General features: G+C 32.5%; 5 protein-coding genes across 6 annotated transcripts in view; 1 reads left to right on the top strand and 4 right to left on the bottom strand.

Moving 5' to 3' along the window:
* Positions 1 to 3682: 3682 nt before the first annotated feature.
* On the bottom strand, positions 3683 to 6560 carry LOC135135214 (hemocyte protein-glutamine gamma-glutamyltransferase-like). The gene is made up of 10 exons (XM_064064229.1): positions 6450 to 6560; positions 6185 to 6395; positions 6011 to 6138; positions 5810 to 5945; positions 5353 to 5754; positions 4864 to 5290; positions 4655 to 4813; positions 4374 to 4603; positions 4154 to 4314; positions 3683 to 4103 (listed from the first exon to the last, which is right to left on the bottom strand). The coding sequence occupies exons 2-10, from the start codon at positions 6393 to 6395 to the stop codon at positions 3816 to 3818; spliced, it is 2142 nt and encodes a 713-aa protein (XP_063920299.1). The 5' UTR covers positions 6450 to 6560; the 3' UTR covers positions 3683 to 3815.
* Positions 6561 to 14091: 7531 nt separating this feature from the next.
* Positions 14092 to 24660, bottom strand: LOC135135135 (C3 and PZP-like alpha-2-macroglobulin domain-containing protein 8). Its single transcript, XM_064064132.1, has 2 exons — positions 24519 to 24660; positions 14092 to 15296 (listed from the first exon to the last, which is right to left on the bottom strand). Exons 1-2 carry the CDS (start codon positions 24526 to 24528, stop codon positions 14404 to 14406), a joined length of 903 nt encoding a protein of 300 aa, XP_063920202.1. The 5' UTR covers positions 24529 to 24660; the 3' UTR covers positions 14092 to 14403.
* A 10935-nt stretch (positions 24661 to 35595) lies between these two features.
* On the bottom strand, positions 35596 to 45168 carry LOC135135056 (uncharacterized). 2 transcript variants are annotated; one of them, XM_064063999.1, is made up of 9 exons: positions 45033 to 45168; positions 44549 to 44904; positions 43615 to 44503; positions 43390 to 43565; positions 37970 to 38200; positions 36574 to 37920; positions 36299 to 36523; positions 35851 to 36240; positions 35596 to 35799 (listed from the first exon to the last, which is right to left on the bottom strand). In XM_064063999.1, exons 1-9 carry the CDS (start codon positions 45064 to 45066, stop codon positions 35647 to 35649), a joined length of 3801 nt encoding a protein of 1266 aa, XP_063920069.1. In that variant the 5' UTR covers positions 45067 to 45168; the 3' UTR covers positions 35596 to 35646. The 2 variants fall into 2 exon arrangements, with proteins under 2 accessions (XP_063920069.1, XP_063920070.1); XM_064064000.1 differs by having other exon boundaries at positions 43390 to 43559.
* Positions 45169 to 45363: 195 nt separating this feature from the next.
* LOC135135206 (large ribosomal subunit protein uL30) lies at positions 45364 to 46836 on the top strand. Its single transcript, XM_064064223.1, has 4 exons — positions 45364 to 45435; positions 45658 to 45948; positions 46146 to 46491; positions 46686 to 46836. Exons 1-4 carry the CDS (start codon positions 45425 to 45427, stop codon positions 46794 to 46796), a joined length of 759 nt encoding a protein of 252 aa, XP_063920293.1. The 5' UTR covers positions 45364 to 45424; the 3' UTR covers positions 46797 to 46836.
* A 5217-nt stretch (positions 46837 to 52053) lies between these two features.
* LOC135135426 (two pore potassium channel protein sup-9) overlaps positions 52054 to 72089 on the bottom strand; it is an 81936-nt gene continuing 61900 nt past the window's right edge. Inside the window, exons 5-7 of the mRNA XM_064064468.1 lie at positions 60958 to 61131; positions 60740 to 60906; positions 52054 to 53596 (exon numbers count right to left, since the gene is read on the bottom strand). Of these exons, the coding sequence (XP_063920538.1) occupies positions 53464 to 53596; positions 60740 to 60906; positions 60958 to 61131 (474 nt within the window). The 3' untranslated portion in view covers positions 52054 to 53463. The remainder of the gene's footprint in view (positions 53597 to 60739; positions 60907 to 60957; positions 61132 to 72089) is intronic.

Raw genomic sequence — 72089 nt, 5'->3', positions numbered from 1 at the left:
ACTTTTTTGACTTTTTGATTTCTCAATTTTTCAGTTTTGGGATATTTCAGTTTTGAGATTTTTCAGTTTTTCCATTCTTCAGTTTTTCTTTCATTTTTCAATTTTTCGAAATTTCAGTTGTGGGTGTTTTCAGATTATTTATTATTCAATTTTTCGATTTTACAATTTCTCAATTTTTCAATTTCTCGATTTCTCTATTTTCGGATGTTTGTTTTACGTTTTTTCTCCTCGTCAATTTTACGATTGTTAAATATTTCGATTTTTCAATTTTTGACTTTTATATAAACTCTCAATCTTTCGATTTTTCAATTAATCGATGTTTTGATTTTCCCATTTCTTGACTTTCGATTCTTTCGATTTTCCTGTTTTTTTTTTAATTCTTTAATTTTTCGTTTTTTCAAGTTTTAATTTTTCAATTTCTCTATTTTTTAAGGTGTTGATTTTTCGACTCACTTTTTTGATTTTTCGATTTCTCAATTTTTCATTTTTTCAATTTCTCAGTTTTTGGATGTTTCAGTTTCGAAATTTTTCAGTTTGTCTTTCATTTTTCAATTTTTCGAAATTTCAGTCTTATTTATTTTTCAAGTTTTTGATGTTACAATTTCTCAATTTTTCAATTTCTCGATTTTCAGTTTTTCGATTTCTCCATTTACGTCTTTTCACTTCGTCAATTTTACGATTTTTAAATATTTCGATTTTTCAATTTTTGACTTTTATATAAACTCTCAATCTTTCGATTTTTCAATTAATCAATGTTTTGATTTTCCTACTTCTTGACTTTCGGTTGTTTCGATTTTCCTGTTCTTCAATTCTTCAATTTTTCGATTTTTCAGGTTTTTGATTTTTCGATTTCTCATTTTTTAAGGTTTCGATTTTTCGACTTCACTTTTTTGATTTTTCGATTTTTCAATTTTTCATTTTTTTAATTTCTCAGTTTTTGGATGTTTCAGTTTCGGGATTTTTCAGTTTTTCTTCCATTTTTCAATTTTTCGAAATTTCAGTTTTAGGCTTTTTCAGTTTATTTATTTTTCAAGTTTTTGATGTTACAGTTTCTCAATTTTTCAATTTCATGACTGTCAATTTATCGATTTCTCAATTTTCCCATGTTTCAATTTTCCGTTTTTCTGATTTTTCTCCTCTTCAATTTTACGATTTTTAAATAGGTATTTGGTTTGTGCAATTTTTCAAATTTGACGTTTATAAACTCTCAGTTTTTCGATTTTTCGTTTCTTCAATTATTAAATTTTTTAGGTTTTTGATTTTTCAATTTTTTAAGGTTTTGATTTTTCGATTTCACTTTTTTGACTTTTTGATTTTTCAATTTTTCAGTTTTGAGATTTTTCAGTTTTTCCATTTTTCAGTTTTTCTTTCATTTTTCAATTTTCGAAATTTCAGTTTTGGGGTTTTTCAGATTATTTATTATTCACTTTTTCGATTTTACAATTTTTCAATTTTTTAATTATTTCTCGATTTTCAGTTTTTCGATTTCTCTATTTTCGGATGTTTCAGTTTTACGTTTTTTACGGTTTTTCTCCTCTTCAATTTTACGATTTTTGAATATTTGGTTTGTGCAATTTTTCAAATTTGACTTTTATAAACTCTCAGTTTTTCAATTTTTCATTTCTTCAATTCTTCAATTTTTCAATTTATTAAGGTTTTGATTTTTAGACTCCGCTTTTTTGAATTTTTGGTTTGTCAGTTTTGGGATATTTCAGTTTTGAGATCTTTCAGTTTTTCCGATTTTCAGTTTATCTTTAATTTTCAATTTTCCGATGTTTCAGTTTTACGTTTTCTCAATTTTTGATTTTTCAATTAATCGGTGTTCTGATTTTCCCATTTCTTGACTTTCGACTGTTGCGATTTTCCTGTTCTTCAATTCTTCAATTTTGCGGTTTTTCAGGTTTTTGATTTTTTAATTTTTCGATATTTTTAAGGTTTCGTTTTTTCGTCTTCACTTTTTGGACTTTTCGATTTCTCAGTTTTTCAATTTTTTAGATTCTCAATTTTTGGATATTTCAGTTTTGTGATTTTTCAGTTTTTCGATATGTCAGTTTTGGGATTTTTCAATATTTTGATTTTTCGGCTTTTCGATTTTTGACTTCTGGATTTTGTGATGTGTTGTTTTTTTTTATTTTTCGATTTTTAAATTTTTGATTTTTTAATTTTTTGATATTTCAATTTTTCAATTTTTAAAATTTGGGAATTTTCGATTTCTCGATTTTTCATTTCGGTTCTTAGATTTTTTAATTTTTCAAGTTTTCGGATTTTTCAAATGTTTCGAGTTCATAATCATTCGAGTTTTCGACTTTTTCATTTTCTGTTTTTTAATTTTTCGGTTTTACAAATTTTCGATTTTACTTTTTCATTTTTTAAATTTTTTGATTATTCAATTTTTTTATTTCCCGATTTATCGAGATTTGAATGTTTCGATATTTTGATTGTTCAATTTCTGGATTTATAAGTTTTCCATTTTGGTCTATTTCGGTTTCTTAATTTTTCGACTTTTCGACTTCTCGATTTCTCCATCTTTTCATTTTTCCATTTCTAGGTTTTTCGATTTTTGACTTCTGGATTTTTTGGTGTATCGATTTTTCTATTTTTCGATTTTTAAATTTTAGTTTTTTTAATTTTTTGCTATTTCAATTTTACAGTTTCAAAAATTTTGGAATTTTCAATTTCTCGATTTTTCGTTTCAGTTCTTAGATTTTAAATTTTTTTTCGAATTTTTCAAATGTTTCGATTTCTTAGTCTTTCGAGTTTTCGACTTTTTCAATTTTCGATTTTTTTATTTTTAGTTTTGTAAACTTTTCTATTCAATTTTTTAATTTCCCGATTTATGGAGATTTGGATGTTTCGATATTTTGATTGTTCAATTTCTCGATTTATGAGTTTTTCAATTTATAACTTTTCGATTTTGGCCTATTTCGGCTTGTCAATTTTTCGACTTTTCGACTTGTCGATTTCTCCATCTTTTGATTTTTCGATTTTCCAGTTCTTCGATGTGTCGATGTGCAATTATCCGATTTTTCGATTTTTTAAATTTAGCACTTTAGATTTCTCAATTTTTCGTTTTTCGGTGTTAGATTTTTGAATTTTTCATTTTTTCGATTTTTGGATGTTTGGATTTTCAGTTCTTCGATATTTCTTTTTTGCGATTTTTCGATTTTTTAAATTTTACATTTTTCAGGTCTTCGATTTTTCACGTTATCGTATTGTTAATTGTTGGATTATTACGACTTCAATAATATTGTTGTTAATTTAAGACGTTTTGCTAGTATAAAACACAATTAAAGAATTAATTCTTCGTTAAACAAAAAAATTGTTACGTGCCAAAATCGAGTAAAACAGTGTCCAAACCAACCAAATCGCTTCTGAACGCTCAGAGTCGACAATGGCCTGAGAGCGCTCTGGTCTGTAAATCAAACAAGTTCTCGCAAATTTAGTTTTTTTTTAAGATTTTTAAAAAGTTTAACTATATTAAATAAACAAATGCTTGTTAATTTTGGCAAAAAAGTATATTTTACCTGCTTATTTAATTAAAACTGTTAAATGTTTATAACATCTCTAGTTCCAACCAGAGATCATAGTTATAATAATTATTAGATATGAAGATATGTAGTAAAATGTTCTAACCAAACTTTCTTGAGCGCCTCAAAATGATAACGTCCAATAAAAATAATCGTTTGTGTTTATTATTACTTTATTGAACACATTACAAAAAAATAAAAATACATTGCAAAGCATAAGATGTGTGTAAAAGTATAACGAAAGCGTAGTATAATGAGATTAAATGCATTCAAACATCTGTTAACTTCTTATTCTTCAGGCTCTACAACCGCAACTTTAGCGGAACCTCTTATGTCCACCAACTCCTTCGACGAGAATGTTACAATCAACACTTGATCACCCACAGATCTAGGTGTTATGTCCGTATTCATCTTGACCAAACCCCCTGGTTTTACGTCACCGTAACGTATAACTTGGTTCCTTATCAAAGTAGGACCAGACAGACTAAATTTACAGTTGGTCAAAATCTTCTTCAGAGGATTCACAAATCTCAGAGTTATGGTTGTCGGTCTGGCGACGGTAATTTCAGGTGGAATCTGCAACACAAACTTTAGCAGTGAAACCTTTTCACGATTGCGAAACATACCCGGATGTCAATTTTTGGTCTCAGAACTTCGAAGTCATCTTCGTCGGTCCAGGTCTGGCGAGTTTCGGTAACCGAAGCAATGGCATATAGCTTCAAGTTGCAGTATTCGACAAGTTTGTCGAGATATTCGTCAGCTTTGACCGTCATTCTCATGGTTTCCGCTGTTTTACACAAATAAAAAGATTAGAAAAGTAATCATATTTGAGTTGTTAGTACGTACTGGATTTAGGCTTCACTACCGTCTCTATATCCTCTTTTTTGACTAAATGTGCTTTCACTCCATTGTAAAAGACACTTGCAGCGGAGAGCAGTGCTTTTATGGTCCGTGGTTGGTCACTTCTGTTTTTGATATGGACCACAACGCAAAAACCTTCTCCAATTTTGATTCTTTCTAGTTCTTCCAAGTCGAATTCAACATCTTCCAAACCAGGATCTGGTAGAGCAAAGAAGCTGAAAGATATTCGTGTTAACAAAAATACAAAATCTTGAAGATCAATCAACCTTTTGGCAAGCTCAGTCCCTCTTACGGCGTTGTACAGAGATAAACGCTCAGCCTTTGACCCTTCTGGTGCTTTGTATTGCAAAGTTACATCCTCTCGATCTTGGTCTCCGTTAGGATCAAAAATGAAAGGTTGTTTGGTCAAAAGAGTACGTCCAATGCTAAAATCGTATCATTATCGTGAAAAATTTTTGTGACCATGGACACTTACTGGTATTTGTTGGTATAAATTCGAGCAAAACCCAACTCACGGGTACTATCTTCTTTCCAACGCATTACATCAGCATTGACTGATGCAACCATGAAGGCAACGTCATAGCTGAATCCAACTTGACCTTTCTTGATGGCTTCTAGAGAAGAAGGACCACACTGGTAGTACCCGTCTGAAGTTTCTTGAGGAGTGGAATCAACGGCTTGCCACCCACCGTAGCCTTGAGGCAAATCGGGTCGTGCCATCCATACGTCATTCCAAACATGGAAATTCCAAATGGAATCTTCACCCATTGGGTTATTCGGATCAAAGTCCATCTCCTCATTGTTCACGTTGTAGTATTTGTCAACCGTAAGAGACGCATTAGCATCGTGAGCTGACACCAAATTGGAGATAACTCGCGATGGGATACCCAAAGCACGACAAACTACAATTTAGACATACATAAGTAGATAAGTACCTAACTAAAAGTTTTAAAGTGGTACTTACTGGTGCTGACAACTCCAGAAAAGACCCAACATTGCCCATAACTCACAGAGAATTGGGTGTCCAAATACTCTTGTAAGATTTGTACGGATCCAGTCCATGCTGATGGGGCCGTCCCATCTTCGTACTGACCATCCCAACGACCCACCAAAACGCCATCTTCGTCGTTACTGTTCACCAGTTTGGATATGGTTCGACATACTTTGATAGGATCTCCACGGCTTGCTGGTACTAAGTCGGATTTTTCAAACATCAGCATAGCAGCAGGTAAAACACAAGCGTCAAACTGCCCATAAACCCACTCACGCCCTCTGCTCGAACCATAAGGACCAACCCAGATTTTCCCAACATCGGTAAGAATGTATTCGTCAAGAAGTCTTTCATCAGGCATGTATACGAGATCATCTATGGCCAAAAATATATGACCTGTTGATAATATGCACACTAGTGTAGTACTTACGGCAATTCCATGGGTTGAACAGAATATAAAAGTCATTTTCGTGCTTATAGACAGAGGGTGGTAGAGTAGAATTGACTAAACTGGTCTCAACTTCGAGTTTCCACACACCAACAGGTGTTGAAGTTGGTGAATATACCTAAATATTAAATTCGGTTTAAAAACGTCTGTAAGTGTATTAGTTCTGGAGATTGTTGCAATTACCTCCAGAATTAAATCAGACGACGAATCTAGAATATTGGCACCCCAAAAATTTTCTCCTTCAATTCTTTTTCGAGTGGTATTAAGTTTAATCACGGCACGTGTTCCCTTAATGGGATTCGGTGTCGGACCTAAAATATAATCACAAAAAACCGACAAAAAACAAAATCCTCTTACCAAAATTGAAGAATAATCGTATTTGATCTTTTTCGAGATTGACAAATCGATCATTTTTGAAGCGAATAGCGACGGTGAATTTTAATCCTCGACGCAAAATAGGAACCGGATTTTCCTCGTCGTAAATTAATTCAAATTTGTCAGTTTTATGGGGTTTGGAGTTTTCTTTGGGGTAGAAGTACACCAACTCGACTTGCAGATTCTCGCCCATCTGGACCGAAAAAATTTAGTAAGTCAAATAATTTAGATTTCAAAATTAATTTACCGTAACGACTATTAATAAACCGTTTCACTAAACAACCAAAACTGGAATGAGCTTTTATGAATGTGTCTCCCGTAAAAATATTATAACAGGAGCAGTTTCAGATAAATTAATTGCTCATTTCCTGTCCCAATAAGAAATTTCCTGAAATATTAACCGCAAATGAAAATAAACAAGACGTGATAAGTTAACAGTCACGTCGCTTCGTGGGTTTATCGTTTTGGTGCGGTTTATAAAAAATAATTATTTATTTTTCGAACAGAATTATTGATAAGAATTGTTGCGAAATAATTGCTGTGTTTAAACGTAAATTATCTTTATTATTTGTCACGTGAGTATTGTTGTTTTGTTTGCATTTAAAGTAGATGTTTTAGAATTATATGTTGTAGAACTTGACAAAAATTGAAAAGAAAATTTTTCCGGCGCCTCCACCAAATTTGATATTCAAAGAGTGGTGATTTTCTACAGTGGAATTTATGGTATCGTCATTAACCATGACATTATACCTCGTGTAGAAAATTATATGAATATCAGTACGATATAATTTTAAATACTTTTGCGTCAGTTCCACTAGTTATCCACATCCTAATTTTTAACCATCCGGTTTTTGCACAATATGCATATCCTAGTTCTTCCCCGTTGCACTTGAATTAATGATGCAAGACGATTAAAATTTTGTAGTTCACAGTGAGTGTGTTGAAATGAATTTAATCTTATAAGAACTAGGACAATCGGAAATGAAAATCAGGTCATTTAGGTTTTACATGAGAGAATTTTTAACGCCACAAAATGTAGGATTTAATATAGTTTTTTCTATTAAACCACAATAAAAAATTCTCTAGTAAGCGATTACGGCCAAACAAGTCAAATAAACTGTCAAACAGTTGCAATGCCAACATTAATATTTTGAAAATAAATTTCATGGGCTACTAAAGGGCTTTTTTCGATCATGTAGTATAAATGAATTCAAACACCACCATTACCTTAACGAATGTTAGAAGATTTACCAGAAGAAGAATTTTTTACTTACTTTACAGGTTTGATTTATACGTAGGAAGGTTAAAACGCTTAGGTGTATACTGTAACATATCTAATAAGTAATAGGAGTAATGTATTTAAAAAGCAGTTTTTAAAGACAACAAGTATTGAATCAAAGTTTTATTTTTGATTGGTGATTTTCGGAACACCAAGTGCTATTTTTACTTAAGTTTCTCCGATTGGTTGAAGTGTATAGTGCCTGTAAAAGTTCAGACGTCTTTATGTATGTACTATATCCTTATGTTATCATTTCAATCATATCTGATAAATTATGAATTTAGATAATATTTCTTTTCTTACCAATGTTTTTATGTGATCCAGTTAGTTTAGAAACTTTAAAAGAAATAGGCCATTAACTGACGAAGAACTTCCACAGAAGTGTAGGTAAGCGAAGAAAAATGCCTCGTTGGGAATCGAATCCCACGTCCCCCGCTTGCCGGGCAAGTATCCTGACCACTAGACCACGAGGCCACTTATCTTTCTTCGCTTACTACTACTTATTATTGTGCCGCTACAGAAGTTTGTGAATCCTGTACAAAGCAGGCGTGATTTGGAAGATAACGATGATGATAATGACGGGTGACATCTGCGAATTCTGAATTTTTCAGTCTTCAGAAAAAGACATTGTTTTAGGAAAAAGAGATCTAAATTATTTTGATAGGACATTTCTGGAAAATGTGGATCTTCTAGAAACAACCTGAAACATCTTGTGAATTTCTTGCTACTACTGACAACTTTAAAATATCTATTTCAGCCCGGAAAGACGATAAAATTAGTAATCTAATGTCAACATTTTGTGGGTTATAACCACAAATTACCGTGAGAAGATTTGATAGCAAACCAAAGGAGTACAAGGAAGTTAGTGGTCCACAATTCTATATAATGAGCATACGGACGGGCTAGACTTGTGTAACTATAACAGACATATTATAAATGGTGGACATAAAATCTAGGTAAAGTCTAAAAAACGGTTTTTAAATATTCTATCGCTTAAGTGATGTAATAACAATTTTATGTAGAAGAGTTTGCTTGATGAAGGGTTCGAATTGAAATCTGCCAATGTTTTTAAAGAATTACCATAAAAAGAAGACATCTAAGTTATGGAATTTAAGAAGTTCTCAACAAAAACAAATAAATAAAAATAAAAAGCCTGTTGACGTTCTTCCACTAATTGAATTGATAGAAGGGTCATGAACCAGTGGACACGATAATAAGAAAGGAGAAGATGTTAGCGTTCCACTTGTAAGTTCTGTGTGAAAAATGTCAAGTCAACGTGTATTTTAACAAAAATTTTAAATTATTTGGTGGAAGATTCTTGCATAGGTATTATTTTTATGCTTTTTGGCAATACAAATTAGAGCTAAAAATAACACTATTGTATTCCAAAATTTTCTGGGAAAATGGAGTGAGCCTTTCCTGATTTAATCAATAACATAAATCGTCTCATTCATTAAATGTTTTGAGCCACCTGTTTACGCAATCTAAAAAATATGAATGCAATGATAAATCACAAGTAAAAATTCATCATATTTTGCACATTTTGGGTAGAATTTATTCAGCAAAATTTTGAGACGACGTCATCAAATTTTTGGGGGGAATAAACAGATATATTTTGATTAATAATTTACCGTGCTTTAACACGTCTGCAAGATTTCAAAGTATCCGGTTTTGCAATTCTTGATTTATTCAGTAAAATAAATTGAGTGATTCATTAATTTTTTTGAATCACCCTGTATAAGGAGATCTAAAAAAAATGTAACCTAGAAATTTGTTTAATTTGAATGAGTTGTGTCCTCAAAACAGAAGACTAAAATTATTAATAAACCCACAATGGAACAAAATGTTCGGAATTCTTACATTTTCTAGAAAATAAGGTTCTCAATTCGATCAGTAAAAGATTGGTCGAAGGCCATAAGTATAATACGACAAATACAACTCTTTAAAAAAATTATAAAATTTGATTTTACGATTTTAGTTTTGTGATAACCGCTATAAAGTAAAAACCAAAGGCATAAATAACACCTCGTGTCCTTCAGCATAGAAATAATGTCACCTAGAAATTAGTTTGATTTGAATGAGCTTATCTTTTCAAAACAGGACAAAGATTATTAATTAAACCACAATCGAACAAAATGTTCTGAATATTATAATTCTTATTTTATCATTATTGTATAAAGACCAATAAAAAATTTCTGATGATGTCATCAGAATGGATAATTCTAGTCACAGGGGTCATGAAACGTCGAGAAAATATAAAAGTGACCATTCGTCCGATGGACTCGATTACAAAGTAAAAATGGTCGAAAATTATTTCGACAGGACTTCCTAGCCCGTGTTGAATAGTTCAATAAATTTCGCTTGTTTGCATTAAACAATATTATACAGATAAAACCAATAACGGTGTCAGAGATTAAACGACGCGCTATGTATTTTTTGGCATCCTATGAAACTGTTTTGACGTCTTATAATTTTTTTGCATTTGTTTACGACATCCAACTTTTCTTTAAATGACACCTTATACAGACCGATTCAAAAATTTTAGTGCGTAGTGCTGTATGTACCAGTGGCGGCTCGTGACTGTCTGATGTGGTGAGGCGATGATAGAAGTTTGACAATAATAGTAATATTACTTGGTCTTACTAGTTAGTAATGATAGAAGTCTTGCCTGAATACCGGTCATTCCCGGGTCAGTGGTAGGTCCTAATAATAATAATAATAATAATAATAACACCCATAACACATTGAATCAACAATGTTTTTACAAGTCAAAATTTTGTTGAAAGTAGCACTTTCTTGGAGGGATTCGGGAATAGTTTTTTTGCACTCATGATCTTTTTTGATGGCTTTCGTGCATTCACCAGGGTGCGGGAGTTCGAACTTCCCGCACACGTGCATTTTAACTTCCCGTTGCCATGGTAACCTTAAAATACTCGCGTAGTGTCAACATTGTGATGTGTTGGCGGCGCCATTGTTTATAAATAACTCACAGTTAATTTCTTCAGTTTAAAGGTTTATTCGTTGCAAAAAATATTGTACACAACACGTTCGTGAGCCTGCTTCCCGCATTCACGCAAATGCGGCACTCCCTTCGGTCGTGCCGCAAACAAGCGTTCATGCGGGAAGCAGGCTATCCCGAACTAGTTGTGTAAATTACTATTGTGTTCTTTTCTAAACGTTTTAAGCCCATGAAATTTTTAATGTGTACTTTGAAACTTTCATGTAACTTTGCACTTCGGATGAAATTCTTTAAATCGTTATATCCCCGGATGTTGTGTAAATATTACGGCAGAGCCATTTATATGTTTCGTAGGTACCAAGTTGATTTAAAAGACTTGGAGTACTGACGATTCTGTCGCTTATCAATGGAAGTTAAATGAATTAACGGTTTTGACTGCTCGATATTTAGCAAAATTTACCGACGTTCTAGCTCGGTTCGCCGTGAAAACGGCGTTTCAAGAAGCAACATGACGACATCGTACTCGGGATTCATTTTTCACTCACCTGTACCTATGAAAGAGACAATAACACAAAACACCAACACGTGGGTTTTTATTCACGTTCATGCTAATTACCCATGCACCCCGCAACCCTACCGTTCTGTAAAATAAATGGAAAAATGGTTTAAAGAGTACGCCGAAATTGGCCGAGAAGCACCGAAGATATCGCCTCAGTTCCGAGCGAACGCATGTATAGGAGTATAGGAGCTGAGCCATGGAAATCCGTGTCTGTGATTGGGCTTCGCTGGTTCAAATGAACCGACGTCCTGGCCGCTTCAGTTAAAGAACTCGGGGCATAAATCGCACGGTATTCAACGAAAAATGTCAGCAGGAAGCGTAAAAAATAAAAAATCATGTACATATTTCCCATTTCAACATATTTTTGTAACTAAAAATGCATTGAAAACTCTTTTTTAATTATAAATTAAGTCAATCTGTTCTTAAGATATATGCTGTGAGGCGCCGCTTCACTTGCCTCATCTGACGAGCCGCCACTGGTATGTACGTTGTTAAGGATTGCGTACTGAGTACACAGAAAATAATTTAAAAAATTCTTGGGCAAAAAAATATATTTTGAAGATATAGACGTTCTAGTTTAATTTTTATTTTAGATATTATTAACTATATTTTAATTCACTACTTGGTGTTGGGTGCATGGAATTGATCGACTTTCATTATTCAAAATAATTTTTAAAGCATTGTTACGTTGAACGAGTATTATAATCGGCGTGGGTTAAACTCAACTATACAGCGATTATGTACAGAATAATTCCGACTCGACTGGAATGTATTTGACTTCTCGAACACCCGTCGCGACATCCGCTTCCAGGCTCTTCTCCGGCCGCCGTCACCGACAATGAATCTTATAATCTTGAACTAGAACGCATAGGCGTCGTACCGGGATGGCGTATAGGTTCATTTCGTAACAGTATCAGCTCTTTATTTTTTTTTTCAATTTATAACACTATAAAAAACACAAAAATTCTTCAGAATTTATCAATAGTGGCTAATTTTTGACTAATTTATCTATCTAAATCGATATTCTGTTTTTGTAAGTGAAGGTCAAACTGACGTAAGGAATTTTTTAATGATTTTTCTGGAACTTAGACTTGTCAACTTAATAATGTATCACTGAGTTGGTGTGTAATTTTTTAATCACCCGGTAAATAAGATATCAGTGATATCACATATAAAAGTTGACGGCAATCGGTCCGATAGACAGACGAAACGGAGGAACTATTATTTCGTACGCTAGAGATTAAAAAACCACCAGAAAATATGAAAGTAGCCATTCGTTGAATGGACCCTATCACAATACTTTCTTAGCTGATGTCCGGGAATTAAAAAACTGCGGTGAAGATAGTTTCGGATTTGGATTTAGTTTGACTTTTTGAAACCTTTTCGATGTTTATGAATCGAACGAAGTGAATTATGTTTTTCATTACGATGTGTTTATTTCCACAATAAAGTGTTTGCTGCTTAACTGGTCTACTAAAAATCTGAATCTCCAACCAACTGCAGCCACATAAAAAAATCAAGATGGGTTCATAAACCACCAGTGTAGGAGAATGTTATTTTATAAAATTTAAACCACATTTACTATGCAACATTTTGAGCGACGTCATTGTATTGTTGAAAGGGGATGATTAGACACATTTTGGTTAGCATTTTACCATCTACACGATATTCCGAAAGTACTTATAAAATTTGACAACGATCGTTGTACTAGTTTCGGAGATTATCTGTTTACTAAAAATTGACACAGACAGACAAACGGAGACGATGACCTATGTTTTCGTAATCTAGGGGTTATGAAACGTTATTTTAATATTTCTTTACCTTGCACTCGGGAAGTAAAAAAATCACAAGAAACAACGCTAGCTACAATTCCAACTATCTCTTACAGGTGTTATATTACTGCAGACTTGGTTCATCCTTCTGTGAAAGTAGAGTCGAATAACTTCAAAAACTTAGATTGTTATCTGTCTTAGCGATTTTAGTGTTATTTGCTTCTTTTCCTCTCTCATTTTGACTCAAAATTACATACATACAATACATCTTGTTAATATTTACATATCAGTTTTAATATCAGTTAGTAACGATACTGAAGATCGCCGAAAGCAGTGCCCTTTGTATATTTCGATGTTTGACAAATAAAATAAATTACTAATTTTACGGGAATATTTATGCCAACAGGTTAGATACAAAATTTACCCTGTCGATATCCCAGAGAAAGGGTTGACGGTGAGCATGCCTAAGGTGAAGTCAAAAAGAATCTTAAGCAAGTTGACATAACTAATATTATTTTCTTCTGTGACAGTAAACACTCTTGCGTGTTTACTTATTGTTATTGGTTCACTTATCTTAATTAAATACCTCATGTCTTCGGTAAGCGGTCGGAATTCCGATAACTAAATAACCTAACCGATCAACATTATATTTTCGCTTTTTTCTCACACAAAATGGCATTAGCTTGTTTTAAAAGTTTTTGATATTGTAAGCCTATAACCTTCGGATTTCATTTTAAAAGATTTTATGTTGGTCGTGGCGGTGCGAGCCTGACAAGAGCCCCACCATTCCGACATTTTTGACATAAATTATTATTACCTTACCTTTAATACAAATGGTTTTATACTTATTCTATGTTTTTATTCCGATCTGAATATCATCAATTTTATTGTGCTTAACTTTCTAGGTTACTTGGCCTTCTTTTATATTTGCATCTATTGGTATCAATAAAAAACTTATGTGAAAAACATATGCCTTTTGTCGAACTGCCAAATTTTAAAGAATCACATGATAATCACTTTTTGCATATTTATTATTCTTAGTAAGCGCAGTTCATGTTGGTGTGATTTGAGAAAAGCGGACCACATATGTAAAAAAAATAACAATTTTTTTGTCACGTTGGCAACATATTTAAAATTTTATGATAGCATTGTTAAATTGAAATTTTGACAGTTGTGAACTGACATGGTAACATTGTTGCCAATAATTGAGTATTGCCAATACAAAAATTTACTTCAGTGATTAATAGTCACCTGGTATTTTGTCAATGTATACAGACAAGGGGAATTGGAATCAGCATTCATAAAAGTAAAATAATAATCGATAAATAAAAATTTTATTTCATTATTAATTACATGATCATTATTGACTTATAAAATAAACACTGGTAGAGTGGTACCAATTCAGTTAGCCACTATGTCAAAACGTTGCTAATTTAACAATAATAATCGAGACGATTTAATATTACCGCTTCCATTATATAAAAATAATACACTTCATTTAGGTACACACTATAAGGCACCTAGAAGCCACAACAGTGCAGTCTAGCATCGTCTAAACGTATATTTGATTAGGCTGGATTGAATTCCTAGGCAGCAACATATGAAAGCGAATAAAATATAGCCATCAGTTCTTTATTGTACCAAAATCTCATAATCCTGGAATCCCAATTCGTTGCCGCCGTATGCAATATAAACCACCCCGTGGGAAGGCTGGACCTTTCCGACCGTAAGAGCCCCATCATGGACCACCCTACCAACGTACAAAGCTTCTCCGTCTTCGCTCTGACCAGCAGTAATCGCGTTCGGCGGAATGTTCCCTCCACTGCAAGCAATCCAGTTTCCGGGGAAGTCGCATAACACCTCGTACTCAGGGACGGGATTTTCTTGCCCACCCCATGGGACGTAACACGTTCCATGGCTAGGCACCAACTTTCCGGGAATCAAAGCACCGTTGAAGTTGGCTCTGACCACGTAAACCGCCTCTCCATTGTCTTCGCCTCCAGCGAAGGCCCTGGGAGGAACTTCTCCGTTTCTGGCCGGCACCCAGCACTGGCCGGCGAAGTTGCTGCGGGCTCCAATCAGAGGCGCCGCCTGGGGGTGGGGGACTCCACCGCCTCTGGCCTCCTCGATGATCCAGGACCCGTTGGCACCCCAGCCCGTGCACACCCCAATATACTCGATAGGCACTTGTTCGAAGTCGGTCCACTCCAGGAAGGGGGTGGCGTTACCTTCGTGACCGACGCTGATGTTGCCGTTCTCCCAGCGGATCCAGAAACCGCGGAACTCGTCGCCGTTGAGGTATCCGGGGGTGTTGGCTTCGGCGACCTCGGGTTTGGTACGGTTCTTGCGGATTACGGATTTCGAGTTGCCCCAGCCGCCGATGAATATTTCGTACATAGGGGTGGCTTCGGAGGCCGAAGGGCTGAGGGCGACGTGGGCATCGTTAGGCGCACGCACTCGGAATTGGAGCAGGCCAGAAGCGTTAGGGAAGAAGGTGTATTCGAGTCGGTCTTCGGTTTGCAATTCTGGAACAAGAAGAAGTTGTATTTTTGTAAAAAGCTGGTTTAAATTCAGTTTAAGCGCGAAAGAAATTTCTAATTAGCACCCTCAGGAGTCGTCATGCGAAGTAAACACCTTTTTAAACTAAACGGTTTGTACGGACCCGTCTGGGCTATTGCATGTTTTCTTATGGAGGACTTTGCATTTGAAGAGGACGTTCACAAAAAAACTAATATTACCGTTTTGTTTAATTAATTACTTACTGTATAAACGTCACAGAATTTTATTGAACAGAAATTTAATGACTCAATCTACGTCCTAATTTATCAGTGAGAGACTATTACTGCACCTTTATGTATGTTAATAGATTTAGAGACGATTTTAGGATCACTATTAATTACGGAATGGCATTTAACACGCAACCATCAATTCACGCTATTGTTTTGGGCACCGACAAAATGTTAGGTTCATGTCAGTTGGGAAAGATAAAATCAACAATTTATACTAAATTATTGATTAATTTCGTAAATTATAAAATATTGGAATTAAATTTTAAAACCGTCTGCTTCGACAGAACTTCCCTCGCTCCTGAAGTATAGTCCGACAAATTTCGCTTCTTATAAAAATTGTAAAATTTGATTTTGTGATTTTCGTTTTGTGATAACTTCTATAAAGTGAAAAAACGAGTGACATTATTGACAAATTTCAAGGAAGCGCAGTCCGCACACGTGTGGATAATATGAAATATATTTAAAGCAGATAACTAACAGGAAAAGTGTAGATACTCTCAATTTCTCAGTATATGCTTAACTTTAACCGTTTGTGTTTATATTTCGAAAGAATTCGACTATTATTGAGGTTACATCAAATGTTAAAAGAAAATGAAATTATTAATTGATTTTGTTTCTTCAGTACAGAGGAGAAGAGTGCTTAATTAATTATTAATCACACCGAAAAATGTGTGTATATCTAGGGTAAAAACTCAACACGGATTCATAAAAAATTGGTCGAAAGTTATTTTGACAGTAATTCCCTCGCTCCTGAAGTACAGTCCAACAAATACTGCTTTTCTGAAAAATTATAAAATTTGATTTTGCGGAATTTTATTTTTTAGTGAAAACCTCTATGGAGTAAAAACAATCAATATAGAAGGTACTAGTCACAGGGTAATAGAAAAAAGAAGATTTCATCTTTAAAAAAGGATAGTTGGGGCCCCCGAGAAGGTTTTACGTTTTTAAAAAACACAATTGGGACCCCCGAGAAGGTTTTACATTTTTAAAACACGACAGTTGGGACCCCCGAGAAGGTTTCACATTTTTAAAATGGGACAGTTGGGACCCCCGAGAAGGTTTCACATTCTTAAAAAAAAAAACCATTTGCGCTCCCGAGAAGGTTTTACATTTTTAAAAAAGACAGTTGGGACCCCCGAGAAGGTTTCACATTCTTAAAAAAATACATTTGGGGCCCCTGAGAAGGTTTTACATTTTTAAAAAGCACAGTTAAGACGCCCGAGAAGATTTCACCTTAAAAAAATACATTTGGGGCCTACGAGAAGGTTTCACATTTTTAAAAAAACATTTGGCGCCCCTGAGAAGGTTTTACATTTTTAAAAAAGACTGTTGGGACCCCTGAGAAGGTTTCACATTCTTAAAAAAATTCATTTGGAGCCCTCGACAAGGTTTTACATTTTTAAAAAACACAACTGGGACCCCCGAGAAGGTTTTACATTTTTAAAACAGGACAGTTGGGACCCCCGAGAAGATTTCACATTCTTAAAAAAACATTTGGCGCCCTCGAGAAGGTTTTACATTTTTAAAAAGACAGTTGGGGCGCCCGAGAAGGTTTCACCTTAAAAAAATACATTTGGGGCCCCCGAGAAGGTTTTACATTTTTAAAACAAGATAGTTGGGACCCCTGAGAAGATTTCATGGTCTTAAAAAAAACATTTGGCGCCCCTGAGAAGGTTTTACATTTTTAAAAAAGACTGTTGGGACCCCTGAGAAGGTTTCACATTCTTAAAAAAATTCATTTGGAGCCCTCGACAAGGTTTTACATTTTTAAAAAACACAACTGGGACCCCCGAGAAGGTTTTACATTTTTAAAACAGGACAGTTGGGACCACCGAGAAGATTTCACATTCTTAAAAAAACATTTGGCGCCCTCGAGAAGGTTTTACATTTTTAAAAAGACAGTTGGGGCGCCCGAGAAGATTTCACCTTAAAAAAATACATTTGGGGCCCCCGAGAAGGTTTTACATTTTTAAAACAAGATAGTTGGGACTCCCGAGAAGGTTTCACATTCTTCAAAAAATACATTTGGGGCCCCCGAGAAGGTTTTACATTTTTAAAAAACACAATTGGGACCCCCGAGAAGGTTTTACATTTTTAAAAAAACATTTGGCGTCCTCGAGAAGGTTTTATATTTTTAAAAAGACAGTTGGGACCCCCGAGAAGGTTTCACATTCTTAAAAAAATACATTTGGAGCCCCCGAGAAGGTTTTACATTTTTTAAAAACACAGTTGAGACCCCCGAGAAAATTTCACATTGTAAAAAGAACATTTGGCGCCCCCGAGGAGGTTTTACATATTTAAGAAAGACAATTGGGACCCCCGAGAAGGTTTCACATGCTTAAAAAAAGATATTTGGGGCCACCGAGAAGGTTTTACATTTTTAAAAGAGACAGTTGGGTCCCCCGAGAAGGTTTCACATTCTTAAAAAAAGATATTTGGGGCCAGAGAAGGTTTTACATTTTAAAATAAAAAGGAGCGTATTTTCATTTTTTCATCAATAAAAAAATTGTTATGACGTTATAAACATAGATAATGCGAGAGAAAAAAAAAAAAGAAAAGCCCAGGTTGGAATCGAACAAGCGACGTCCGGTCCGTATTCCTGAATCGATCCAGCAGTTTCGGAGATTACGTGTTTAATGAAAATGGATACAGACACTTGATAGACAGACAGATAGACGAAAACGGGAGACTACTTTTTTCGTACTCTAGGGATCATGAAACGTCGAGAATTTATAAAAGTGGTCATTCGTCCGATGGACTCGATTACTATACTTCCTTAGCTTACGCTCGGGAAATAAAAAATATATGTATATACAGGAGAATCTCTTGTTATAAGATTTAAATAATATTCACTAATGTAAATTTTGGAAATCACGTCATCCTATTGTTCGTGGGGATGACTAGCTGAAATTTGGTCAGCGTTTTACCATCTACACATAAAATTTGCCAACAATCGGTCCAGTAGTTTCGGAGATTATATGTGTAAGACAGCCAGACAGGCAGACAAACAGACAGACAGACGGAATCAGAGGACCTATTTTTTCGTACTCAAGGGGTCATGTCATGAAATGTCGAGAAATGTCCAATGGACTCGATAACAATATAGTTCCTTAGCTTACGCTTAGCTTACGCTTAGCTTACGTCCGTGATGTTTTTCTTATATTTTTTCTGTATGAAGCTTAGATTTTTAGATTAAGAGTGTTATGATGTTATGATGCTTGCGTGACACCATATTTTAACCGCTACTTTAATTGATTGCGTAACGCCCTTTATCTGACCCATGTTATTAATATGAAAAACCAGATTACATTTTTTCCAGTGAATCGAGGCAAGGAAATAATAATTTAACAGAAAAAAGGTAAACAGACTTGGTCTTACATAATATCTGTAAAGATTTATCAATATATCAAAGCGACACGTTTCGGTTTTTTGTATACCAAGTAGATCTTCAGGCTGCACGAAACATTTCAGAATAAATTTAGACAAATTAAAGTCATCGTGTCCTTAGTTTTGGTAATTTAGTCAGTTAAATATGCACCTTTAAACTAGGTCAAGTGGTTAGGTATAGTACTTTCAAAGGTTATGCTTAAAATTTAAAATTACATTTACTTGTTTTTAAAAATTAAGAATTTTCGTATGAGAACACTAGTGAATACGGTGACAAAGAATGGTTTTTATGAATGTAATCGCTTGTGAAAATAAAAGAATCAAGCATTGCTAAAATTTATTCGGGGTATTTAAAAGGTACTCATGGGAGAATTGGAAGTCACGCGATTTACGTCACGAATTTGGTTGTTGGTTTTGCTAGAACTTTGTACTATTATGATCATAAACAATGTATCTGTGTACTGTGTATGTTTATTGTCAATTGTTCGATTATTTTTTTTAGTCATCCTGTATAAGCAATTACAATAACAAACCGGACAGAGTCATAACATTTTGCACATTTTAAAAAGGATTTATTCAGCAACATTTTGATTTTGAGATGACGTCATCAGGTTTTGGTGGGGAATAAAAAGATACATTTACTACGACATGTTTTCTAAAAATATGGATATCTAAGGTAAAAAATCCGTACTTAAAAAAGAATAACAATTCACGTTCAAAGCGGCACAGTCCTCCGCATATCGCATTCCATTTATTTATTAGCGAAACAGATTCTTTTTAATCATTAATTTCCGTGGAGCCGAGTACCCACGCAGAGCCTCTTCGCATATCTCCAGATAGGTACCGAATTATAAATTTCCGTGGACCCACATGTTCTGATAAAATCGCATAAAAAGCATGCCTTTTAGACAATTATGTCCATGTAAATATCTGTTCCACCTTTATCACGAACACACTCACGACTTTTTATAGCCGCTTTATAAATTTGCTCTGCTAACCCAAATGCTTTCGTGTACTGTTAAATTTACGACAGGTACGTAAAGCAAAGAAAATTTTTATTGCATCGAAAGTATGTCAACGCTAATACCTGTTCGAATTCTTCCGTTTTCTAGGAACGTTATCCTTGCCTGCAACACCTACTAAAAGTGTTTCACATGTAATTTTCCTCTTCGACTCCATTATGTCTGGCGCCGTAAAGGGAAGGTCATCATTGATTTTTAATCTTTGCATTATTATTACATCATCGCCGGATTTAGTGTTTGTAACATGATTGCAAACACGTCATGCTAATAAATTCTGTTGAGACACATCGCCCATTATGAAGATGCACCTTGTCGGCCTGATTTAGACACACAATTTAATAATCTGGTTTGTTTAATTTGTGATTTCAGGAAGATCAAACTGCGAGCAATGGACTCACCTACGACCTGTGCGTTTGCACTTTTTCAGAGCATCTCATGCGAGCCAAATTACAAAATTGTGCGGAAATCCATCATTACTCAGAGCAATCTGTAACGCTTCGAGTATTTTGCGTACAAATTTAAGTCAAGTTACAGGCACCGGCAGCAACGATAAGCAAAAAACGTATTTCAAGAAACCAGAACGTGCGTGACAATGCTTGAACCTATTTTGCTACTTCTTAAAAAATTCGTGCTTAGACACTGTCTATAAAGCGAATATCTATCTTATGAAATAAGACGACGAACTCGGTTCTATTATTAACCACGAGACGGATTTTTCAGATTCTTCTGCTTATTTATAAACTAATAGGGTGAATTGCATGTGCTGCACGCACACTTGTCACTCAATCTTAACAATTATTTAATGGGAGTTTGAAATACAAGATTGCAGGAAAGTAGATTCCACTCATTGAATTGTTAAATGTGATAAAAGCGGCTAAATTGAAATAAATCAAATCAGCCTTGTGGATCTAAATTGGTGTTGCAGGATTTCGTCATCTCAACTAAAGGTAGTTAACATAGCAAGAGTGTTAACAATTGTTTAATTTTTTAGATGTGCTGTTGTATTTATGAATATACATAGTGAACTTCAAAGATAAAAGTGTTAAAACTATCGTCAGGCATTTGAGATATGTCAGACTTGTCGTTTCCCTAGTTATGACTCATGCTAAATAGTTGGTTCACCTTTTCGCATCACTTGTCAACAATGGAAAGTTGAACTAAAGTAAACTATAGAGTGAATTTTTTGATTTTTTTTTTACAAAACATCCTTTCTTTGATTCAATGGTACCACAAATTTCAATCAGTATACTTCAGTTCAGTCTTAGTAAAAGGAAAACTATTGTTATTTTTGTGAAACTAAATTATGCAAAGACTAGTAACATTTTCGTAAATATTTAACAAAAAGGTAAATAAATGTTTTAAAAATAAGCCCCTAAAACGAAACCTTGGAATGTCAACAGTGTCAATATTTGTGTGTATAGAATGCAGTGAAAATTTTCCAAAACCTGCATATTGGATTTGATTTCACGTTAGCGAAGTTTAGAATATGTACACAATTTATAAAGAGCGCAAACAACATTATCAGACAAATTAAAAATGATAGCAGTAATTTTTGGATTCTTAATAAAACTCAAATATCATGGTTTTAAGTGTCAAAATAGAATAACCGATTTGATGGAAATTTGAACGTTCGCTACACAAGTGACACTAGGTGTTAAGTTAAATTGTTACCACTTTGAGCTGTGACTAAACCCACGTCCCTGATGAATATAACTTAAAACATACAAATCTCCTGAAAATTTTGACTCAAATGATGTTTATTTGTTACTATAAGATTCACGTGATTGTCCAAATTTTGACTGAGTTTTTGTTACATAATAATTATTTTCGACTTTTGATAAGTAATCCGGGCTTTTGACATTTGACCTGACGAGAGAATCTTGCTGAAACTACAGTCAATGCCTCCCTAAATCACGTTTATTTTTTGATAAACGTTGTGACATCTTATCATTTAATAAATGTTATTATTTTCAGTATTTTTTGATTTTGCGATTTTACACAACATATTGTCGCAGCAGGTGTAGACTTTATTTCTGATAACTTTCTGATAATTTTTGAGTACATTGATACAATCTCGTCAACATGTTTACTAAAAATTATCATCACTTATCTTAGCGTAACTTGTAGTAAACACAGAAACTATTATCTTGATTAATTTGAAATTTTATCAGACATTTGGTAAAACACTACTAAAATTTATCTAATCATCGACTTCAGTTCCTTATGTCATTTCAAAATTTTAATAAGGTAAGTAAACTGATTTAGCATGCTCTCTTATCTGTGATTAAATTAAATATTCAATGTAATTTTAGCTCTACTTATCCGCATAACCAATGTTATTGAAATAAAAATAAAACTACAAAGAAATTTAATTAAGTAACTTTAGTTACTAATAAGTCTCCCCAAAGAATTGATGACGTCATGAGATATTCTTAATATTCTTCTTGTCAAATTTCTCTAAAGTTCTGAGAACACAGCTACGTCACAATTCATGAGACATCGTACAAATCACGATTAATTTATTCATCCATTTCAAAAAACTGATGATGTCATCTACAAAAAATTCTTAAATTAATTATATTTTTGTTCTGTTTTTATTAACTAAATTGGCATCTTGTTTTCTTTGTCTAATGGTGTGATGACATAGTATGACTCAATAACCTACTGTATTCACGTTCTAAACCTGACGTCACTGTAAGCTGATGTCATAAAGTAGCACAATGTATGCATTTGGCAACTAGTCCATAAATGAGAACTATGTCGATGTCATAGTCAAAAAAAATTATACTGTCATACTTTGAACCTGTTTCGTTAACTCGTTACAACAACGGCACTATTTTCTTGTACTCGCATATGTATATTATGACGTCATGTTATTGTAACGTAAATTGTAAAATTAGTACTACATTGTAGAGTTGTAGTTGACTGAGTATAACACTTGATTAGCCGTACAGTATAACAGGTTATTAGAAATGACTAAACACTCCTTGAAACAGCAGGTGATGATTAAGTTTACTGTCAACATGAAATATTGAGTTTGAGTGTAAGGTTTTCTTGACAATATTTTTTAACATGATTGAAATTTAGGTTACATCTGCTGTTTTGTAAACAGTAGTACGCTTCTACAGTAGGATCAGTAAACTTAAACAGGTAAATTTATAAAAACACATTAGTTTTATATTATTTGCTCAACACGATCAATTTGAAGTATTTGATCTTTGTTTTTTAAATATTGACTTTAAAGTGAAGTGCAAATTCGCAGTTTTCATTCGCCTTATATTTGAATTAATTAAGTGTAATCTATTACTTGTAAAACAATAAATCTTTTCCAGTTTTTTGCTTTTTGGAAATACATGATTGATTTTCGAGTATTATAATAATAAGGATTTTTATTAAGCAGGGTGGGAACAGTTACATAGTTCAGTTCATATTTACTGATGACTACCAATTTTTAAGCAAGAATTTAATACCTTTATCGTGATGCATAATGCGCAATAAGATTTAACTTTGTGTCAAGTTGACCGTCAACATGACTAATAACGTTAACAACAATAACACGTAAATTTTCATCGGATACGTAATATTTTTGAAATGAAACTGTTAAGGTGATTACTACCAATTAGCGTTAAGTCGAACAATACGAATACCACTCGGACATATTTGCTTTCATATAACGCAGCTCGTTTTTATTACCATATGCAGTTATTGCATAAAATTCTATATGACATAGATTATTGATCACAACCCACTTCTTTATTCAGAAATGATTTATGGTCGTTAAAAATAAAAACTATAGCAAACTTATTTATGAATTCGTGCTTCGGAATGACTAATCGCTATTACACTGCAGTGAAAGTTGGGTCACTAGTACAGCACATGAGAAGAGGGTCTACGATAGAATTACGGACTATATTTAAACGTGGACCAAAGAGGCGCAAGTCGAACACTTGAACAACTTGCGCTATGGCTCTATCCCAAGATTTATTTTTTTATAATAATGTTGTTGCCAAGTTAAATAAGTAGGCATGAAGAAAAATTCTAATACAATCAGTCCCCGGCATTAAATAACGATGACAACAATGCTAAAAATAGTTGGTATGTAGCTGTAATGGTCAAGTGAACTCTGAGGTCGCGCTACCATGGGCGTGTCGGCATTCAAATCACAAAATCAAAAAGGAGCGAAAACATGCGATAGACCCATTTATAATTTGACATGGGTTCGATTTCTCGCCTCTAAAGGAGCTGGTTATTACGTGCAGTAATGACACCGTGGAAAGCAGGCTTCAAAGTAACGAAAACATAATCTAGCAAAAACATGAATCGTAATGATAACACTTTTTTCAAAAAAAAAAAAAAAAAGATCGAATTTAAAAAAAAGTGGGAGGAATTTTTTGGTTTGGATCCAAATGAAAAGTTCACCGGTTGCAAGAAAACGCCGGTTTGTGAATAGTGACTATGTGGCGATTTTCATTTTCGCGATTGGTTTCCGGTCCAACCGGAACTTTTCAAAATGGATGCAAAAATGGCCGCGGAGTTTTCAGGCACTTACCGATAGGCATGTTGCAAAATATTTATGAAATTCCACCTGAACACCACACTGATCAACAATTCAAACTGACTACGTCAACGTTGTAGAAGACGTTCTATAAATGTTCCACGTTTGCGCGTTCAATTCAGCGTTTTCGGCGGTCAACAGAGGGAGGTGAGAGGCGGCTATCTTGTCATTTCTAAATACATCCGACCGATTTCTTTGGAATTGCCTCGCAGATATGAGTCATGTGGACTTTAATCTGGACCCGGCATTCTCTAGGTGTTATCACCTTTGTTAATTTCAGGTGTATGGAGGCGGGAAACTGTATGTGTGGTGACCTATATGTGAGCTGTATTGCGGAAAGGGCGATCTTTAAGAGATGAGAGTGCGGAAAAAAGGAAGAAAAATCGGTAATCGATTTAAAAGTTGAGAGAAAACAAACGTGGCCTTAGGTTCTTTTTTTATAGCGTATTATGGGCGATTGCGATTCTAGAATGTTTAGACACGTGATGTCGAAGGTTAATGATTCATTGTAGATCATTCATAAATTAAAGCGGAGGAGAGGAGTATCCGCGACATTAATGATGATAGTTCTAATTATAAATAATACAGCGATATAAAAATTCCGTCAAAAAATATTTATGTTATGTGTGTAATGTGTCAACTTCGGTTTAGATAAGGATAAGACTCATTCAAGATTTCTGGAAACTAGCTATATTTATATTATTCAATAATAAGAGGCCGAGAAATAGTGTCATAGTATTGAAAACTGCAACATCAGTGAGTTATAATGTTACTAAATAAAGTCCAACAAGTCACATATAATAAGTTATGGTTACTAAAATTAGTTCGAATAAAGCAAAAACAAGCTGTTTTTTGTGTTTTCTAGCGTTTCCAGCATCCAACGGAAAAAAAAACACCAATGAAACAATAAAATTTTATCTAGTTAAGTAGTAAAGTTAAAAAATTGGTTTAGAAAGAGGAACAGTGACGTCGAATGCGATTCATTTTGTTTTACGTACCAATTTTTAACAGATGTTTACAGTACAGACCCAAATTAAGAAATGAGGTCAAGAGACCTTTTTAGAAATTACCTGCATTGTTTTACAAAAATCTCTAAAACTACCAACCTATAGGGGTGGCATTACACGTAATAACATGCATGTTTACGTACTTCATTGAATTTTTTATTTTTAAAATGCGTTTTCGCAGCGTTGTTTTTATTCTCAGCGCGAAATTTGATTTTTCAAATCAGGACACCGCAATGTCAAAGTTAGAATATATCTACATACATTGCTGTTAATAAATTAATTATGTTGCACAGAAAATGTATAAAAGTGCATACTACATGTTTAAAACAAATTACACTTTTAAAAGCAAAAAAATAAGTCAAAAATTGACAATTAATTTTTGTTATTGTAAATATTTATTTTTGTTAACTAAAAGCACAGTTAAACTTTTTCTTTATTCATAGATCAAATTTATCGGGTTATGGTCAAGCGGCGATTAGAGGTTACGTTATTTGCTACACAGCAACACCAGTGGAATTGTTTATAACCCAGTAACAATCGCAAATCTACGTTCTTGAAATCGGGACGTTAATTGGCAATCAAGGCACATGGTTTATTCAGTGTAAGTAGAAAAAATTATACGCGTATGACACATTAGTGAATTCACAAGAAAATAAATTATTTAATACGTTAAATCTATTTTACAATGCCATTAAAACAGATTACGTAAGACTACTTTCATGTTTTCTGAACATTTCGTGACCTATAGTATAGAATACAGAATAATAACAATTGTTTTCAAATTTTAAATGTAAATACGTTAGGAAGTTCCGATAACTAAAATTAGCTTTAATTGGGAAAAGGTGTGTTCGGAATAGTGATTTGTTCGGATCAGCGAATTTCCCAAAAAGCTGAAAGGGAATTGAATAACAACTTCATTCACTGCTGAAAACAAATTTCAAGAAATAAACTTTAATTTTATTAAACAGAAATAAAGCAATGGATAATAATAGATACATTCGAAAAAAATTTTACTCCGTGACCATAACAATGCTATATTTTTGGAATCAACACGTCAGTATCTGTATCTCTGAACTTAATCAGAATTTTTAGATGACTTTTTCAAAAATGAAATTTCCCATTTTGTATTCGTATTACCTCCCTTATGCAAATTTCGACCTATACTCGACGATTTTCGAAATTGAACTAAATATTTTCATGTAGATTTTGGGCCGCGGAAGTCACTTCTGGCTTCATTTCTTCGATAACTTAAACCGTTTTTCCAGAATCGTCCACTGAAATATCGCAATTTTTAAAAATTAAAAAAAAATTGAATTTCACACCGAATTTTCCGAAAATATTGATCCGTTACCATAAACATGCTATATTTTTGGAATCAGCACGTCGGGATATATGTATATATAGTGAACCAAGAGCTATAAGGTTATATGGCCATCATAAAAGTAGTTGACCGCAAATAAATACCCCCTTTGTGTGGTTCGCACTAAGCTTACCGGTTGGCAATAAATCATCTTCTAAACATTTCTTGCTCATATTTAACAGGGCCGGCTTTCAAAGCGAGTGGTTATTTCGGAACCCTCAGCGGCTGCAGGTAGTAAAGAAATAGTGGAGTGGTGGATTTTCATATTTAGTGAAACCCGCCCCTGAACGAAACCACAAGAGCCGGTCGAGCTGCAGTGGACACGTTATTTACGACCCTAAAACCTTTTCTATTGTAAACAACTTAACTTCGACACAATGGGATGATTTTATGATGGCCATATAACCTTATAACTCTTGGTTCACTATACATCTCAGAATTTTTTCAGAATTTCTAGACAACTTTTTCAAAAATGAAATTTTACACTATGGCAGTACTTGCCAAATAACCTACCCTCTAAGAAAATAAAAGGCGGGTGGGCCAGGCTAGTATTTGCCAAAATAAGACTCATTTTGACAAATGACATACTAAGAAAAGGTACTAGCCCCGCCCACCCACCCTTTAGTTTCTTAGAAGGGTAGGTCATCTGCCAAAATCAATCTTACCTTGGCAAGTATGAGGCTGATTTTTGCAAATGACATATTCTCTAAGAAAATAAGGGTGGGTGGGCGGGGCCAGTACTTGTCAAGATAAGACAGATGTTGGCAGATGATCCACTCTTATAAGAAAGTAAAGGGTGGGTGGGCGGGGCTAGTACTTGTCAAGATGGGACTAATTTTGGCAAATGACATACTCTCTAAGAAAATAAGGGAGGGTGGGCGGGGGGCTAGTAGGTAAGACTGATTTTGGCAGATGACTTATTTTTCTAAGAAAATAAAGGCTGGGTGGGTGGGGTTAGCAAAAATTAAAAATAAAAAAAATTACAAGTTGAAAAATCGGATAAATGAGAAATCGGAAAATTGAACAACTGTATAATCGGAAAATCAACAACTGAAATATCGAAACATTGAAAAAAAAACAATTCTTATAAAATCGATTTCAAAATTCCAGTTTTCATTTTTTTTTAGTTTTCAGATTTTTCAACTTTTGAATATTTCATTTGATAATTTGTTTGACAATTTTGCAGTTTTTAATTCCAATTTTTTGATTTTTCAAGTTTTAACTTTACAATTTTTGAATATTTTGATTTTTAATTTTTCAAGTTCTAAAATTAAAATTTTTCCTTTTCACGATTTGTCATTTTTGGATTTTTTAACTAAAAGTTATTCTCTACTCACTACGGTAAGACTGATTTTGGCAAATGATCTACTCTCTTAAGAAAACAAAGGGCGTGTGGGTTTAGCTAGTATTTGCCAAAATAAGTCTCATTTTGGCCAATGGCCTACTCTTCTAAGAAAATAAAGAATTGGCCATCTGCCAAAATCAGTCTTAGTCTTCCCAAGTAAGAGGCTGATTTTTGCAAATGACATATCCTCTAAGAAAACAAGGGTGGGTGGGCGGGGCTAGTATTTGTAAAATAAGACTGATTTTGGCAAATGACCCACTCTTTAAAAAAAATAAATGGTAGGTGGGCGGGGCTAGTACCTTTTCTTAGAAGAGTAGGTCATTTGCCAAAATGAGTCTTATTTTGGCAAATTCTAGCCTAGCCCACCCGCCTTTTGTTTTCTTAGAGGCTAGGTTATTTGACAAGTACTAGCAAATTTAGATCCATTTTCGAAATTTAACTAATTACTTTTTCTTTAACCTTTTTTCCAAAATTAGATAATTAATTCAGTGCATTGAAATATCACAATTTTTAAAAATTTCAAAAAATTACCTATAGAAAGAAGATCTTGCGTCATTTTTGCAAGTAGGTGCATGTTTTCAAGTTCGGATTGCAGAGTTTTTGTTCGGATTAAAGAGATATCGACTTATTATACTGTACTAATAAATATATATTATTTAAATTTTTAAAATAACAATAATTTTTTTATAGTTACATGTTTTAAAGTGTAGATGCAACTGAATAGCTTTATAAGTTCGTCTGATCTGTTCACGGTTTATTTATTTTCTAAAATCTAAGATATCGCGTTGAAAGTCAATATCTATATTTTATCAATACCTATAAATAATATTATTGCGATTTTTTTAAATTCGCATAACGACCACGATAAAGTGAATTTATTCATAACGTGAGCGGTGGGAATAAATGGGGAAGTTGGTTATTTATTACTTACTTTCCGGAATATGCAAACCATTTAAACTTTTGCCATTGAGAAAATATATTTCATGTGTATATATAGATTTTATTGACTTATACGATAAAAAAACGGACAGTGCCTACACGTGTTGTGGTACATGAATTTATTTTTGTAGAAAACGAAAAATCGTACGATTTTAGAATGTTTAACTCATGTAATTTACTTATTTCAGTGAGATAGCTAGGAAAAAAAATCTAATTATTTGACTAGTTTTATCTTTTGTGGCATTCCGAAGCCCGCAGAATACGAAAATGTACATTTATCTGTTTCCGTTTTTATGTCTGAAGTTTTAAATATACTTCAATGCTCACCCCATACAAGATATTATCTAAAATTAATTCATTAATTTATTCAGTCAGGAAACAGTAACAAATATTTACATTGCACGTGTTAATATTAATATGTTTATTATTTCCGACCAAAAGTTGGTCAAAAATCTATAAAATAATATGTATTCTTTACAAGATCTGATAAAGATATTAAAAAATATATACTTAATACAGTCTAACGATTATCATTCCGTCAAAAATAATTTATGTTTGATTTAAATCAGTAGACGTGCATATATTTTTTGCAGGTTTCATCCAATTAGAAGTATCAAGTAGGGGGTCACGCTTGGGTCATTTTAATCGCTTTTTTGTTATGCAACTAGGGAAGTATTAACTGATATAATCGTTCGACCAGCCACATCCGTTCGACTTTAGTGGGTTCATTAGAATTGTTTTCGGTACAAGTACCTATGCATACATACTACGTGTTGTAGATTTTTCCGGTTATCCCACGCAGTAGTAGAAGCGTTATTTCGAATAGTAGCAAATAAATTAATGCGTACTCGATAATTAAAATAACAATAAATATGTTTGTCAGTGTATACTTAGTATACGCATAATTGTGAGCTTACCATCTGCGTCATACAGTATGACCCACTTTTAATGGACACTGGACTCATTATTTAATGAAAGCTTTAAAATTAAAAAGTTATCAAAACAAGTTCGGAATGAAAACATAAGTATCTCCAAATGCCACATTTCATTAAAATAACTATCTAGATTTTTAATTTACACTTCGGGAATTTCTGGAAAAGTAATCATAAAACTTCTCCAGGAATGTGCACCCATCAGCATAGCAGCGTTGCTTTATGATTACTTTTCCAGAACTGATTTCGTACTTAATTCCAATAATAATAAATCTTCAATGACCGCTAAGCACGGAATAAATATGACAGATTAACGTTTATTGGAACTTTTTACGCTAAAATTAAATATTTGACTAAGTATAACATTAACACACATAGATTATGATGGGATTTGTTCTGGGTGTCAAAATGTCAGTAATTCTCTAAAAGCCTTACTTAATTTAAAATTGATTATCTTGTTCGATAAGTAAGTATATAGTCGTCGGCATTTCGATTAACCACTCCACAGTGTAAGTTTTCAAAATTTCGCTAGTGTAAATGGCTATCCCTACCTTTTTAGAGAGAAAATGGCCGACGTTTAATGACACTTAGTTACCTTTAGTACGTACTTGTAAAGACAAGACTGATTTTGGTAAACGATATACCCAATAAGAAAATAGAGGGTGGGTGGGCGGTCCTTGTATTTGCTAAGATAAGACTGATTCTGGCAAATGATATACCCTCTAAGAAAACAGAAGGGGGTGGGCGGGACGAGTACTTACAACTTAAATGACTGATCCAAACGGAATAGGCGTGCGTTGTTTTAAATCTTAGGTTCTATCGTTTTTCAAAATAGAATTCAATTCTATTGAGAAAATAAAATAAGTCAGTGAAATGAAACGAAATTTCTTTTTTATAAGCTTTAGTTTTGTATACCCTACTCGTGGGCGATGTCATTTTGTAAGTAGTTAAAGTTTACATTGCCTATTATTTCCTTGACAACTGTACAGAACTGAGCCAAATTTGTTTATTTCCCAGTAAAGTTAAAATTTATTTCACTAATTACAGGGTCGGAAGGCCCGCATAGGAGCGTTTGATAAGCAAATCTCACTCTCTTGTTATGTACCTACACGTTCGTCTGTGAGCTATTTTAGTTTGACGTAATGTCTTTGGTAATGGGTCATATACAAATCAATAATACCAACTACATGACGTGTACTACAGTCGACTACAACTCAACAGGTTTTTGAATGTATGGCGTATGTTTTTTAAACAGTGTCACAATCATAAAAACTGTGGTATGCAGTGGTTACTACTGTTATTTGCATATATTTAGTAGGTAAAAGAAGACAATTCGTTTTTTTTAATACAACACATATTTTTACATTTACCGCTTCCTGGAGTTTAAAAACGTACTCTATTTTTGAAATTCCGATGCGACGTTGTCATGTTATTTTCTTGAAATTTTTTAGCAGTGTAAAAATACACAAAACAATCGTAATAGGATTATTTTTAAAATATGGTTAAATTAAAGGTACGTTCTTTGTTGTGTAAATTAAACTGAGTCTTAATATGCAGAGTGTTTAAAAAAAATCCTACAATATTACAATTTCCAAATATTTCACTTTTTTCAAGTAGAACATCAGTATCTTAACTCTGATTTTTATTCTCTTTCTTTATTGTTAAGTATTTTCTAGACCTACATATCTAAAGTTGATAGCAATTTTTCACCTTTTTAGCAGACACATTATCGAAAGAAAGAGAACAAAAAAGATGCAGTAATAATATTGTTACGAAAGAAACCCGTACGCCGCCTATGGGTCTTCTACCATGTATGTGTTTATTCTGTTATATACGGCGATGACTCATCGGCCGCGCGGCGCGGCGTTCGCTGACGAAAAGCCTGGAAGCGGAAGTCACGATGGGCAACCCAGAAAACCCTCAAAGGGGCGTTCTTGAACCACCGAGATGAACGTATAGGTTTAAATAGAGGCCACCGTCGGGAACGAGGATTATTCAGTAAATCGAGTTCATGAGAGTACAGTCAAGTTGCGAAGGAATTATTTTGTACATAATCGCTGTGTAATAATCGGTCGTGTAATTCGAGTTATTAAGAAATGAATTGTTGAGTTTAACTCACGCCGTTTTTAAATCACCGGTCATCATAACAATATACAGGTATTCTGTTTGAAGAAACTGAAATATCGATATTTGAAAACTGTAATATTTTAATTTATTATTATCTGTGTTTACCTCTCCAATATTTGTAACACAGATTATTATTTTTATTTTGTGAACCCTTGTATTGCTAAAAGGATTTAAGAAAATTGGCCACATCCAGCCCCACAAATCAAAAATAAAGTATGGTTATAAAGGCTGTAATAACGTGATGAATCCAAATAAAATATTTAGGATGTTCCATTAAAAAAAAAAAATAGTTGTATGCTACGCTTCAAAAACAGAATCTGTATACAGTTGAAAATAAGTTTAGTGCATGCTACTCAAAGAACAAAGTAGAAAAAAAGTCGGAGACCAAAGTAGTATGGTTCTATAAGTAGCACACACTAAAATTATTTTCAACCTTACAGAGTGTTCTGTTTTTAAGGCGTAACACATAACTTAGGTTTTGCAAATAGAATACCCTATATATTGTTACGTTGATCGGCGAATAAATCGGCGTGGGTTAAACACAACAATTTATTTCTTAATAACTCGGATTTACACAACTAATTACAGAGCGATTATGTAGAAAAATAATTCCGGCGCAACCTCTTGACTCAGCTAGCTGAATAATAATCGTTCCCGAAGGTGGCCTCTATTTAAAACCCATACTTACTTCTAGATTTGCGCAATCGGAGCCTTTCTGGATTGCCGTTCGCGACTTCCGTTTCCAGGCGTTTCTTTAACGCTGCGTCGCTCGGTCGCATTGAGGATGAATCATCATGAGGCGGCGTATGGGTTTATTTCGTAACAATATTTTTATAATTATATTCTAATGGACCTCTTCTTAAGTTTTATAACTAGTTTATTTTTTAAATTCAGATGCGACGTTGTCACGTTATCCCAATTTTCTTGAAATTTTTTAGTAATGGAAGAGTTCCCATAAAAATTGCGAAATGATTATTTTTAAAATCTGTGTTTCAATATTTTGTGGAGAGATAAATAAAAGGTACCTACGCACTTTATTGTGATATAAATAAAATTGAGTTTTATTATACACGAAGGAGTCACCTGTAACTTACCAAAGTTTTGAGACGTCGTAATCAGTTTTTTGAAGATGAGCAAATAAAATTCTAGTCAGTGTTTTAGTGAAATTAAAAAAAAAGTCGTTACGCCATTTCTTAGGATAATTTTGATTTCGGTAACTTTTTTATTGTTAATCAAATTTTGTGGATGCCATTATTTCTTTGAACAGATAAATATAAAATTTTGAAGTTGAAATTTTGACATATATAGTGCAATACAACTATTATTATATTGTTGTGTTCCTAAAATTGCCAAAAAATTAGTGATACTGTTTTTGACTGAAACATAAACGAAACTAATTTTTTTAAATTAATTTTAGGCATTCTGTGTAAGTAATTAAACCAATATAAAATATGTAATCAAAATATAAAAAAAAAATGATCGCAGAGTATATTTTTAGGGAAACATATGTATTTTGATTCTGGTAATTTTGCGCACGTCATCATTTCTTTATGGGGGTACCTACATGTAAAATGTTTGATGTTGGATAAAAAATTTTAAACGACAAGCTTCTGTGATTTTAAAAATCATAATTGTAAATCACTCCTTATTGTCATTTTGACTGACGTTTGAAAATAAATTTGAAATTTTGGCACTTTGAATTTATTTTGTCAACAGTGCCAGAGTACCATGTTTTAATGAAGTCAAAATTTTTGGTTGTTCATGTGTTTGAGGTTTGTGTACATTTAGTTAGGCAAAATAAATCTAAAGTACGAAGTCAGTTTAGAAGTTCATAAATCCAAATTTACACTTTAATGTCAATATAATTTGAAGTCGTTTGAAATTTTTTCTCCGGCATAATACAGTGGAATACTAGATATTAACGATTATATTATGTTCCTAAAATTCCAGAAAAATGTACCTAGGCTGTTTTAGAATGAATTAAAAAAGTTCTTTTCCCAAACACGTCGTAAGCATCACGCAATTCAAAAAAATGCATAACCGAAATATAAGCAACATTGGATCTAATAATTTTTGGAAACGACGTCAGCAGATTTCAGGAGGGGATAAATGGATCAAGTTGAATCAATGTTCTGTAGTCGCTGGATCAAACTTAATGTCTTCTATCACGATATTCAAATGTATGTTATGAAGGTTTTAAGCAAATTTCGTTTACGTCAATCCAATTGCGTAAGGTTAAATATGGATATATAATTACATTACAGATAAAGGAAAAAAAATGTGAGATTAACTTACAACAAATATGAAACATAAATTTCAGCACACCTAAAATTTTAATATCGACATTTTTTTATTTTACCAGCTCTGTCGTCAAAATGAGTTTATTATAATATTTCTCTAGCTTTTACTCGAAAGGTACACAGATTTTTTAAATCAATAATGTAGTACCGAGTCACAGACCGAGTGATCATTATTGTATTTTGATTTTTTTTCCAGGTTGGCAACATATTCAAAATTTTATTGTGGCATTCTTCATTGTCACCAAGTCAGTATCTCCCATTTTTCCATCATGTTTGTTATAAGGCGCTCTCATGCTAATAATGACTGACAACTGTGAACTGGTACTGTTGACACATTGCTGCCAAGAATTCAGAATTGCCAACACTAAAATTTGCTTCAATCATTAATAATCACCCGGTATTTCCAATTTCCACGAGATTTTTAAAACAATGCACCACTATTACCTCAATAATGTACCTACCTGTATAAACTATATACATTTTACATGTGATAATTACGTGTCCAATAAAAATGTGTGACTATTGTATAAAAAAACTGCTGAATACGCCAAGGTAACAACAACGCTAATAAGTTTAATACTATAATTTATGTGTTAATTAACATTCAAACAATTTTTGTTGTCGCACAACTTCATTGTTGTGAAAAGAAGAATACGTATATTAAGAAAAAAAAAAAAAAACAAAATATAGGCCCCACCCACCCGCCCTGTCTCAATTGTGATGAAATTTTCATTCGTTGTCAGACCAGCATAATCGCAAAATCGATATTTTCCTACAAACATTTACCATTATAAACATGTTTTAAATTTCTTGTTGTAAAAAGAATAGGTATATTAAGAAAAAAAAAAGCCAAATATAAGCCCCGCCCACCCGCCCTATCTCAATTGTGACGATTTTTTTTATTTGTCGTGAGCTTAATTGGAATCCTTATTTTTCTCCATGAAATTATCATGTGAAACACATTCTTAAATAATCGTGTTCTTCAAAGAAAAAATATTTTATCACCAACCAGTGTATATATATTATACTGTATTTGGGTTTAGGTTTAACAAAACACAAAATCAAAGTATAAAATATATTTATTTCTAACAAATCACATATTTTTAACAAATTCAGATTTTTCCTGTAAATCTATATTTTTTATAGTTTGCATATATGATTTTAAAAAATTCAGTGCAAGGGTTGCTTAATACCCTCATGAGGTACTGCACCGCATGTTGATCACACAGTGCAATCAAGCTATATATGCAATTATTTAAATGTTTCTGAAATTGGAACAGATTAACATTTATTGTACTTTAAAAAGTCACACGTACCTTGACGTTAGGATCCATTGTATCTAACTCATACTGTCCTAAAATATCAGCAATCAGATACATCGCAATTCTTGACATATCCTTCGTACATTCCACTAGGTTCTTCGTCAACTTTTCTAATTTATGAGCACAATCTGCGAGTTTCTGTGCTTCAGTTGGTTGCAACGTCACGTGAGAACTACCTCTGAGACACAGTTCTTTAAGTAAGAGTCTGTACTGCAGCAAGTAAGGAGGCAACCGATCCATGATTAACGGGTTTCGATATTTTAAAAGATTTTCCAAAAGTGTTATGCTTGAGCTGAAATTGTGGATGAAATCGTGTGAATCTTTCATCAACAGAATCGACACGGATGATAGCAAAAAGTCTATTAGCGATGCAGTTAACGGGACCTACAAATTAAATAATAAATTAGTCTCATTTAAGACTTCCATGACAAGAGGCTATTACGTGATTTGCCTGAATAATTGAAATCTTAAATTGGATAACTTCTTCAAATAAGTCGTCTTTATATAACCTGGATTTCAACAGAAGAATTAATTTTTCTAAAAGGAATTCCAGTTGTTCACGTAAAATGTTCGTTTTGGCGGGATTAACGTTCGTGGATAAAATGCAAGACCAGGTTTTTAAGTGTTTGCAAAATTCTTTATCGTCGCCTGACTCAATCGACCGTTCCTAAAAGTATTTGTTAAAAAAAATTATAAAAAAATAACCGCAGCAATTACCGTAACTTTCATTAAATTTTCAAAAATATTCGAAAAGTGTTCATTTGCAATTAGGGTTGTAATTAATGTCACCAATTGTGAATATTCTTCCAAACTATCATTCTGAATAGTTATCGTCTTCAACGCGTCCCATATTCTCAAGATGAAAGTATCACTAAAGTCTCCCAAAATAGTTTTGTTGTGTAAAATTGTAGTAAACAATAATAAACACGCTTTACTATTAATGTTCGACATGTTGTTGAAACTGTATTCAACGTATTCAGGCAAACACGTTTTTAATTTAGATAACGTGTCATCTTCATCTTTAGCTAAAAATGTCTTCAACACCAGTCCAAACACTTCGATTAAGCGGTCCTCTGGACTATTTTTCAAAACCAGCTTCAGCATTTTGTGACAGATATCCGACTTGTATTTCAAACACACTTCTTTTGATTTCGGCGACATTTTAACTTTTCTTATTTTACTTAACACATTGAAAAGAGTTACCGCAAATCTCAGACATTTATCTTGTCTGAGATTGTCTTTAATATATGAAACCCCTGGCTCGAACTTGGTAATCGCTGTGTCGTTCTTGAATACATTTTGCACGATTTGAAAAAATAAATCCTCACTACTGTCGAAGGAATCCACTAACGTTTTGACGAGAACTGAGGAATCAAAAAGATCCAATAAAGTAAATCTGTTGTGTTGTACGATGCTAATAATGAGTTGTTCACATCTTAGTTTCATATTTTCGCAGTTCTGAGAATCTTTGTGTAATGCCATCAGTAGTAATACTGTCAGTTTTTGAGTGCTTTCTGAACAAAAAATTAGAGGTATTTTGGTTAAAAGCTCCAAGTACAATTCCAACTTCTCTTCCTGCATTTTTAAATCTATATTTTGGTGGTGACTTTCTGACACTAGAATTTCTGATACACTCCCCAGCACTTCTTCGATTCTGCCACAAAGAAACATATCTGTAGGTAAGAATGATATCGCTTTCGAACATAAAGCTTTCCGCACTGATGTATCGTCGTGTTTTCTTTTTTGTTTCAGTAATTTATTGATTTTCGTAAAGATGACACAAAGAATGCCTTGAGTTATTAGCTGGGAGTCATTAATATGGGGCTCATCAAGTACCTTCGTGTTACCTTCAACTAAATCTTTAACAAGAATTTCTGCCAAACTTATAATATTAGACGTGGGCATTTTATCGAGGACAGTGTTAACTACAAATCTGTCTGAGAAAATGTCTACTGATTCTGCGTCAAAACTTGTGGATAGTGTTCGAATGATCGGTGCTACAACGTCATTATTGCCGTCGCCAAAAATGAGGAAAGCTCTCAGTTTCTGAATCAATAGTTTTTGCTGTAATTAAAGTTTTAGTTTTTTTTTATTGTGGAAAAGTCAAACAAACCATAATTTTTTTGCACGGTTTTTCTCCAAAATTATTAATTCTTTCTGAAATGTGGCACCATTCTTTGTTGCTTAAATATGGGTGGATGTAAGTTAGGTTGAATGCAGAGAAATTGTTGTCCAGGGTTTTGGTCATTTTAATTTGGTTGTTAACTGAATAATACTCCAGAGTCATGTAAACTTCGGCCCAGTAGTAAGAAATATTTAAAAAAGCTCTCATTAAAACATGATTCTGCAAAAAAATATATGTATGTACATTTTGTTTCTAAAGTTTATGGTTTTTCGTTTTACACTAATGGTGGATTCATAAACCACAAGTACAACAGTATTTTATTTTAGCAAATTCAAATGATGTCTCTCGAACAAAAAACCGTCATCAAATTGTTTGTGGGGATGATCATACAAAATCTGGTTAGCGTTTTACGATCTACACGATATTCGTAATAGACATATAAAATTTGACAACAATCGGTCCGGTAGTTTTTGAACATGGTCTATATAACAAAAATTGATACAGACAGACGGAAACGTGAGACCTACCTCATGAAACGTTGAGAAAACCTGAAACATCTTCTAGCTTACCCTAGGGAGGGAAAAATTGTAACACTCGTAAAAATGAATACCTAATTAAATAATTTGGAAAAATTCCAAATTCCGAGAAAGTTTCACATAAAAAAAGACATTTGGGGCCCCCGAAAAGGTTTTATATTTTGAAAAAAGACAGAAGGGACCCTCGAGGTTTCTAAAAAAAAAACATTTGGTGCTCCCGAGAAGGTTTCACATTAAAAAAAAAAAAAACATTTGGGACAGCCGAGTTTTTATATATTGAAAAAAGACAGTTGGGATCCCCCAGGTTTCACATTCTGAAAAAAAAACATTTGGGGTCCCCAAGAAGGTTTTACATTTTTAAAAAAGACAACTGGGACCCCCGAGAAGGTTTCACATTCTTAAAAAAATCATTTGTGGCCCTCGAGAAGGTTATACATTTTTAAAAAAGACAGTTGGAACAACCGAGAAGGTTTCACATTCTAAAAAAACCATTGGCGCCTCCGAGAAAGTTTTTCATTACATTTTTAAAAAAGACAGTTGGGACCCCCGAGAAGGTTTCGCATTCTTAAAAAATACATTTGGGGCCCCCGAGAAGGTTTTACATTTTTAAAAAACACAGTTGGGATCCCCGAGAAGGTTTCACATTTAAAAAAAGAAACATTTGGTGCCCCCGAGAAGGTTTTACATTTTTATAAAAGACAGTTGGGACACCCGAGAAGGTTTCACATTCTTAAAAAATACTTTTGGGGCCTCCGAGAAGGTTTTACAATTAAAAAAAAACACAGTTGGGATTCCCGAGAAGGTCTCACATTTAAAAAAAGAAACATTTGGCGCCCCCGAGAAGGTTTTACATTCTTAAAAAAATACATTTGGGGCCCCCGAGAAGGTTTTACATTTTTAAAAAAGACAGTTGAGACCCCCGAGAAGGTTTCACATTGTTAAAAAATACATTTGGGGCCCCCGAGAAGGTTTTACATTTTTAAAAAACACACATTTAAAAAAAGAAACATTTGGCGCCCCCGAGAAGGTTTTACATTTTTATAAAAGACAGTTGGGACACTCGAGAAGGTTTCACATTCTTAAAAAATACTTTTGGGGCCTCCGAGAACGTTTTACATTAAAAAAAAACACAGTTGGGATTCCCGAGAAGGTTTCACATTTAAAAAAAGAAATATTTGTCGCCCCCGAGAAGGTTTTACATTTTTATAAAAGACAGTTGGGACACTCGAGAAGGTTTCACATTCTTAAAAGATACATTTGGAGCCCCGAGAAGGTTCTACATTAAAAAAAAACACAGTTGGAATCCCCGAAAAGGTTTCACATTTAAAAAAAGAAACATTTGGCGCCCCCGAGAAGGTTTTACATTTTTAAAAAACACAGTTGGGATCCCCGAGAAGGTTTCACATTAAAAAAAAGAAACATTTGGTGCCCCCGAGAAGGTTTTACATTTTTATAAAAGACAGTTGGACACCCGAGAAGGTTTCACATTCTTAAAAAATTGGTCTAGAGTTTAGACAGTACTTCCCTCGCTGTCGGAAACTTGACGACTGCATGGCTATTGTGTTTTTTTCTCATTACATTTTTGTAGTGGGAATTTAAAAAAAAAATGCGATGACGTCAACATTTTTGCAAGGACACGTATATCAGTTGGGATAGATGTAGTGTAATACTAAGAATAGAATTATTGTATTCCCAAATTTTCGGGAAAATGAATTGGGTCGTTTTGAATATTGATTTTTTATAATCAATAAAATAACGAAACAATTTACTCACGTATACGGCAACTGAAAATCGTTTATGTATAAACATTCTTAATTTAAGATGACAAGCGTAACAGCATACGTGAGAGTCAAACAGAGAAACTGTAAACAAAACGACCATCGGTTTTATTGCTTCGACTTCCGCTTATTATATAAAACATTGGGTTTTATTTTAATTCTTGACGGTGAAATTCACAATTGGTTGATTATAAACATGTCTATTTCACATTCGCGGAACCAAGTGATCGCATAAAACAAATGCAGGTCTGTAATGTTAAAGTCGATGTAAATAAGCGTGCCACCCTTATGTTTCAACCGAGTTTTTCCTTTAACAAATTTTGTGTCTACCAAATTGGGTTGGTTGAGGTGTAATACTAATAATAAGTGTTGCCTTTAATTTAATCAATAAAATAAATTGACTTCATTAATTTTTTTGAACCACCTCTTAAGAAAATCTAAAAAATATGAATGGAATGATAAATCACAAGTACAAACTCATCATATTTTTTGCATTTTAGATAGGATTTATTCAGCAAAATTTAAGGGTGACGTCATCAATTTTTTTAGGAGGGATGAACAAATACATTTTGAACAAAAGTTTACCATGCTTATAATAACTTTAAAATATTCCCAAGATTTCAAAGCATTCGGTTTTGTAATTCCTGATTAAATCGATAAAATAAATTCACGCCTTCATTAATTTTTTTGAGTCACCCTGCATATGCAAATCCAAAAATATGATTGGAATGATAAATGACAAGTACAGACTCATCATATTTTGTACATTTTAGATACGATTTATTCGGCAAACTTTTGAGCTGACGTCATCAGTTTTTTGTAGAAGATAACCAAATATATTTTGACTAAAAATTTATTATGCTCTTTATAACCTTAAAACATCTGCAAGATTTCAAAGCATTCGGTTTTGTAGTTCCTGATTAAATCAATAAAATAAATTTACGCATTCATTAATTTTTTTGAGTCACCCTGTATATGCAAATCGAAAAAATTTGAATGGAATGATAAATCACAAGAAGAGACTCACCATATTTTGTACATTTTAGATAGGATTTTTTCAGCAAAACTTTGTGGTGACATCATAAATTTTTTAGGGGGGACGACCAAATACGTTTTGATCAAAAATTTACCATGCTTATGATGATTTTAAAATATCTTCAAGATTTCGAAGCATTCGGTTTTGTAGTTCCTGAGTAAATCAGTAAAATAAATTTACGCTTTCATTTATTTTCTTGAATCACCCTGTATATGCAAATCCAAAAAATATGAATGGAGTGATAGATATATATATATATTTTTAAAAAATACAATTGGGACCCCTGAGAAGGTTTAACATTCTTAAAAAAAAAAATCATTTGGGCCCCTTGAGTGTTTTACATTTTAAAAAAAGACAATAGGGACTCCTGAGGTTTCATTCTTAAAAAAAAAAGGGCCCCTCGACAAGATTTTATATTTTTGAATAAAGGGGTGCATTCTCACCTTTTCAGTCTTTTCAGTGGGGTAATTTCATTAATAAAAAATTGGTTATGACGTCATAGATATAGGTAATATAATACACAATGCGAGAGAAATAGAAAAAAAAGTAGAGAGTCGGTCGCTCAAGAAGTAAAAAATGAAAGGCCAAGTTTGGAATCGAACGCGCGACGTCCGGTCCGCATCCCTGACTCGTAACCACTAGACCACGACTTGGATGCCTTACGCTAATGTTAAACTGTTTTTGTACCGTGCATTATGTTTTTGCAAAAATTTGGAAGGTTATGGAAAAAATCAAAGCGGATTCGTACACTACACTTATAGGGCTATATTGTTGTATAACAGTTAAATCAAATAAACAGAATTCTTTGAAAAGACGCCATCAAATTGTTGATGGCGATACAGACACCAGACAGACAGACGGAAACAGGAGAATGCTTTTTTCGTACTCTAGGGGTCATGAAACGTCGAGAAAATGTAAAAGTGGCCATTCGACCAATGGACTCGATTACTATACTTCTTTAGCTTACGCTCGGGAAGTAAAAATTTGATAATAGAAAGTGTACGTTAATTTCAGTGTAAAGTCGCAGACAAATTTAAATCACAAAGTAGATTCGCAACAATAGCCCACACTTCTATGTCAAAATTTTGAATCTTTAACCACTACAGTGAGTGTCAAAATAGAATGATGTGACAGATTTAATAATTCACTTGACATATAAATGACATTGGCCTTAACATAAATTGTTACCACATTGGTTTGTGGTTACACTCACATCTCTGAGTATCGCTTATAATATACAAATTTCCTGAAAATTTTGACCCAAATGACGTTTCTTTATCACTAATCAGTTCGGTAGTTCGAAGATTACTTTTTCAATAAATTTCCAACAAGCAGATGACTCAAAAAACAGACAGAAAAATCCAAACGTTAGCAAAGTGTCATAGTACAATACCCCACTTCGCTATTGATTAGTATTTTATAAAACATATGATTTATTTTTAACTTTTAAAACTTTGATATTATTTTACTGAAAATCTTGTTTACTCAATTTTTTTCTTGAATTTGTATTAATGATGCCCTTGAAACTCCTCCGCCACTGTACCACGGGGTAATAAACCTGCGGTATGTTGGTCACACATTGGCTGTATACGGCATGCTACATCATTCTATTCTTTTTAATATTTTTGGAAACACCTGTATATATTTCAACCTATTTTTTCAGTTTTTGCCATTTTTGACACTGCGGGTAGGCTGACACTGGACGTGACGTAACAAATCTTTTAAATTTCAAACGTCAAAGTGACAATAAAACATAGATTACATCGAAATGTTAAAAAAATGTCGTTCAGATTTTTTCGGTAAGTGAAGTGAAGACAAAACTTAGCGACAAAGTGGATTCGCAACAATAGTTTACACTTGATTTGTTCAAATTTTGAAGTTTTATTCACTGGCCATCAAATCTAAGTGTTGGTCATAGTGACACTATGGTGTTCACCTAAATTTTTACCACATTTAACTGAAGAAAAACATAGTTATGCAACCAGCTTTTCGTTTCGTATATCCACAATACTATTCTTCGTTATAAAATGTAGTTACAATAATAGTGAAAATACGTACGTGTTCTCGTTGTAATAATTTCGCCCCAAATTGTCCCAGGATTGTTTTCAGTTCTTCCAAGCCTTCAGCAAACTTCACAACCGTATTTTCCGCAACTGTATGTTCAGCCACTCGAACGCTCAGTAGTAACCAACACGTAAGACTACTTAAAATTTCTACATAAATATTTTCTGCAACTTAAAATATTTTGCAAATATTGAAAATGAAAAAAAACCATGTAATTACCTTCTTGAACTTCTGGAAGTTGTTCTACAGCCTTCTTTAAATGAAACGTCATTGTTTTGAGTAAGTTTATAGTTTGCCAACTAGCTAGACTTATAATGCAACTAGTAAAATATTCTAAAATTACTTCGGGGAGAATGTCGTCGGCACTATATAAAATGTCTGTCTTTAATTGGACATCCACAGTTCCTCTAAAGCTATAAGGCAACTCATTTAACTTTCGCTCTTTAATTGCAGTCTGCAATGTTGGTATCATCTTTGAGATCAAATTTTGTGTTCGATGCAATTTAGAAAATACTTCAAATATTTTAATCATGAGTTGTTCATATTCTTTTCTACAACTGGTGTTGTCACTTAGCATTACATACACTAATATCTCATTAACCAAAGACTCAATAATCAGTGGATTAATTTCTGCAACTTTGAGTAAAATTTGATAGCAACAAATGTTGGGATGTTGAGATAACGTGATAACGGATTTTACTAATTTTTTTATAAAATCGGAAAACGTGATATCATTTATTTTACTCTCCAAGTCAACTTTTAATTTAGTTACTGTATCTAAAAGTTCATTCAAAATATACAGCGCATTGTTTAATGATGGTTCCTGAACTTGATACTTCAGTTTATTAAAATTAAATTCAGTCTTTAAATCAAAACCACAAATCTCTAACAAAATAACCAACATTTTATAAATGTTGTTAAAATTTTTTGATGACTTGGAAAATGAGTAAAAAAATAATTTAAACCCAACGCCAGCTGATTCCAGATTAGAGCACAACGAGGCACAATATTTAAATAATGCTTTACATTGAATATGTTTTTCAGTACATTTCTTTTTTTCGAAAAAGTCAGTGAAGTAGCAGATGAACTCCTTTGAGCTAAAAACACACTATTTCTTTTATTAGTAATTAAAATGCGTCATAACATAGCTTACCTTCTGAATGACCTCTGAACTCGCCATAAACACTTTTTCATTTTCACTAAACTTGCAACATGTATCTATTAACGTTGGCACTAGCATTTCAAGAAAAATGTTAAAAAAATCATCTCTCTCTCTTATGAGTCTGTGAAGAGTGCCATCGTCTTTTAAAAATGTTATATAATCATGCGAGTCTTCGATTTTTGTAATAATGAGTTTATGCAACTCACAGTATTGTTCTACATGGAATTTAAAATATCGCAAGACATTTTGGTTTTGCAGTAGTGCAGTTATTTCTTTTTGACATGGTTTCTTGTCAGCATTTTTAAGTTTCTCTAAGTAGTTCACAACATCTTCTTCTGTAATTGAAGCTGAAATACATTTGTTGTAAAATGTTGCCGCCTTTACTGGCTGAATTTGTTTATACCATAAATTTTAGGTTAAGTACAAATTATCAAAAAAGAAGTTATTTTTTAGTGACTTACACTTTTTCACTTACCAGACGTTAATATAGGATCACCTTCCAAAAACATGTTTAAATTATAAATTCTTTCAGTATTTGAAGATCAAAATAAACTTTTAAATCCACGTGTTTCTGTACCGCATGATGGGGGTAGATGTCAATATTTTGCCAACCTTGCAACGTAAAAAACTTATTTTCACTAAATAAACAAAAATGTATTGAATTTATCACAGCTGATATATTTGTAAAAATAAATAAATCTGTACAATTTATTAACTAATTATAAACCAGGAACGAACGGTTGCAACATATGTAATTTCTTTGTAATATATTTGAAATTTAAGTTGGTGTTAATTAATCCCCCAGAAGGGCCCTCACCAAAATATCAGTTGGTACATCTGCTACACCTTCTTTTCCACTAAACCGCAATGGCGCCGACGTAAGTAACCGATGTGTTCTGAAATTTCTTTAATCATCACTAAAATAACAACTAATTTATAAAAAACATTACTGATTTCTAACGCTTAATATCGTATTAAAAAATATTACGCTAATATTTTTCACAATGTATGATTTTTACAAGTTTCCAACATGTTTACATCTGACACCATCGCCAATGTGTTTTTACCCATTTGACGTTAAATTTGCTTTTGTTTTTTAGGGCTGAGAAGAAGACCAAAACGGTTAAGGGGCTGCCTGCGGTCCCTGAGTCCGTTTTAAAACATCGGAAGAAGCGCGATGCGTATAGGGCAAAACGACTTCAGTCAGCAATCAAAAAGAAGTCTGAACATGTGAAGAAACGAAAAGACATCTTCAAGCGTGCCGAACAATATGTAAAGGAGTACAGGCTCAAGGAACGCGACGAAATTAGGTTAATTCGTCAAGCCACAAATAGAGGAAACTTTTATGTTCCAGGAGAAGCCAAGTTAGCTTTCGTAATCCGTATCAAGGGGTGAGTTTTTCTTTGTTTGACTTCGTGGGCAGTTTCTTAGTGGTACACGGTTTAATGTATCATTTTCCATGCTGTCCTAGAGAATTTCAGCCTAAACAAACGACATTTTTGAATAACGAAATGTCACTGATTTAGGTCTGAAACACTGATTTGCTAAATTATTTAGTTTTCATAATACTGAAGTTAAACTTTTTTAGTATTAATAAAGTGGCACCCAAGGTTCGCAAGGTCCTCCAGTTGTTCCGTTTGCTCCAAATCAACAATGGCGTGTTTGTCAAGCTGAACAAAGCCACCATCCACATGTTGAGAATTTGCGAGCCCTACATTACATGGGGTTACCCTAACTTGAAGTCCGTTAGGGAACTTATCTACAAGAGAGGTTTTGCTAAAGTAAATGGGCAGCGTATCCCAATTACCAGCAATCAGATTATTGAAAACCGTTTGGGACAAAGTGGGATCATTTGTATGGAAGATTTAATTCATGAAATTTTCACTGTTGGACCCAAATTTAAGTATGCCTCAAACTTCTTGTGGCCCTTCAAGGTAAGTTGACATTTTGTTTTCAAGCCAATGTGATCTGCACGTTACGCGTGTGTGTACTGTGTTAAAAGAATGTTGGTAGAGTAAATCTTGTTTATCCTCCCTTTTAATTTAATTAATGATTTTAAGGGGTTGGAAACGCAAGAGACAGTTTTGACATTTATGTGTGGCTGTAGTTTAATTGTGTAACTTTTTAGCTAAACACTCCAACTGGTGGATGGCGCAAGAAGACAAATCACTATGTTGAAGGAGGAGATTTTGGTAACCGAGAGGACAAAGTTAATGAACTCCTTAGAAGAATGGTCTAAGAAATGAGACAAGTTTATACAATAAATTATAAAAGTTGAATCCTTGTTTTTTTTTTGCGTGAGCTTGGTGTGGGTAAAATGCAAAATTTATTACCCCCAATTAAAAAAATACTGTTTCAAAAATTAAAACTGAGTGAATTGAGTGCTATGAGAGGGTAGGTCGTCGTGTATTGTTGATTTTAAAAATTTATATATGCAACCAACAATATACTTGAAATTGATATTACAACATGAACCTATTTATATGGATTTCTGGCCCAGTCTAACCATTCTTATCTAATTCAGCTTAGATAAAAATTTGCAAATAGGACGGCTACAAAATGAGGTGCGATGAGCTTTGTGCCAACAGAACGCAGCCAATATCAAGATGGGGTAGTCTGTGATCAAGAATAAACTTCATCATTGTCAATATACAGCGTGATCAGCAAATACTGTTACCGATTCAAATGCTTACCGCTATATGACTTTAAGGCGCTCAAGAAAGTTTGGTTAGAAACATTTTACTATCTAATAATAATTATATGTATGATCTGTGGTTGAAACTAGAGACGTTATAAACATTTTGCAATTTTAATTAAATAAGTAGTTAGTTTATAATATAATTTTTACGAAAATTAAGAAGCACTTGTTATTTAAGACAGTCAAAGCACAGGTCAAACTTTCTTTAAAAACCTTTAAAAAATTAAAATTTGCTGTAGCGCCATCTCTGGGTTTAAATTTGAACTACAACAACGTGTCGCCTAAGAACTTGTTTGATCTTCAAACTTACAGACCAGAGCGCGCTCAGGGGAGTGTCGACTCTAAGCGTTCAGAAGCGATTTGGTTGGTTTGGACACTGTTTCACTCGATTTTAATATGCAACTGTTTTTTTAATTAACTAAGAATTAATTCTTTAATTGTGCTTTATACTAGCAAAACGTCTTAAATCAATAACAATATTATTGAAGTCGTAATAATCCAAAATTAAAATAATCGAAAATTTGAAAAGTCGAAAACCTGAAAAAAGTAAAATTTAAAAAATCTAAAAATTGAAAAAAACAAATATCGACGAATTGAAAATCGAAACATCAAAAATCGAAAAAATGAAAAATTCAAAAATCTAAAACCGAAAAACGAAGAATTGAGAACTCAAAAGTCCTAGATTTAAAAAATCGAAAAATTGAAAAATCGGATAATTGAAGATCGACACATCGAAGAACTGGAAAATCGAAAAATCTAAAATCCGAAAAGTAAAAAATCGAAAATTTGTAAAAACGAAAAATTGAAAAACAGAAAATCCAAAAAGTCGAAAGCTCGAAAGATTAAGAAATCGAAACATTTGAAAAATTCTAAAACTTGAAAAGTTTAAAAATCTAAGAACTGAAATGAAGAAATCGAAAATTCCAAAATTTTAAAAATTGAAAAATTGAAATATCAAAAAATTCAGAAGTCAAAAATCGAAAAGTCGAAGAATCGAAATATTGAAAAATTTCAAAACTGAAATGTCGAAAAACTAAAAATGAAATAAAAACTGAAAAATCCCAAAACTAAAATGTACAAAAACTGAGAATTTAACAAATTGAAAAATTGAGAAATCGAAAAATCAAGAAAGTGAAGACGAAAAAACGAAACCTTAAAAATATCGAAAAATTGAAAAATGAAAAACCTGAAAAATTGAAGAATTGAAGAACAAGAAAGTCGAAACTCAAGAAATGCGAAAATCAGAACATCGATTAATTAAAAAATCAAAAATTGAGAAAACGTAAAACTGAAACATCGGAAAATTGAGAAATAGAGAAATTGAAAAACTGAGATGTTGTAAAATCGAAAAATTGAATAATAACCTGAAAAATTCCAAAACTCAAATTTCGAAAAATTGAAAATCAAAGAAAAACTAAAAATCGTAAAAACTGAAAAATCTCAAAACTGAGATATCCAAAAACTGAGAAATTAAAAAATTGAAAAATTGAGAAATCGAAAAACAAAAAAGTGAAGTCGAAAAATCCAAATATTGAAAAATTGTAAAATTAAAAACCTAAAAATTGAAAAATTAAAGAATTGAAGAACTGGAAAATCGAAACGGTACAAAGTCAAGAAATGAGAAAATCAAAACATCGATTAATTGAAAAATCTAAAAATTGAAAAATTAGAAAAGTCAAAAATGTAAAAACCGAAATATTTAGAAAACGTAAAATTAAAGAAACAGAACTGAAACATCGGAAAATTGAGAAATCGAAAAATTGAACATTGAGGAATTGAAAAATTGAGACGCTGTAAAATCGAAAAATTGAATATGTAATAAATAATGTGAAAAATTCCAAAACTAAAATTTTTCGAAAATTGAAAAATGGAAGAAGAACTGAAGAATGGAAAAACTGAAAAATCTCAAGAGTGAAATATCCAAAAACTGAGAAATTAAAAAACTGAAAAATTGAGAAATCAAAAAGTCAAGAAAGTGAAGTCGAAAAATCGAAACCTTAAAAAATTGAAAAATTAAAAAATCAAAAACCTAAAAAAGTTAAAAATTAAAGAATTGAAGAAATGAAGAATCGAAAAACAGAATTTATGAAAGTCAAATTTGAAAAATTGCAAAAACCAAATATTTAAAAACCGTAAAATTGAAGAGGAGAAAAATTGGAAAATCGTAAAATTAAAACATGGGAAATTGAGAAACCGAAAAATTGAAAATTGTGATATTGAAAAATTGAGAAATTAAAATATCGAAAAACTGACAAATCGAAAATTCAAAAAAGTGAAGTCGAAAAAAATAGAAAAATTGAAAAATCGAAAAATTGAAGAATTGAAGAACTGAAAAGTGGAAACAGTCGAAAGTCAAAAAATGGGAAAATCAAAACATCGATTAATTGAAAAATCGTAAAACTGATACTTCATAAAAGTCAAAAATTGAAAAATCAAGATATATAAAAATCGTAAAATTGGAGAGGAGAAAAACTGTAAAAACGTAAAATTGAAACATCCAAAAATAGAGAAATCGATAAACTGAAAATCGAGAAATTCAAAAATTGAAAAATTGTAAAGTCGAAAAATTGAATAACAAATAATCTGAAAAACCCTAAAACTGAAATTCCCGAAAAATTGAAAAACGAAAGAAAAACTGAAGAATGGAAAAATTGAAAAATCTTAAAAAACCTTAAAAAATTGAAAAATTAAATCAAAAACCTAAAAAATTGAAAAATTGAGACATTGTAAAATCGAAAACTTGAAGAATAAATAAACAGAAAAATCCCAAAACTGAAATTTCGAAAAATTTAAAAATGAAAGAAAAACGGAAACATCCGAAAACTGAGAAATTAAAAAATTGAAAAAATGAAGCCGAAAAATCGATACCTTAAAGAATAGAGAAATTGAAAAATCAAAAACCTGTAAAATCGAAAAATTGAAGAATTGAAGAACAGGAAAATCGAAACAATCGAAAGTCAAGAAATGGGAAAATCAAAAAGTCGATTAATTGAAAAATAGAGTTTATATAAAAGTCAAAAATTGAAAATTGGACATATTTATAAAATCGTAAAATTGAAGAGCAGAAACACTGAAAAAACGTAAAACCGAAACAACGGAAAATTGAGAAATCGAAAAACTGAAAGTCGAGAAATTGAAAAATTGAAGAATGGAAAAATTGAAAAATCCGAAAATTGAGGAATAAATAAACTGAAAAATCCCAAAACAAAAATTTCGAAAAATTAAGAATTCGAAAGTTGAAAAAGCAAAAAATGGAAAAGCCGAAAAATCGAAAAATCTCAATTTCGGGGATAAAAATTCGACGCGGACAAAGACAAAGTTACTTTTTAAGATATAAAGTAGTTGTCAAGTTATTTTATTTTATTATTAAGATAACTGAATAATTTGATTTTTTATTATCATGCTGCTCTTCTTTATCTGTATGTTATTCAACAAATGCGATGTAATCATGTGTATGATTGTAACACTCACTATTCAGGTAAACCAGCGGTCAAGACCTTTGAAATGTAAATTTTGTCATTCGGGAACATTATGTACCATTGTTAAGATGTTCACTTTTTTAAAGAAATCGACTTTGCAGAATCTTTAGTGACACTTTTACAACAGTCAAATATTTTGTTCTTATTTTTAAAATTAATTGTAGCACGAAAGCAAAATAGGATTTATGGTCGGACCCTGTTTATTTCGCTGAACATTATTAAAACAAAAAGAAGTCAACAAATGAACTAAAAAATTTATTCGTTGTGAAGTCCGACCAAGCAATTCTTTCCCGCAGAAATTATGGTCGAACACAGGTCGAATTGGCTAGGATGTGTATCAGATCACGGAACAAGGCTTAAATTATAGATCAAATAGTTTTTGAACGCTTAGAGTCGACATTGGCCTGAGTGCGTTCTGGTCTGTAGATCAAACCAGTTGATTAATTTGTATACTGTTCTGAAATTTCAAAATTTCTGCTCTTTCTAACAAAAATTAACATCAGTCACTTCAAAATTGAAATATTCTCGCAACGTGGGAGGCACACCAAATCCCTTGATTTTGATTTTGATCGCATTTGTTTGTTGTGAAGACACTTTTTATTTAATTATTAACGTGAATTAATATATTTCTAAATATAATTTAACATAATGTAAATCCTTTGTTGTTTGAAATTGTTGGTAAATGAAGTTAATAAATTCTTTGGGAGTATGAAATAAATATAGAGGGAAGGTGTAAAAAGAGTCAAATCCATTTCTCACTTTTTAATAAAAACAAATTCATATTTGGCAGTACACATGTGGTTTTAATGCATACATGTCGTCATTTAATTTATCTTCTTTATTAAAAATTATTTACAAGTTTTACGTGTAGCTTTAATAAAAGTTTAGATAGATTTTAAGTTATTGTTTTAGTTAACGGTAAAATTATGATATTGGAATATGCGTTTTTCAACACATTCGTTTTTGGCTGTCTTTAAAATTTGTCGTCTTTAGTAAAAGGTTATTTACACATGGTCCTTTTAGCAATCAGTTTTAGAACATTGACCAATTTAAAAATAAATTTGAACGTTCTACTCTTTGTATATCTACAATATTTTTGCAATACATGCAAACACTCAGGAAACTATTGACAATTTTACTCGTGAGTCGAAATGTAAATCCTTCTTCTTTTTGGGTAGTTGTGTATAATAGGTATCAACTGAAATGCAATTTTAGTTACAATTTTACATGGCAAGTGTGGACATCCACTTGGTTTCGATGGAAAGAACTATGTATACACACCTTTACAACCTATTTTTGTTCACTTTTTGCAACATGTGGTAGTATTTACAGTTTTAACCTATCTAAACCATTCAGCAGTTACAATTTTCAATAAAAAGCTTAATTAATAGGTAACATTTCAAATGGTTGACACATTTTTTTATAATTACATACTATGACTGAAAAATTATACATTACTTACATAAGTTTTAACAGAAAGAACAATTCTTTAGAACGCGATATAATTTACATGTGTCTGATTAAAATTTAGACTTGTACTATAGACTACGTTATTCGTATTCTGGTAAAAGTGTAAAATCTAATTATATTGTTATTTTAATGTTTAGGCCTAAATTCATAACCATCTTGAAAATGTATCGATTAGACATGTTCTTTCTTTAAAACAACTTTTATCAAAAATCTACGTACAATTTAAAATTATATTGTTTCAAAAAATGACTAAATCAGTACTTGGATTATGTACAATGCAGTCTGGTTATTTACAATGCACTTTCAAAATCTGCTCAATTTTCACGGAAATATTGTATATAAGCAAAGTTCTGCAGTTATTTTCGTGGTCAATAACGGTTGGTTATGCAGATGAGCAGATTTTTTCACATTTATTAAGGGTTTTTTAGAGGCCCTTAAGCTCAGTGTGGTAAAAAGCATTGTTTCAGGAAGCACCACTTACTAATTTCGGTTTTATATTGGCATCTTTTTAAAGCATGGTGAGTTTTTTAAGGAAACGGAAGAACATTCACTTTCTGCAAACGCTTTTGAAAACTTTTTTCATTAAGATTCTTTTCTTATCGATTGAGTTCACTACAGAAAGTTGGACGACATCAGATACATTTCAAGTTTTCTGCGTCTTTGCAGAGATGCAAATCTTCGTCACATAATGACAGATCTGCGAATTGATATAAAATCTACGTAACAAATTTAGACGCTCTGCGTTTTCAAAAGTGCCGCAGAAACATGATAAAATTTGGCAACTAGGTATTATTTTACTTTGATCCCAAATTTCAGTGGGTAACTTTCCAACCCGTATAATACTTTGTATACCTATCGTTAAGGTAATCTACTATAAATACTCCAAATCGAGGATTACTCGGAAAGAAGACAACGCATCTGATGTGACAAATCAGAAATGAACACCAAAATTACATCGAATTTTTATACAAACGATCGACTCTAGAATGCAGAACGCAAGTATAAAACCCTCAAGCGGAAAACCCATAAGACTAGAGAACTTATCGTTAAGAATGGAAAATATCGATTTGTGCTTTCATACTTTTTCATAAGACGTTTCAGTTAGTGCGGTTTTACGTTTATTGTTTCATAAAATGAGACGATTTCTCATCCTTTCACACAATCGATGATTAAAAACCACTAACGTTTCGTTCGAATTGATTACTTTTTATCTAGTTTTTACGTATCACATTGAACATGTAGGCTTATGCCCCAGGAAATCATATCGAAGCCCTATGGTTGGGGTATATCGCCGGTGGGGGCAATATTGGCCCTTGGGGAAGATGAAGCTCGTGCATCGGCAGAACAGGAAGCAAATGCCGGATTTGCGTGGGTGACCTTCGTACTGTGAACCTGCAAATATTTAGCAACAATGCAATATACTACAATACAAATAGGTTACATATTATATTATTAATGTGGGTTGTACTGTCATCGACAGCTTTTATACACACATTCCTTTAAAATAAACTTGAATTAGTTTTATACCGACATTTTTTACAAATTATCGATTTATTGGATCAGGTGAACAAAATATTTGCAGTGTAAGTTTCAGTAATAAAAATCAGAGAAACGTTGACAATCTTTGTGTTCGTCCAACATAATTAAAATTTTTGTTTACTTTTAGTTTTACACTGGCATGTTTAAAATCCATTACACAAACGTGATAAGATCTTTATGAGCAAAAAAAAAAATGCATAAAAATCTGGTAGATAATACTTATTAAACGATTAACTTATTTTAAAACAGGTTTTTATTTGTTCAGTTTTTACATAAAGACTTTTTTTATTTGGTGCTGTTGTCAAAAGTATGTGCAAATAATATGATTTGTGTGGAAACAAACTGTGAATAAAATGCTTAATTGTTTAAATACATTTATATTTTTTTTAATTTATTTTTGTGACTTAATTTCAGTTGAATAAAATTATTATGTTATGAACACATTTTTTTTGAGACAACACGTGGCGAGTGTTATTTTAGGAGGGTTCTACCCATTCAATTTCGAAGTCAAACAAACCCTCTAAGTTTAAAGATACAACTCCTCGTTAGTTTATTTACAACTCCTGGATAATAACTTCGTGCTAGTACTTAGTAGCCGTCTCGTTAAGTTAAAAATTATAGACAAGCTTTGTTTAGTCAAATTAAATAATAGCACAGGGGCTATATCCCAGAAACCCCGAAAATTTTAGTAAATTGTGGCTGCTATCCTCTTCTGGGACTAAATTAACCTTTATAATAATCACTTCTTTATTTACAGCTATACTAGTATATAGCAACTAGTTGCCCACCATCTTTCTCGATCTCAGGCAGGACGAATCAAGATTGAACACTTTTTTTTTATTTTGAGAACCTTTCGACGACATTTAAGAATTAACAGTTATTAACTGCTTTCATAAGCAAGTTTATTCTCTCTTCTGGTGATTTCAAAGATATACTTTGAGAACGTAGTGTATAAATAAGGAAGTAATTATTAAGTAGGTTAGTTTTAGTCAGTGTAAACAACCACTCAGTCTTGTCGAATGGAGTAAATTTCTTAAACTGCACTCTTTAAATTTTTATGGAATTCTATTTATATTTTTTTCAATGCATTTCGTATATATAAATGGTAGACATCGAAAACATATTTCCAGTTACGGGATATTTAAAAAATATATCGGCAAACATTTATCGCCTAAAAACCGGATAAATATTTTTGGGTTTTAAAAGCCTAACATTACGTGTAAATTAAATTTTCCGCTAAAACGTTTTCATTGTGTCGCAATTTTTACGCGACCATGTAAACAGGTTAAAAACCTTTCAGAAACATACAATGTGTTCATGTATTAAATTCGATAAAAAATTCAGGAAAGCTAATTAAAACAAATATTCGGACGGCAAACACTTTCATGTAAACGTTACATTAATACGAATAATTTTCATATTTCTGAGAGGTAATGTAAGTTAGCAAAAATAAACACTTGGAAAAATGTAAGCTTTGCAATATTACTGGCAAAATCAAGAAAGTTGCTGTAGAAAAAGTACACCAGAATTATTTGTTTATGTGTGTACCACGTATCTAAAATTTGTTCGAAATGTTTAAGCACGGCAAGCTTTTACATACCTTCTGAAAAAATCAGGAACGCGTTTTTATTGTTTAAAATGTCCCACAGGTGTTCCAAAAAAAGTATCAACAAACTTATATTATCGATTATCTCAGAAATGGTGATAAATGTCACCAAAAGTTTATGACGTCGCCGTTGTAGCAAAAATTTATAGAAGTAATCTTTAGAGTACATTGCTAAAACGCATCGTATCACATCGACTGGTCGAGTCCCAAGCGATTACCGTTTCATAAAACGAACGTTTTGGTGCTGATCTCGAATTTGTTAGCTTCAGCAATTTGATACGCGCGTCACAGCTCCAAATTTTACAAAAGTTTACAAAGATATTTTGAATTCGCGCGCAAATCCGGCTACCGAAGAGCGTCACAGTTTGATGACGTCAGTGATATTTTCTACCTACTGCTGTATTTTAGAGGCAAGGAAAATTCTGTGTAGATCACGTTACAGATTTTTTTTAATAGAAAATATCGTTTAATTGTTTTTCATCTATAATAAAGGTTTCTGCGTCAGAAAATGTATACATTTCAGTTGGTAGAAGAATTTTGTAATATTTAATTTATTCATGGACAGAGTATCAATGACAAAATAATATGGTTACTGATTGCAGAGAATTGCGTGGAATCAATTAATGCTGTATTTTGTTTTATTTTAGATTTTATTTGTCCTACTGAGTCTGTGATATCAAGACTGAAATGAACCATTTTCAGTATTAGTTTTTCCTAGGCAGATATTTTGATATATTTACCTATGGTGACATCTGAAACTTATACATATACATATATTAACATTGTTGATATAACTACATTCCCTTCAATATAAACGTCAGACTTACGTCAGGGTTCCGATTTTATTGCTTTGCACACCGTCAAGATTGTAACGTGATAATATCGAAGTAACGAGAGTTTTGCAAATTCTAAATTATTGTTAGTGTTTTTCGCACATTATTTTTGTGTACTAAATAAAATTTTATAGCGTATTTGTGTTACGTAGACGGTTCTTGTACTATCAGCCTGGAAAATATTTACGTCATTCTGTGACCACAGTTCCATTTTGAAATTTTCGTAAACGTTAGGGTTGTATTCAAGAAAATAGTTCAGCAGAGATTTGCTTGTTTAAGCGTTAAGATAAAATAATTACATAACGTTGAAAGTTTGTGGAAAGAAGAAAAATGGTAGAAGAACATTACACAAATTTTCTTTCTTAAATGATAACCCTTATCACTTAAAATAAAGGTATGCGTGTTTCAAATGAGCTTTCTTTTAACAACATTTTCTGATTAATATACATATTTTTGCAAGGACAGTATATCAATGAATTTGAATAGGATACTAATCATAACAATGTTGTATTTCTAAATTTTTGGGAAATCGGAGTGGGTCGTTTCTGGTTTAATCAATACAATAAATTGACTCGTTCAGTGATAAATCACAAGTATGGACTCATCATATTTTGCACATTTTGGATAGGATTAATTTTGCAAAATTTTGAGATCATGTCATCAATTTTTTGGAGGCGATAAACGGATATATTTTGATTAAAAATGCAACATGGTACTGCAAGATTTTAAAGCATTCATTTCTGCAGTTCTTGATTTAATCAATAAAATAAATTGACTCCTTCATTAATTTTTTTTAGTCACCGTGTATAAGTAATTCTAAAAACTATGAGCGCGTTCATAAACTGTAAGTATAGAATTATAATATTTTGCATATTTCAAAGACAAATTACTTACTTGTACCTGCTAAGATAAGAGTGATTTTGGCAAATGACATATCCTCTAAGAAAACACCGGGCGGGTGGGCGGGGCTACTAATTGCGAAGGCAAAACTGATTTTGGTAAATGATACCTTTCATTTGTCATAATTTTAATACGCACTAGCCCAATCCACCCACCTTTCTTTTCTTCGAGGGTATGTTATTCGCCAAAATCAGTATTACCTTAACAAGTACTATCCTCGCCCACCCGCCCTTTATTTTCTCAGACCTCTGTTTTCTTATAGGTTATATCATTTGAAAAAGTCAGTCTTATCTTAGTAAATACTAAGATGATGGTGTCGGACCAAATTTTTTGAAGTATTCGGTTTCAAATTTAAATTTTTACAGTATTCTAAGGATTGTCATATTTTAATTTGGCGATTCTGGAAAAATTCCAGAAATTTGGGGAGAAATAAACCTGAAAATAAATTCTGGGGGTCGAAATTAACAAAAAAACTTAAAAAGTTTATAACGTATTGGGAGAAAGGTCAAAAACTTCGTATGATAGGTACCTACTGAAAAAAACATCGTTAGTGTGTTGATCGTTCCGGATCAGAATTTTCGAAATATTCTGTTTCAAATTCAAACTTTTACGATATTCTAAAAATTGCCAAATTTTATTTTGGGGATTTTGGTATAATTCCAGGAATTTTGGGAAAAAACGTAACCAAGAACAACTTCTGGTCGTCCAAATCAACCTAAGATTTTCTTTAAATAGTTATCAAAGGTGCTCAAACGAGGTCAAAAATTCCAGACAGGAGGTATAGAAAAATTAACATGTTAGTGACGTTGCTTGAAAATTCACTAAAAGTTCTGGGAAATAGAAGATCTTGACGAACTTAATTGAAAAACAGCGACTTGATGGTCTTGGACCAAAGTTTTCGGAATATTCTGTTTGAGTTTTAACAATATTCTAAGGAATGTCATGAGAAACGACGCTGAAAACAATTTCTGGAGGTCGAAATCAACAAAAAATGTTTTTTCGTAATTTTTGAAAGTGGGCGGGGAAAATAAAAAATTTCATATGAGAGGTACTGAAAAATTAAGATTTTAGTGACGGTGCCTAAAAATCCACCAAAAATTCTAAGATATGGATCTCGACATAGCGTGGTGATGGTCCTAGACCAGATTTTTCAAAATATTAGATATCAACTTAAATTCTTACAATATTATAAAAATGGTCATTTTTCGAAGGTGTTTAGGTAAGGTCAAAATTTTGAAATGACGTGATCAATTTTGTCAACGATAAAAGAGATAAAAGATGTCAGAGCATTCGGTTTTGCAGTTTCAAAGTTAAATTGCGAAATATTGTCATACAATTGTGAATTTTTCTGGATGTTCATTTTCATACACCACATGTATCTTATTCTATAAAATTAAAAAAATACTATTATAAATTTTGACAATGACATCACCCCACTGGTGGTGCGGATGATTAGTCAAATTTTGGTTAGCGTTTTACCATCTACATGATATACCTAATATAAATACAAAATTTGACAACAATCGATCCAGCAGTTCGGAGATTATTTGTCTAATAAAAATCCGCACAGACGGCAGACAGACAGATAGGCGGAAACGGGAGATCTATTACTGCGTGCTCTGGCGGTCATGCAAGGTCTAGAAAATATAAAAGTAGGGGGTCGCTCGCTGCAGTCGATTTTAGCTTGCGATGGAGAAAACAATTTAAAGAATTAAGACTGAAGAGACTCAACTTCGAGGAAGATGAACTGAAGTAGGAAACGATGCACTGTACAGAAATAGAAAAATGTTTAAAGTCAAAAATGAAAATTATGCACAAAATAACCATAAGGCTATATGTATCAAGTAGATTAACTGAACAAGAGGAAGAACACTTGAAAATTAAAAAAAAAAGATAATAAGAAAAATAATTCGGACCAAACATATTTAATGAAAAGGAAATATAATCTTCGATAAATGGCGAAATTGGATGGAATACCATGACATAGTCAGAGTATTAAAAGTCCAGAGAGTTATGAACATATGTATAAAGAGAAGAGAGAAGAAAAACGCTATAAAAGTGATAAAATAATGGATGTTACCGGGAAACAAGTAAGGGAAGACCACAATTAAGATGAAAAGAACAGGTAGAACAGGATTTAAGAAAGTGAAGATACAAGGCATGGGCAAAAAGATAAAGTTTTAAAGAAGAGAAATAAAAAAGAAAATAGACTGATCCTCCAAAAAAAGATTTTCAAGTGAAAATAGCTGCAACTTCCGCGGGAGTGTATAACCTGTGCTGTATATACTGTGACTTAAAAAAAGACCCGTGGCTGTCTTATTTTTTCGAGTACAACATTGTAGGATATGCCAAATTAAATCGTATAATAATATACTACATTTTGATTTGAAAAATTACAGTTTGATGCTGATTTGTTTTTGTCTACGACGTTCAACTTTTTCATATTTTCGTCAAAAATTTGTGGTAGAAATTAAAATCAAAAGTTTGTCTCAAGATGGCTGCTTTTATTGGTGCACTTTCATCAATAAACTATCCTTAATAACGTATCGTAGAGGTAGTGCAACATTTTTGAACACCTTATAATTATATATTGTCTTTGTAATTTCTATTTAAACACCACATTACTTAAAATTTAACAATTGATAACATCTTTCGGTTAATTGTAAACGGTTTTTAGTTATAGAAGTGTCTGAATAAGAACGATGGCAAATACTATATATGACTGGTGTTCAGTTGAAAAAGCCATCACGTTGGCATAGTTTTTTTTACATACTTCACAGTGTTCATTAAAAATCAAGGCCAACTTCATGATATTCTCAATTGAACACTCAATATATATAATTTTAAAAGTTAACGGAATACCGGTATAACAACACAAAAATATTTAAGTTATATTAGATTATGTACACGAGCCTTACAGACACTTCAGTTAAATTCTTCGTGCAGTAGAACAGATACGGCCATGTTTCACATTTGATGACTGCTAGCTCTCAGTTGAGGATCGGCAATTTAGAGCTTTATGGATTAGGGGTTTAACAACTTATAGAAAAAGAATATAATGCACTCATTCATTATTATTCCGCTTTGGTACTGTCGATTAACGATTAGTCATTAAGGTTTATTTTTGTTCAAGGCTCTAACTGTCACTTTCCTATTGTGATGTTTTAGTGATCTCACTGAGTGATCTAAGTGACAAGGAAGTATAGTTACATCAACAGAAGCAACTCTTGGTACTATATTTAAGTGTTGCCTACTATACAGATCTAAAAATTCAGTTGAACATGTAAGTTCTGAAATATCTTTATAATCACGTACCTAGTTTTCGATTTGTAATCCGTAAAATCGTAAGCCGGATAAATCAAAAACCAAATTTTCTAAAATAGTTTCGAGTATTTCAGCGAAAGAACTACAAAGAGTTTCATCAGGACAGTAATCTTGTGAACTCAAATCTGCGGCTTCCTTCGTTTGATTTTAAATAGATTTCTGAAGGATTTTTATCAAATCCTGTTTTGTCTCTACACTTTTGTAACTTATATCCCATTCCTTTTGTTCCATGCAATATACGTGGAAGACCGCCCGATTATTTTGTTAATAACACCGCATGTTCTCCAGAACTTGATCAAACCTCTACACGACTCTCTCCGGAAACTTTCATACCTGTGCCTACTATTAGAAGTAAAACAGCCACAATGACAAGAACACACGGAGGTATCATCAGCGTCTAGGGAAGTGGTTTCTGTACAATGATGGCCCATTTGGCCGCTCAAAATCGAGCCATTGGCCGTGATGACGTCGCCCTCGAGTCTCACAGCCCCGGCCAGAGCCTGCAAATGTATTTCTCGATGATTGCTTTTATGAAAAAACTCAATACAGACCTGCATAGCTTGCGCCTCGTCCCTCCTCTCATCTTCCGTGTTCATCGTGACGAAGCGAAGAACGAGCAAGTTCAATGAAGCCGCTACAATGGCCAAGCCAAACAGGATGAAGATGAGCGCAAACATGACGTACTCCGGTTTTTTACTGAGAGCATTGTCTTTCTGAAGTGCTACCTGAAAATGCATGTTTCGGGTTAAAAGTCCTCGACGGTGGCGGTTTTGTGTAGCAGGCCGGTTTGCTTGCTGGTGGATGCTGGATGTCGAGTGTCGATTTAATTATATCGCGAGGATTTCTGTGTGGTTTTTGCGTTTTTTCTTTCTGGGAAGAAGTTATGTGTGGTAAATGTTGGAATGCATTTTTGTTAATGTTCAGTTATTTTTTTAATGAAAGTGTTTAATATTTTAGTGGTGGCAGAACCGAAAAAGATATGTCTTTGAGGTCCTGTTAAAGAAATACAACAATATATACAAAACGGTTACACCACCGTTCTTTGTACATATGTAAAAATAGTTTGTTTAAAAATGTACATTTAACATTTATTTAGCGGTCAACCGAAAAGACTTATACAGATACTTATCCTAGTATAATAAAATAAGTAATTAAATCCATTATAAATCAATGCACCAGATTACCCAGCTTAATGTAAAACATAATTTTCAAAAGTGCATAAACTAACATTAAAATAAAGACATAATAGAAACACAGTTTAACTTTAGAAATAACTTGGTCAGCAGAGAACTATTAATTGCTGTCAGGGTTCACCTACAAAGATGCGGGAACATAAACAAAGATCTATATGTCTGTTTTTTTTTGACTAGAACAAGACATTTGGTACTGTTCAATCTAAGTGTCCAACACGGAAAAAGGATATCAGTATTAAAAATCTCAAATTTAGATGTCAGAGACACAAGGCTGATAGACAATCTGCCCTGGATCCAGAAAGCAAAGATTAAAATAGAGGATCGACCATCAAAATATTTAAGGGGAGATGCCAAGGATGTGTTTTGAGACAATATTTAAACAAGCACTTGAAAATTGTGATAAACAAATCGTAATTGGTGGAAAGGTAATTGATAATAATCTGCGCTGTGCAGGTGATACCTTATTGTAAACTAACAATACAGAGGATATGCAGGACATGCTACTCGTAAATATGATCACTATTAGTACGTTTTTCCAGTCCTAGTATAAGGAAAGCACTGTCATTCTGTTTCGAGCTGCCGTCAACAAGGTTCAAATAATGCTAATGACCGCCAACCTTTCTTAAAGAGGAAACACAAGAAGAAAAAGAAATACTCCCGTAATGAGTTTTTAAACATGTTTATTAGGCAGCGTTTTTATTTTGATACCGGATCACTATTAATGAATGAAATAAATTTTTGTGTTGGTAATTCTGTATTATTGGCATCCATGCTAGTATGTTAGTTCACAGTTGTCAATTTTGACATGAGTACGTCTAACAAAATGTGTTGATTGGTTGAGACAAAGGCAGCTGTGATAAAGTCACTTTGACCATCAGGTATGGCATCTTAAAATTTTAAATACGTTGCCAACCTGACAAAAAAACTTGCAAACATTAATATTACTCGGTACATTTTAAAACAAAGTGTAATACGAATACAACAAAATATTTTTATCTTGAGGTAAAGAATGACTTAATTTTCAGTATTTTCTTGCTCTTTTTGGGTATACTTTTAAGATTGGTAAAAAAGAAAACCAATTTCCTGGGAAAAATTATTTTTGCAGTTAAGTTCTGTCACATGTAAGAATAAGACACTTCATTAGTGGATTACCATGTACTAAATATTTTTTTTTGTTGTGAACATACAGGGTGTTGACCCGATACATTTTTTGGAGGCAGAAATTGAGAATTGCCATCTCAATCAATCTCTTGGTCGGACTGAAAAAACTTCGACAATAAATTTATCTTATTCTAGACGGATTTAAAGAAATAAACGTTAAAATTTTATTACTCATCTGAAAACTTATTGATAGATTAATTAATCTAGTAAAAAGTCAAATGAGCAGCATATTACTAAATAAATTTCATACCCCACTACTCCCACTAGATGTAAATCATTTATGAACACTTTGTATTTCACGATGTTTATCTAGAAGTCTGTCGGATTCTTTCGGATCTTTCCGGATTATTTCAAATACTCTTCAATTCTCTCGCCTTCTATATTCTTTGGAATTCTTTCGGATCATTTCCCATTCTTTCGAAAATTTTGCAATCTATAATAATGATATATTTACGCAAAACCTTTTTTAAAACTCAGTGAACTATTTCTGGATTTTTTTTTAATTTTGCTTTTTTGTTTTTTTCAGGTTTTATCGGATTCTCTAGAAATATCTCGGATTCTTTAGGATTTCGTCGAATTCTCTAGTATTCTTTTGTATTCTCTTCGATATTACTCGGGCTTTTTAGGATTCTCTCGATTTTTTCTGATTTTGTCATATTCCCTAGGAGTCTCTCAGTTCTTTCGTATTCTTACAGATTCTCTCGAAGTTTTTTCGATTCTCTTGGATTTTTTTTCATATTCTTTCGTATTCTTTAATATTCTTCCGTATTCCTATGTATTCTATCGAATTCTCTCGGAGTCTCTCGGATTCTTTTGGATGCCTCCGAAAATTTTACAATCTTTTTTTAAAACTCAGTAGGCTATTTTTGGAAGTTCTAGATTTTTGATTAATAGATTTTTTTAGAAATTTTGGTCTTTTTTTCCTTCCTCTCTAGGAATCATTCGGATTTTTTCGGATTCTGCTGGATTTTCCCGAATTCTCTCTGATTCTCTGGGATTTTTCCGGATTGTAGTGAGTTCTCTGGGAATTTATTTTTTCGGATTTTCTCGAATTCTCTCTAATTTTTTTGGAAATTATTCGTAGTTCGGATTGTTCCGGATTATTTTGAATACTTTCAATTTATTATTTCATATTCTCTTCTATACTTCGATATTCTGTCGGTTTTTTTTATCCTTTTGGATTCTTTAGGATTTTTTCGTATTTTCTAGTGAATTTTTGAAAATATTTCGAATTCTTAAGGATTATGTCAGATTCCCCCGAATTCTCTCCTCTTCTCTTAGTTTTTTTTTGTATTCTATCGTATTTTTCCGCATTCTCTTGAGTTCTCTCGTTTTTTTTTTATCTTTAGAAGTCTGTAGAATTTTTCCGGATTCTCTCGAATACTCTCGGAATATCATTTTGATTTTTTTTCCAAAATCCTACATAGGCAATACTAAAATTATTAAGACCCACCACTGACCCGGAAATGACCGGCATTCAGGCAAGACTTCTATCATTACGGGTACTAAGACCAAGTACCTAATGATATGCATTGATTATTAATTATTATTATTTTGAGCATTTTAGAGAAGATTGATTAATTTAACAAACAAATTAGATGGAAAATTAAAAAAAAGTAGAAGCCATCGAAAGGTTAAACATTAGTTACGAAGTAAGTTATCTGAACTATGTTTGATGGTAGTGTTATAGTACAGGCCAAATATTTGTTATACTATCAACACAAAATGTTTCAGGTTATTTCTAAATTTTATCTAAATATAGACAGATTATTACTACGTATAACTAACGTGAATAAATAAATGCAATATCAAAGTGCGCGTTGACGTTTGCCGCTTTGTTTAAATAGGAACTGTAAATTAAGTTGTCAAACTGACCTTACATATTACTTAGTATGAAGATAGTAAAACCAAGTAGAGTAAATTTGAGGGGCAGATTTACATAGATATTAAATTATGGATGGTAATTTGATGTGCTAGTTATTTGTACATAATTTCGCGATGATTAATTGAAAATTGATAGCAAACCACGATGAGAGAAATGTCAATAAAACTGAACCAAGTATTTTTTGTACCATTTTTACACAGTGTTTACAATCCCGAATTTTAAAAAGCCAAAAAACAATGCAAAGTATTATTTTTTATCCATTAAATAACTATTTATAACATTCTTAAAATCTATGAAACACATGGTTGTGTTCATAGATCTCGACCATTTTGACATGTGTAATGTGAATATTAGCTGCAATGGATTAATGTTGAGGTTGAAATTGTTGCAATTATACTGAATTATAAATGATTTAAATTTGGTATAAGACTGTGTGTATGGTGTGTGACCCAAATTTTAATTTTTATGTGGTAGTAAGCAATAGACATAATAGAGTAACAACGTCCGTGTTTCTGAACCCTTAGTTTCTGGCCCTTTTTTTCTAGCACGTAGTAGACTAATGCGAAAATTGGAGAGATTTTGTTGCGAATTACTTTAGGGTGAATATGGGATTTAAATGTGCGCACAATTATATTTAAGAAGAAGAATTTTTATCAAGTTAGACTGTATGCCAACGCATTAGTACCTGATTATGGTGGAGTGTATCACACCTGTATTGTTTGAATTTAAATAAATTAAATTATCTCTTAATTTTACTTTTATTTATTATTATTTTGCATTTTTCCCCTTTGCAGGCGTTTCACCACGTATATTATTAAACACTTTATTTGTATTTTATGAAATTACATTATGATTGTTTTATTTTCAAATACCTAACACCTAGGTAAATAACAAACTGATGTTAATTTCCCTCCGTTTCGCGTCGGTTTACAGGAAAAATAGAACGGCGCGCCATATTCTTGCGGTTACGACTCTAATCAAGTTTCGCGTTTGGTCTCAGAAACAAGCAGCGATGCTTGTTTTGTAACTTGATGTAAAGAATTTCGAGGGTTTAGTCGACGACGGTCTGGGGAACATTTACGATATTTATTACTGCGAACTTTGGAACGGGTAAATAATTAAGGGTTGCCGGTCTTCCAATTGCGCGCTACGTGGCCCTTTCATAACTCGATAAAACTTGGGCCAGGGTCTATTCTTTTAAATGAAATTAATTGGAGAAAAATTAATAACGAGCACGCAAAATGCTTTTCTTAAGTGTATCATAATTTATTCAGAAGTTGAGATGTTAATAATTAAATTTTTCGAGAATATTTTGAGTTGCAAAGTTGAGATTCTTCGTCCGAAAAACCGACACAAAATTTCTACCATCGTAACATACTTTATCGTTTAGTTAGCGGTTTAGAGAATTTATCAAGCAAATTATGGCAGTAATATCGTATAAAAACACCAGTATTCACGCCCGTTGTTGATAAAATATTATCCACTTGAGAAAACGAATTTATGACATTTTTTCCAACTTTATAGGACTGTTAAGGGTGATAGCCGGTTAGAAGTTGTGTTGTTTTGTAATAATATTTTTTGCAAATGGGGATGATGCACTCAATAAAAGTTATGTGCGAATTTTTTTCCTCTAAAACATATTTGCATGCGATTTAGATCGATTTTGCGTAAAGTTGCTTTGTTGTTTGTAATGAAATTTATGCGACGCACAAAATCACTGGATTCATTGTTACTGACGTCATTACGTTTTTTATGCCTGATTTCACCGCATTTTCAACCAGGGTATTAACGTTATACAATGTTTATTTGCTGCGGAAACAACTGAGCCAATCATTTTTAAATACCGTAGTTTAGTTAATGCGATTTCCTTTGCAAAATATTATAGGTAAAATATGATAACATAATGAGGGTGTTATTTCTATGTAGCGGGTATTGTTAAAGTAACAACTAAAACTTGGACGTGTGTAAGACCAATTTCCCAGTGGCAAACTGCCGACACGACGTATTTTTGTAGAACGGTATTTTATTAGTTAGTATTTTGCCAATATGTTACAAACAGTTTTAATTTATGTACAGAAACTTGGCTTTGCCCAGTGTACACTGACACTTTATAGAGTCAGCATTGCCAGTATAAGTAACATTGTGTACGTGTGTTGACAATAAATGGAACAAATTTAACAATTGATTTTATAGTTTTTTCTAGCGTTATCTTTGGTACTATATAATAGGTAGGTAAATTTACACATTGTTAAAAAACAGACTGTGAATAAGTTAGTATAATGTTAAATAGTACATAAAATATAAAGATGACACAATTTTGACATTAAAAAAATTTGTCGAAGATTATTTCGACAGAACAAATACGGTTTCCTCGAAAAATTATAAAAAAAATATTTTTAAATGATAAATCCTACAATTTAAGATAAAAATATCTGTAGATTGTTAAAGTACAAGTAAAGGAACACGCTATACATATTTTTTTTTTGTTCTACCCTGTATAAGTAATATTAAAAACTATGGATATATTGATAGACCACAAGTAAAAAGTCATAATATTTTGTGTATTTTAGAAAGAATTTATTTAGCAAAATCTTCAGATGAGCTCTTCAATTTTTTTGGCAAGAGTAAACGGATAAATTTTGGTTACGGATTCACCATGCTTACGACAATCATAACATGTTTGCAAGATTTCAGACTATTCGATTTTGCAATTTCAAACTTAAATGGTAAAATGTTGTTATAAAATTGTGCCTTTTTTTCCAAAAATCTGCATGTCTAGATAATACTTAAACACTGTTACTATAAACTTTGGAGATGAGGTTATCTCCTTGTTGGTGGAGATGATTAATCAATTTCCTGACACATATATGAAATTTGCTAACAATCGATCTAGTAATTTCGGAGATTAACTGTTTAATAAAAATTAACACAGACGACATACAGACGGAAACAGAAGACCTACTTTATCGTATTCTAGAGATCATAAAACGTCGAGAAAACCTGAAAGCATCAATTCGTCGGTGGACCCTTTTACAATAAAAATACAAAAACTCTTTATCTTCATCGATTAATATATATTTTTTATTTATCTTTTAAATTTTTCTTCATCGAGATCCTTGTTACTGGTAGATGACGTGATGTCTATGAGTCACTTGAGTTCTTTTCAATCTAGAGCTTTTAGTATAGGTCTCTGTGGTTCTAGTAGTCACGAATCATGAATATAAGAGTGAGAGCTGAAAATGAGTATGTAAATAAAAAGGTAAGAGAGTGTCATAAGTTTTGATGTTTTAAAAGAATCACGATAATTCTTCCTATATTTTAAATCGAGAATGACATTAATTACTTACTTGAGTAATTGATTAATTGGTTACTTTTAAGATCTGATTGTGTACTTAATACCAAATTTTGAATTATTTTGGGATCTGTTTTCCTATCACTCAATCTCTTCATTTATCGTATTACTAGCTTTTCGCTCCTGTGGACGATTCGTTGTGTTGAAGAGAATTATTACCAAGCTTGAAGTAATTAATGTGTTGAGGAGCATTAATACAAACTTTCAAGTAAAAATCGCCATAAAAGTATTTTTCCTCCTACAAACGTCGTCACCCCCTTTCAATTTCTTAGGAGTGAAATCTCGAAAAAAACCGAAATACTTGTTTCATTATTTGTGTTGAAGAGTATTAATACCAAGTTCTACGTAAAGATTTACAGTAAAAATATTTTTCCTATAGAAACTTCGCCACCACTTTCCACCCCTTTGAACCTCGGAAAACGCTTAAATACGTGTTTGTCTAGGCATTAATACTAAATACCACGTCAAAAATTTACAATAGAATATTTTTATCATAGAAACTTAACCAACACTTTTCACCCCCTTAAGGGTTGAATCTCCGAAAATGCTTAAATACGTATTTCATTATTTGTGTTGAAGAGGATTAATACTAGGTTTTAAGTAAACATTACCATCCAAATATTTTTTCCCATACACACTCCTTTTCATCCCCTTAGGGGTTGAATCTCGAAAAATGCTGAAATACTTTTTTCATTATTTGTGTGAAGAGCGAGCATTGATACCAAGTTTCACGTAAAAATTTAAATTTACATTAACAATATTGGTACTATACAAATTTTACCACCCCTTTTCACCCGCTGAGTGGATGAATTTCGAGAAATCCCGTCTTAAACGATGCCTCCAGTATAAAATTAATATCTTCTCCAAATTTCAAATTTCTATCATTAGCAATTTGGGCTAGACGTTGATAGGTCAGGTCAGGTCAGGCCAGGTCAGGTTCACTGCTTTTTATACAGGGTGTTCTTAAAAGGTGCGTACAACAAAATTGACAGTTATTCGCGAAGCCTAAGAAGTGTGAAAAACTTATTTTTTGTTATCAAAATTATAAGGGGAAAATTAACCCTTATCCAACCTTTTTAGACGCTACTGAAGGATAAATAGGTAAAATTAATTTATTTTACTAAATCCTATATAATGTAACAATAAAACTTTTGTCAAGACTTGCTATAGAAACGAAAGATGATTTTTTATCAGAGGCGAATTTGGACATAAATTTTAATAATTTTTATCTCTGAAAAGAGAACACTTTTACCTGAACTTTTTTTTACTTTTAGCACCCATACTTCAAGACCAATTGCCGATTTTATTTTGTACGTACCTTTCAATAACACGCTGTATATATAAATTTATACAGATCATTCCAAACTTCTAAATTCTCTTCGACTAAACCGTGTATTTTATTACCGTTTTTACAAATAATTTGATCAAAAAATTACTTATTTAACAGCTTTTGTACGTTTCAATTATACTACTGTAAAAAAAAATGTTATCATCAATTCGGCTCCGTTGTTAAACAATATTTTAAAAAATATATACTATAATTTAAAAATAGTGAGTTTAATATATGTAATATAATTATAATTAAAGTTAGTCTGGTACTATTAACAAAAGATCAACTACGGTCTCTAGCTCTTCGTAAAACAAGAATTTGAATTGAAAAATAAGTCTTCTAGTAAGCCATGAAATTTGTTTTTAAAATATTTTTTTTCCCGGATTATCTGGTATCATATGCCAAGAAATTTATTTTTAAGATAATAATGTTGGCAATTTATTTAACAACAAAGTCATGTATTAGTAAGGTTTGCGTATGTCCACTCCCGTAGATCGCCCTTTTAAAGACAGCTAGCCTTACTGTGACGTCATCCAACTAGCGGGTAATATGAAATACTAAATTTTGAGATACGCAACCATGAATACAAGGAAATTTTGTCTTAAATATTTTTACTGTATTTGCGGCATTTTATAAATATAATACTTTAACAGGTTAAAATAAAAAAATAAAAATTAAACACACGTCACGTCTAGTCTTACTCTAACGCCAATAGTGTTTCAATCTTTCTTACAAGAGATGATGTCTCCGGTTCCCTACTATGTGCAAATGTGTTTGACTGTAACTGTCAAATCGAGCATTTGGTGTACATTTTGTTAAAACTAAATCTCAATGGTTTGCTAGACGACATTTTTTTCTCGGTTATATGAGAACAAAATTTTGAGTATTAGATCTATACGATTGTGTAAAATATCATGAGTTATCAAAGTTTTGACTTTTGAATTCAAATTTTTGACAGCTAAAGTGAAATAGGTTAAGAGTTTCGAAAGTACCGACATACGTTTTCTGAAACACAGTAAAGTACGATCACGAATTATGTTCCTCACCCGTTAGTCTGTATTAAAGAAAAGATTATGTCCAAATGGCAGGGATGTAATCAGTTCTTAGCATAATGTGAAGTTGATAGTGATTTCATTGTTGTTATAGTTTAAGAAGACATCGAAATTTCCTCCTGTAATGGCATTTATGTCATTTGTTTATGTTTAAGCAAAATGATAAACAAAAAAAAATTGGTTTAAGGTTATTTAGACAGAACTTTCCTGGCCTCTGAAGAACAAATCCTGTTTCTTTGAAAAATTATAAGAGTAAGATTTAATTTTATGAATTCTTGTTGTGATAACCACTATAGAGTAAAAACAATATAGATAATACTAGTCATGGTGGAAGAGAAAAAAAGGACCATGTTAAAGATCGAATGGTCCTAGGGGAAAAACTCAACACAGAATACAGACAGACAGACGACAAAGGGATGAAAACGGGAGACTTATTTTTTCGTATTCTAGGGATCATAAAACGTCGAGAAAATGTGAATGTAGAAATTTGCCGGATGGATCCTATTACAATACTTCCTCAACTTATGCTCGGGAAGTAAAACATATTTAGTACCTCTTTTTTCGAGAAAAAGTAGGATTTTATATGAAAGTTGTCAACACTGTAAGACTGAGGTTATAAAAGTTGGAATTCACGGAATTAATATATTTTTTAATAAAAAATACTAAATAAAGCGATTTAAAGGTCATTTTTTACGTCTAGTCTTTTCTGCCCGAGAATAACAAAATTTCGGATAGTTGCAAAATTTCGCTTATTTGATATTTTTGCTCTACCTGTATATCTCTTTTTCTAACTCAAATACACTCAGAACGTTATTTTTGTACCCACTAGAATTATTTTTAACGTGTAGTTAAAATGAGGTGGTTGTTGTAGTTTCTTAATCTTATTTTGAGACCATTTCTATTCAGATGCTAGGAAGATAATCTACGTATTTGGAAATCGTATGAAGGCCCTAATTTTTGGCCTGTACAGGTTTTTTTAATTATCGGCCGAGATAGTTTGCAATAATTTTTGATTTTGCTGCCTTGTTTTGCAATTAAAAAAAATCAATCAAAGTAGGAAAAGCTAAGTTTCATATTATTTCTCGAGTGTTGCCTTTCCCGTGTTAATGATAATCAGCATTACGAGATGGGGGAATCTTAAAAATTTATTTGGATGAGCCACCACTAGTCATTTTTGTTTTAACATCGGGTTACGTTTCTTCCAAAAAAACTATGGTTCATCTAAATTGTTAATATTCAAAAAGTTGAGAGAACTATTCTTAGATGAAAAATTCTTTTGGACTCTATAATAAATCGATGCCGGTTCTGCTTTCTGAGTAGAAATCCCGTATTATGAAATATTGCTCTAAAATGCATAATTTATTTAATAACATCATATACTAAACTAGCAGTGTAAGCATCACATAAATAAGTGATTTTTCTTTGTACCTACATAAAGTGACTCATTTTATAGAGCACTTCAATTCCATTTTCACAAACTTCCTTTAAAATACATTGCGGAACAAAATATCTTGCTTGGGGGAAGCCCCTGATGTGGTCGTTTACTTAAAAAAAAAATGTTTTCGGTGGCTCGTTTTTTAACCGTGTTGTAATGAAATTTTAATAATTCAGCTGTACGTAAAATCGGAACTTTTAGGACACGAGTAATATGTTCCCCATTGTGACTGCTGCATTTACACCCTCCTCGTATTTGAACTAATATTAATTAAA

The sequence above is a fragment of the Zophobas morio genome, unplaced genomic scaffold, assembly GCF_036711695.1.
Source record: "Zophobas morio isolate AGI-343-1 ecotype UQ-CSIRO unplaced genomic scaffold, CSIRO_AGI_Zmor_V1 ptg000024l, whole genome shotgun sequence".
Taxonomy (NCBI): Eukaryota; Metazoa; Arthropoda; class Insecta; order Coleoptera; family Tenebrionidae; genus Zophobas; species Zophobas morio.
Note: the sequence above shows the minus strand (reverse complement) of the source record. Positions and strands in the feature narration are given on the sequence as shown.

Excerpts from the sequence above, each read along its gene's own strand:
- LOC135135206 (XM_064064223.1), top strand. Across the intron at positions 45,949-46,145 it reads TTCGTAATCCGTATCAAGGG|TATTAATAAAGTGGCACCCA; the intron begins GTGAGTTTTTCT and ends AAACTTTTTTAG. Across the intron at positions 46,492-46,685 it reads ACTTCTTGTGGCCCTTCAAG|CTAAACACTCCAACTGGTGG; the intron begins GTAAGTTGACAT and ends GTAACTTTTTAG.
- LOC135135214 (XM_064064229.1), bottom strand. The coding sequence starts at position 6,395 with ATGGGCGAGAATCTGCAAGTCGAGTTGGTGTACTTCTACCCCAAAGAA. Across the intron at positions 5,946-6,010 it reads CGTCTGATTTAATTCTGGAG|GTATATTCACCAACTTCAAC; the intron begins GTAATTGCAACA and ends TTTAATATTTAG. Across the intron at positions 4,604-4,654 it reads GGGACTGAGCTTGCCAAAAG|CTTCTTTGCTCTACCAGATC; the intron begins GTTGATTGATCT and ends AATATCTTTCAG.
- LOC135135056 (XM_064063999.1), bottom strand. The coding sequence starts at position 45,066 with ATGTTTTTGGAAGGTGATCCTATATTAACGTCTG. Across the intron at positions 43,566-43,614 it reads ACTTCCAGAAGTTCAAGAAG|TTGCAGAAAATATTTATGTA; the intron begins GTAATTACATGG and ends AAATATTTTAAG. Across the intron at positions 37,921-37,969 it reads AACCGTGCAAAAAAATTATG|CAAAAACTATTGATTCAGAA; the intron begins GTTTGTTTGACT and ends CTTTAATTACAG.